Source organism: Arachis stenosperma, chromosome 5 (genome assembly GCF_014773155.1).
Source record: "Arachis stenosperma cultivar V10309 chromosome 5, arast.V10309.gnm1.PFL2, whole genome shotgun sequence".
Classification (NCBI taxonomy): Eukaryota; Viridiplantae; Streptophyta; class Magnoliopsida; order Fabales; family Fabaceae; genus Arachis; species Arachis stenosperma.
Genome location: NC_080381.1, coordinates 123997810 through 124069898, shown reverse-complemented (window position 1 = coordinate 124069898; position 72089 = coordinate 123997810). Strand labels below are relative to the sequence as shown.

General features: G+C 32.6%; 5 protein-coding genes and 1 long non-coding RNA gene across 10 annotated transcripts; 3 read left to right on the top strand and 3 right to left on the bottom strand.

The window, feature by feature from the left end:
• Positions 1 to 21797: 21797 nt before the first annotated feature.
• On the top strand, positions 21798 to 28925 carry LOC130982149 (uncharacterized). Of its 4 annotated transcripts, none has more exons than XR_009087088.1 (20): positions 21805 to 21940; positions 22529 to 22570; positions 22702 to 22776; positions 23133 to 23180; positions 23341 to 23436; positions 24191 to 24302; positions 25100 to 25145; positions 25259 to 25330; positions 25484 to 25546; positions 25653 to 25807; positions 25935 to 25999; positions 26577 to 26727; positions 26839 to 26944; positions 27096 to 27231; positions 27400 to 27464; positions 27547 to 27711; positions 27937 to 28009; positions 28086 to 28146; positions 28239 to 28280; positions 28618 to 28925. XR_009087088.1 is itself a non-coding variant. In XM_057906024.1 (19 exons), exons 1-18 carry the CDS (start codon positions 21937 to 21939, stop codon positions 28121 to 28123), a joined length of 1512 nt encoding a protein of 503 aa, XP_057762007.1. In that variant the 5' UTR covers positions 21798 to 21936; the 3' UTR covers positions 28124 to 28146; positions 28594 to 28925. The 4 variants fall into 4 exon arrangements, 2 of the variants coding, with proteins under 2 accessions (XP_057762007.1, XP_057762008.1); XR_009087087.1 differs by having other exon boundaries at positions 28594 to 28925; XM_057906024.1 differs by lacking the exon at positions 28239 to 28280 and having other exon boundaries at positions 21798 to 21940; positions 28594 to 28925.
• A 2916-nt stretch (positions 28926 to 31841) lies between these two features.
• Positions 31842 to 34457, bottom strand: LOC130981310 (protein PLASTID MOVEMENT IMPAIRED 1-like). The gene has a single exon (XM_057904907.1). The coding sequence runs from the start codon at positions 34455 to 34457 to the stop codon at positions 31842 to 31844; it is 2616 nt and encodes an 871-aa protein (XP_057760890.1).
• A 5869-nt stretch (positions 34458 to 40326) lies between these two features.
• On the bottom strand, positions 40327 to 43892 carry LOC130979439 (probable glutathione S-transferase). The gene is made up of 2 exons (XM_057902887.1): positions 43521 to 43892; positions 40327 to 40907 (listed from the first exon to the last, which is right to left on the bottom strand). Exons 1-2 carry the CDS (start codon positions 43836 to 43838, stop codon positions 40539 to 40541), a joined length of 687 nt encoding a protein of 228 aa, XP_057758870.1. The 5' UTR covers positions 43839 to 43892; the 3' UTR covers positions 40327 to 40538.
• Positions 43893 to 49404: 5512 nt separating this feature from the next.
• LOC130979270 (uncharacterized) lies at positions 49405 to 53680 on the top strand. 2 transcript variants are annotated; one of them, XR_009086615.1, is made up of 4 exons: positions 49405 to 49558; positions 49644 to 49699; positions 49784 to 49843; positions 53622 to 53680. It is a non-coding gene; the product is annotated as an uncharacterized LOC130979270 (long non-coding RNA). The 2 variants fall into 2 exon arrangements; XR_009086614.1 differs by having other exon boundaries at positions 49412 to 49699.
• Positions 53681 to 56991: 3311 nt separating this feature from the next.
• LOC130982840 (cyclin-dependent kinase D-3) lies at positions 56992 to 61268 on the top strand. The gene is made up of 7 exons (XM_057906957.1): positions 56992 to 57448; positions 57745 to 58043; positions 58127 to 58235; positions 59384 to 59509; positions 60008 to 60243; positions 60332 to 60646; positions 60809 to 61268. The coding sequence occupies exons 1-7, from the start codon at positions 57344 to 57346 to the stop codon at positions 60867 to 60869; spliced, it is 1251 nt and encodes a 416-aa protein (XP_057762940.1). The 5' UTR covers positions 56992 to 57343; the 3' UTR covers positions 60870 to 61268.
• Positions 61269 to 62752: 1484 nt separating this feature from the next.
• LOC130982390 (protein DETOXIFICATION 16-like) lies at positions 62753 to 67092 on the bottom strand. The gene is made up of 8 exons (XM_057906381.1): positions 66635 to 67092; positions 65515 to 66059; positions 64863 to 64949; positions 64695 to 64751; positions 64291 to 64529; positions 63262 to 63380; positions 63097 to 63183; positions 62753 to 63013 (listed from the first exon to the last, which is right to left on the bottom strand). The coding sequence occupies exons 1-8, from the start codon at positions 66905 to 66907 to the stop codon at positions 62954 to 62956; spliced, it is 1467 nt and encodes a 488-aa protein (XP_057762364.1). The 5' UTR covers positions 66908 to 67092; the 3' UTR covers positions 62753 to 62953.
• Between the last annotated feature and the right edge of the window lie 4997 nt (positions 67093 to 72089).

Below are 72089 nucleotides of genomic sequence, written 5' to 3'. Positions count from 1 at the left end.
ATTAGCGGCGGTTTTAAAACCGCTGCTAAACAAGATGACAATCGTAGAACTCAAATTTTGCGGCGGTTTTTTTAACGCATGCCGCGAAATACATATTTAGCAGCGGTTGCTGGAAACCGCCGCTGAACTCACTCCCAGTGTTCATAACCAGGGCGGTCTCCATAGCCGCCGACAACTTATTTTGCGGTGGTTTAAAACCGCCGCTAAAGAGAGAAAAAAGCACCGCTAAGCTCTGCCTCTACTGTAGTGTTAATCTGACGAATTCGACGCTTTTACCGTTGATAAATCCGCAGCTATACTCTATAATAATAAATCTGACGGTACTCAACATTTTTTTGTAGTGATTAAGTTTGGTTCATAAAAAGACTTGAACGTATAGTATTGTTGTTCATTGAAAAATTTTATTTTCAATGAAATGATATTGCTGTGCATGTTACTTAATATGAAAATTTTTTTTTTCAAAAATTAAAATCATGACTACGGCACGATAGATTATAAGAAATGAAAAAAATGATTTGGCTCACGTATACCCATAACGATATTAATAAAAAAAATTTATAGAAAATATATAAATTTAAATTTTAGACATATAAAACAAAAAATTTAAGAAACTCTTTAGTAATAATAATTTTAACATGTATTATTGAAACTTTAGGGAACATGTTAATTAAAATCTTAGAAAAATAAGAACTAAATTTTAAAACAAGAATATATTCATATGCACACAATTTGGGGAGTAAATGGTACATTAAATGTTTGACCAAGATAGATAGAATTCAATATTTGACTAAAATAGATAGATTTCAATATTTGATAAATTTATTTATAAATAAACAAAATTAGTTTTGTATCTATGAAAAATAAATAAATTATAAAAATTTAAAATATTGACAAATCTATTCAAAATAAATTGTGTCTAGAATTTTAATTACATGAAAACAATCTCTTTTGGATACAAAATTAATTTTATTCTTTTTTATAGATTTATCAAAGTTTTAAATGTTTAAAAATAAAAGTGATAATATACTAGTGAGTTAACATCTAATGTGACAATTTTATATTGTGTAGATAATTGTCAAAGCACATAATTTCTCATGTTAAAAAGACCATAAGAGTATCTCTAATATTTAGTTTTAGTTTCATTTCATTTTAGGTCCTAACTATAAAGTGTCATATGAATATTTGTAGGATCATATATTATAAAATTTAATTTGAAACTTAATGTAAAATTTGTTACTCCAATGTTTAATTTTATATTAATTTAAACTTAAATTATTTTTTATTTCAAATAATTTTTGTAAATAGTTGAGAAAAGAACTTAAATTAAATTGATTTTGATCCTTTTTTTTACCAAATTGATAAAAGATACCAAAGAAATAGAGTAAAAAAATGTAGGAGTATACAAGTTCAATTGAGTATATAATTTATTTGAGTATATCTTGATTGATTTTTTATTGCAACATTACAATAACAACGTTATAATGTTCACTTAATTGCATTTAATGTATTATACAAGTGGCAGCATTTCACTTATCTATTTTTAAAATGATACTATCTCTCTTTACTGATATCAATATCATTTTAAAGATGATATCCAACGCAAATTTTAAATCTATATCATTTCAATTACTATAACGATAAAAAATGATACCAGAAATTGATTTTATTGGAGTTGCTCTAAGTAACAGGGGTTAATCTAGTGGTTACCTCGTTACTTCTTTTAAGTAAGTATCAGAGGTTAACAAAAAAAATAAAATTGGAGAGTCTTTTTTTATTTTTTATTTGTTTAGAAACAAAAAATAGAGAATTTAATTTCAATTTTAAATTGTTAAATTTTTTACATAAAAAATTAGAAAATCTGATATCAATATTTTAATTTTTAAAATTGTGTGAAAAATAAAATTAGAGGGTTCGATTTCAATTTTAAATATACTTTATTTTTTAAATATACTTTATAGAGTGGCCACATTAGTGTGATATACATTCTCTCTAAATCACATGTATGCATTTCACGTTATTATTTACTCATAAAAAATTACATTGTGTTAACCTTGTTACTGTATTGATCAAGATAATATACTTTTATTAATATATATTACAAGGAGTGATATAGGAATGACAACAGGATGGATAGGGACAAATTTTTTACCCTACTCGACCCACCACGTCCTATTTAAATTGATAAAAAATTTGTTCTGATACTATCCGTAAGTAATAAACATTTGCACCCTAACTCATTTTTGTAGGTATCTTTCTCGCCTCCACCTGTCTTTATAACTTCTAAAATCAAACATATAAAAGTAAAGTTCAAAATTTATAAAATCTAATATTCAAACAACATGCTTAAAAAAATAATGTCTAATCACTAAAAAATTAACACAATACTCGAGTAGTTGCAAGCGAGTCCCGCTAGGGAGACAATGAAATATGTATACAATGTCTATAATGAGCTCTTTATTAGGCCCAATTGAAATTAAAGGAGAAAATTAACTCTAATCCTATTATGGCTGTTTACTTTAACACACCACTAGATTTCTGCTATTTCCACTTTTCCCCCAAATCCCCAATCCCTTTTGTTTCACCGTTTCTCCTCCCTCCACCAAAACTCTCCCAATTCATTGCAGAGACCCGTGACAGTGCTAGAACCTTGAGCCTCGCAACCTGCAATCGAGGAAGGTCACAGGTGAATGCAAACGACCTGTTCGTTGCCCTCAAGCATGGCGCCGTTGCTGAACATCTGGCCTTCGCTGCAACCGAGCCGCTGGGCGAGACGCAGCCGACCAGAACTGTCGCCAGGGAGATCTCACCGCCGAACCGAGCATCTTCAAAGTACTCCACGAGCGGGCCCGATTGTTTCTGAGCAAGGGAGCAGCCGACCTTGAAGAAATAGCCGCCTGCTAGTCAACGGTTCACCGGAAACACAACGAACATCATGACCGGAAGAATCCTAACCATCCAAGATAAGTGGGTGAGGTTGTTCATTTTTTGATTGGTAATCACGGTTGCATGTTTGATTGTAGATAGATTTTGTTGATGAAATGCGTGATTAATCATGGTGAAGTAGCAGTAGGAGCCATTTTTTAGTTAGTTTAGGTTGTTACAGTTCATGATGATTTTATTTTAGCGCAGGAAAGGTCGGAAAAGTTTGGGATCGTGTTTTTATATGAGTTAAATTTACTTTCCTTATATTAGCTCATCCAAGCTATAAGGAGGCGCAAAAGGTGATTTGCTTTCCTTACGTTAGCTCGCGAGCTCATTTAATTGGATCCTTACTTATTTGATAGGATGGTTGATCCTTATCATAGAATTTGCCATTACAAAATTGTAAAGTTAATTCATTATGTGGCTGCATGGCTTGTTTTGATATATGGTGTTTATTAATGAACGTTTGGAAGCGCTGACTCCAATTACCGTGAACGATATTTACATGTTTTTATGTTGAACGCTTGTTTGATTACATTAGTTGTGCCTTATTTTTATTAAGGTTTTATTTATGTCAAGTTTGTTAAGTAAACAGATGGATTTAAGATGCTCTAATTAGGTTCTGATTTGAACTGGATAGATAACATATGATATCTTTATTTGGATGGCTTTTTATGTATGAAAGAATTGCTTTATGGGGCTGCCAAGTTGACCGATTCTGTGAAAATAGATTTCATTGATGATTGGTGTGGTTATAATTGAGGATGTTCGCATGTAGTAGGGTTTTGGATGTTCACTATAGTAGGGCTTTAGATGGTTGGTTGTGATGATAGATTGCGACTTTGTTCTATTTGCCTTGCGCCATAAGGTTCACATTAGTTTTTTTCCATCTATTTGTTGTCCCATGTTGAACACACAGGGTTGCCTAGTCAACAATGCAATGAAAGAGAAAAAATAGAAGGAACAGTCCTCGAGTAAAGCAGTTAACGACAAAGGAGGGTGTAAACGGCCCCGCAAGAAAACTGACAAATCTCCGTCTACCCAAGCCAAGACTACATCTCAGCAAAGCTATAAGGAAGCGGATAAGGTGATCTGTTTTCTTCATGATAGCTCATGCGCTAATTTGAATTGGATGTTCACTTTAGTTGGATTTTGGTTGTTCACTTTAGTAGGGTTTTGGATGGTTATTTTTTATGATAGATAGAGAGTTTTTCCTGTTGGATCGTTACTCGAGTATATGATTGGATGGTTGTTTTTATTTATAGATCTTCGGTTTGTATAATTGGAAGGTAACTTTACTATGGAATCAAATGTTCGGTTTTGATAGATGATGTTTGGAAACGAAAATTGGGAGAGTTGTTTGCAATGGTCAGTTTTGATTCTTAATTTGGATTGTCTTTGTTATGTGGACAAATGCAATTAATATGCTAAAATGGGTTTATGCTTTGAACTGGATTGCTAAGTTGTGATTCATTTTTGTTAGTATTTTCATGCATCCTTCTTAATCTCTATTCCTTCATTGGCTGGTGTGCAACATATTGTGATGTGCATGTAGTTGTTAACTCTTTTGGTTAATTAGAATTAATTGCATTATTATCATGTGTGTTTATTTTTTCATTCAAATGACAATATCTATGATGAAGAGTTTCCTTATTTTTTATGTAAATGACGATATGCATGAATTTACACCACAGGAATCCAAGACTGGTACGAGGAGAAAGTTGCCTGTCTGCAAAAGCCGATCTATACGCGGCAACAAAAAAGCAATTCCAAGAGAAAATTTACCAGGAAGCAATGCTGCACCATTGGTAGTCCCAGATTCTGATGATGATGACGACGTGCCGCTTGCTAGAAGGATACGATTATTCCAACAGCAGCCTCCGCCAAATGATGTAAAACAAGCAGATCCCGTGGTCAAGGGCAATCTTAATAGTCCTTAAGAAGAAAACACTGACCTCAAAAGTGGATCTCCACACACACCGCCAGCAGCACTTGTACAGCTCAATGACTATGATTTTGACTGGTTAGTGGTTTTTGGATTACCTTGATGTATGTTTATCTTCTTTATTTTTCATACCCATGCCATGTGATTACCCGTCTAGCTAGGCATAACTTGTTATTTTAGCTAACTTCATGTCGCATTTGTTTGCAGCGAATTCGACATCTCGATCGTTTAGTGTTCTGAATTTGAGAGAGTACTCAATAATGTTGAACAGGGGCGTGAAATAAATGCCATTATCATGCAGCCCCTGCAAACGGTGTTGCCAAACAAATCAAGCTACCATACACCGAGTCCAGGGAGACCGAGCTTTTCACTCGGTTTAACTCAGTTTGAAAAGACTCCAACCCCTTCCCTGATACATTCAATTCATCCAACCCTAAGAAATATAAATTTGGGGGAGACTAAGGAGGAACAAATCAGAACATGGATAGTTAGCTTGTCCTTGGACGAAGATCAAGATCTAGCTAAGTATGAAGGGCGGGACTACATGGTATTACAAAGGAAGGACTTCTGGACCTTAAAACCCCGCAGTTGGGTCAACAGCTGCGTAAGTATATGAACTTAATCATGCATTTTTTTTCACTATCTTTATATCGGGGTTTAGCTTACACTAGCTAAATAAATTGTGTAGGTAATTCAATGAATGTGCTACTCTTTAAACGACACCGAGTCATCTAGATTCAAACGAGATTTCTATTGCATGTGTCCATGCATATTGGTACTTACATTCTTCTCATTACAATTTGGAAAATATTTTTGTTGGGATTCTTACTATGTGTGTGGGTTTGCAGGAATCAGTAACACGAAATGATAGTTTTGCTTCATTTATTGACGGTGTGAGACTAATTTATGCTGGTCTTAGTCCAAGCTTTGGTGAGGATACTAGGTTCTTTGACAAGGCAGTAGCAGCAAAGAGAAACTGGGTGAGTTGTTGTTTTGTTTTGAACTGTTTATATCCTCCTTGAACCCGGTATTGGTTTATGTGAGTTGTTTATTATTTTACCACGATTTGTATACGTGACCTAATATGGGCTTTCGATTCAACTAATAAATACATGGTTAAATCTGGAACGGGGGGTCATTGTAACCAATTTTTCTTATGGATATTTTTATTTGCATATTTTGGTATTGGATTTTCCCATGTTATTACGTTGATTGACTTTACCATACTATGCTGTTGGAAATAGGTTGTCATATAATTCGAGGATGTTTGGTTATTGAATGCTCGAGGGAGATCAATAGGTTTTTTTGGGGTTTTCTTTTTGTTTACTCACGAGACAAACTCATTCATATGTACTATTTGCTGCAGTGGTTATTTCCTTATTGTTGGAGGGGCCTTGGTGGGTATATGCATTAGAGGTGAATGCGAAGCACATAGTTATACTCGACAGTTTGCATTCTGCACCAGAAGATGACAAACGAGATAAACTCGATACATATGTGGTAAGATACTATACTTATTTTATTCAATATAAAACTATATTATCTAATTCGATAGCATGTTGTTCCACTATGTTCGTTCCATGGTTTTCAGGAGAGACTGTGTGAGGATATGGCAAGCATTGCTATTCCTGCATTTGTTCGGACTCCGTACGGCCCAGCTCGTTCCTACGCTAGGGTTTCAAAGTATCCAAACAAGTGAGATGAAATTATAACCCAAATTTGAGGCTTTTTTAGATTTCTTTCAATAATTGGGCGTAGCATGTTAAGAGTTTTTGTCATCCTAATTGCAAAAGTAATTTATTTGTTTGTAGCTTTGATTGTGGCATGTGCGTTATTAAGTTTATGGAAAGTTGGACAGAAAACCGTGAACTTTACGAATGGGACGAGGTTTGTTAAATAAACATTTTCGCACTTCTCAGTATTCGTGATGTAAAAATATCACTCAGATCTTACAGGATGGAGTTAATGCTAGACATAATTTGTGGCCCTAACAATGCATTGGTTCACCATCTTATTTCATTATTGAATGATAAGGTTAAACCTGTTCGGCCAATGCACCACGAAACAAGAAGAAGGAAGTTAGTTCACCATACACTACACCTAGCACACGGTCATTGATTGAACAAGCAGAAGGATTATGGAAGGGGGCAATGCGCAAAGGGAGGAAGAAGTTGCTTACTTATGATTAGTTACAATGAATTGAACTACTAGATTATAATTAGTTTACTTACTGCTGACATGCTTAGGGATTTGTTTATGTCACATTAGAAAGACTTGATTCCAGGACATATTTTGTTTTTCTACAGTACAATGATTTATTAGTTATGTTACCTTAAAATTATCTATATTTTTTTACAGGTTAGAAATTCCGGATTTATCAAAGTTGTTTGGTAAAGTTTCCATATTTGTGCATATTGAAATAGATGACCAATAACCATCCACCAATATAGCTAAATTGAACATCCAATACTTTACTATAATGAACATCCAGTGTAACTTGGTCAAAATTAAAACATAACAACCAAGTGCTACACACATGAATACTAACGGCTAACCATCCATGCTTAGAGTGAAAACGAACATCTGATCACTTATAGAAATGAATATCCACTTTAGTTTACAATATGTGAAAACAATGTCTATAACGAACAGCTACGTACCGAAAACCTATATAGTAAAGCATGTAAAAATCATGTACAACTTTATTAAACTATCTCGTAAATTACAGAATAACCATCAAATACACTCGTTATGCATTAAGTCTAAACGAAATAAAAATAGTAAAATGGTTCGTTCTAACAAATGGAAAAAGGGTTCTTGTAATTAATAACATATGGATTTTTGCAACAAATGCCTTAGAACATTGAAACTAACATGAACCCTTTAAACATAGAGATGAGAAAATATACACTATCACAACCTTGTCCAACTAATCCTACTTTTTGTTGAAGGAGCTTAACAAAGACATGAAACTACCGGCTTGTTCGGGAACATTCAGGCCAGCAACAACACCATGGTTTACATCTTGAGATGCGTGCGGACGAACCATCTGCCAAAAAAAAAGAAAATGTCCAACAGTTATGTTCTTGGATAGTACTATATCAAATAAACATACAAAGTTGAGATTAAGCTAAACATCTACTGAGGATGAATTCTTTTGTTTTCTCTGAGTTGAATTCTTGAATGACTTCTCAAGGGCAGCGCCAAGCCGCTTACTCTTTGGCCTGCCGTTTACGGTGACCTTCGATGGGCCTTGGATGTCATCAACACCGATATCGTTCGAACTCTGTGAGCCAATGTTGGTCTGGGTCTCTAACACATTCTCGGCCCTCTTCTTGGCACGGTGCGCAGCCAACTTGGCCCTTGTTTCTTCCAAAGCAACATGCAGCAATGCTGTTTCGTCATCGTCACCGACAAACTCTTGAGCAACATTATAGAAGTGTGAATACAGTCCCCTGAATGCAACATGACTCTCATTCGACCGACTCACATTATGGCTACTCTTGACATACATATGCTTGCGCTTCATCTTCTTGCTCCATCGAGGGAGAACATAACAGGAAGGTACTTTGTACACTTTATACGAATGGAAAATTTCAAGACAGTGACAGTACAACACACCTGAACTCTCAAAAAGATTGCACTCACAACGAACCTCTTGTGTGGAACGGTCAAAGTGAACATCGTACGGAACGCATAGAATAGTATCGTTGACTAGCTTCTCCTCTTCCACCTTCATGCAGACTAATGGACCCTGTTCATCAACTGTAGAAACTCTATAGTCAGCCTTCTTCACAAACTCAGTTTGAACATCCCTAAACATGCTCGTGGTATACTCTTGCTGAAACTGTTTCTCAATAGGCGAGCTCGTTGCACAAGGGATAACCCCCCTCGAGTCTTGCACGTCTTTATCAAACTTTACATATATCCTTGCCTTGCACCCAGCAGCTGAAATCGTATTCTTCCGCGTTGGTGCTTTAACACAAGACTCGCAGTACCCGTTGCGATTACGATGTATAGCTTGGTTAATGGGAGCTTTTGTGATATTGTCAAATGTTGTCATCCTTATCTTAGTTACAAATCCAACTTTCTTTGCATAGGTAACATAAAAGTCATGAGCCATCTGTAACTGAGCAAACCGCATTCCAACTTTTGGTATCTCGTCTTCTTGTAGACAACTATGATCTGGTAACTATATTTTATATTAATTCGAAATAAAAATTAATTACCATTAGTTATCAAATCAAACATGCACATTATGACTACACAAAAGTAAACTAGATTCCAAAACCTCATCACTAAGCTCCATCTCTTCACTTCCAACATCCGTAACATCCGACAACTGCATGGCCTATAATTCCAAAACAAATAGAGTAACCAAAAGGTTAAAGATCCTTATCAAAACTCATTTAAATAAAATCTCAAAAACAATCACCAAAAACACAGCAACAACTACAAATCAAGCCAAGAGAATTATTTATTTCATTTCATGTATTATTTAATTAATTTCCACCCTTTTAGTTGTTTTTTTTTTCATTCAATGACAATCATGTAGAATTAGCTACAAAACATCTTCTCTACACATAAAAAATATAAATAAAATATATAAATACAAAACATGTCGGCAAGCATAATGTGCAGGTATCATATACGTACAAAACACTCATATAAGGATACCATGCCATATAAAACACACAACCATATAAATCACACAAACCCCATATCCATATAAACCACGTAATATGCAGAAAGCATGTGAGTATATAAAAATATATATATGCAGTTATCATATAAAGATATCATGCCATTACAAAGCACTAAAATAAGCATGTCATGATTAACATGCAGAAAACCCAAGTACCATACACTTAATTTAGTCCTGTTTGTCAACCCCTGCATCACCTTATATTTACTTTTTTTTTAATTCATTGAATGATCATCATGTAGCAATAATATACGCATACCATACATTACAATGCATACCAACTAACTAATTTAGGCTATTCCAACATCCATATAAAATATATCGCCATCTGGATGACGGATGCAAATATAATAGGATGGTTAGCATATAAAACATGCCATATAATATGCAGGCAGCATACATTCATATACAAAAAAATAAGTATAAAATATGCTTGCTGCACATAAGTATACCATTCCTTTAAAAACAATCATATACGCATGAAATGATTAATTAATTCTTTCAAATTCTGCATGGATATAATCATACCATTCTATATAAAACAATCACACATTTAGTTCAATAACAACTCATTCATCACATGGATACTGCTCTTATGATAAAAACAAACACCTCATTTACAATGTGACATAAAATCTGAATTTTTCGAAAACTAAACATCCATGGCAGAATTTGTTTATGAAAGTTGCTCACCTAAATCTGAAATTTTCGAAAACTAAACATCCATGGCAGAATTTGTTTATGAAAATTGCTCACCTGGTTCGACTTCTCAACGCCGACGACGACATCGCCGGATATGTTTTGAGGTTGGTCTGATGAAACCACTGCAACGGTAGACATATCACAGCCTAGGGGTTCAACGAGATCGCACTCCATTAATGTATCTTTGTCCAGTGGTGTGCATGAAGGATGACCCTCGCTTGAAACGCGTTCGTCTTGAGATGTGGCCATTGGGAAGACAGTCTTCCGACTGCAAATACTCCTTGCTGCAGGTCTGGGTTGCTGCGCTAGCGCAAAGACCACGCAAACCACCTAGACCCAGTTCGAACAACAGGGCGGTGGGAAGAGAGGCAGACGGCAGTCAGTGATCTTGCAGGGCTGAGGCAGCGAGATCCTAGAATTAGTGGAGAGAGTTGAATTCACGCCGTCTTGATGGAGGCAGTTTCTTTTATTGATTCTATAACTGACGATAATCCTAATTTGTTTCAAAATTCAAATTAGAAAGAAATCAAAATTAATTAATTACCCATAATTTAACGTTAATTTCAATTAAACTCCCATTGTATGTATTGTATAACATGTATATTATCTCCTCATACTTTTTCATTGCAATATTATAACAAATAGGCAGGTTCAACATGAATTCAAATCTGTCTGGTCACACAAAAAAATTTGCATAGAAAAAATTAGTCCCGATTGAATAAGGAAAAGTATATATTTACGAATTTAAGTAAAAATGTCATCTCTAATCTTATATACACAATTTTTTATGTAATCTTTTTTTAAATTTAAAATAAAAAATAAAAAAAATTATATCATTAAAACAATATATTAATAATATACTAAGAATGTTATAAATATAATTTTTTATAAATGATACAGTCATATTTTATGAATTTTTTAATTAACATGTGGTGAACAAAAAGTAAATTTAATTTAGTTCTCAAAATTTTGATAATATATTAAAATGACTAAGTGAATTAAACTAATTAAGTTAGTTAGTTAAACTTAAAATCAATCTTACTAACTCTGAACTTTTAAACTAAAGTAGTTGGATTTTCTATGGATTTTCTATAAATAAATAAAAATTTTCGCCAGGTTTCATAAGATTATTTAATTATTGATAAGATGTATACGTTATGGGATCATATGAAGTTTATAACTGATAAAAAATAATGCTACACATTAAAATTTTTTTATTAATCGAGTTTAATTAAATTAATTTAATATAATATAAATTAATTATGACTATTATTATTCTAAATCTTATTATTTAATTTGATTAAATTTAATTTATAAAAAAAATTTAATATATAATATTTTTTATTAAAAAAAATTATTTTTAATGAAATGATATTGCTGTGCATGTTACTTAATATGAAAAGTGATTTTTTTTCAAAAATTAAAATCATGACGTAATCATGATAGATTTTAAGAAATGAAAAAAAAATAATTTGGTTAACATATGCCACTATACCCATAACGATATTAATAAAAAAAATTTATAGAAAATATATAAATTTAAAATTTAAACATATTTATTAAAATAAAAATTTAGAAAACTCTTACTAACAATAATTTTAATATGTATTATCAAAACTTTAGGAAGCATGTTAATTAAAATCTTAGAAAAATAAGAACTAAATTTTAAAACAAGAATATATTCATATAGACACAATCTGGGGAGTAAATGGTATAATAATATTTAGCTAAGATAATAAAATTACTCTCGACAACCTTCATGATAAACAAAAAATGAATACTATTATTATAAATATCGGAGGGTGTAGGGTGGAAGCAGGGAAAAGTTAGTGTAGCAGAGGAGGAGTGAGTCATCATGTGACCAAATGAAATCTAGACGTTAGATCTGAAACAGTATGTGGGGTCCACCAACACGCTGCTCGAGGCACCCACAACAGAACGCACTGGGAACTGGGACCCTTCGGAGCGCCCAACGTTACTTAGCTATAAGGCCGTTAGAGTTAGACCCACCCCAACTTTTGGAAAATTTTATAAACAATTAATCTGATGGTTTTTTTTGTAGGATTAAATTCATTTTGATAATTAAAAATAAAGAGTCAATACCGAAAAAAAATATTTAAAAATAAAACATATTTGTAATTTTGAAATAAAGAGAATTATGCTAAAAGACTATTAGAAAAAGTTAATTACTAAAAGTATTGAAGGAATCAGAAATTCGTGAGTGAGAGCAAAGAACATGAGTGAGAGAAGAGAAAGTTTAGAAAAGAGTGATTTGAACAGTAGAGTGTTTTATTGCATATTCAACTTACAGTTGTACAAGACTTATATAACATACACTAGAAACTTCTGAGAGTTAGGCCACTTGTAAAATTTAGCATACTTAACTAACTTCCTAACAAACTTAATCAGCTAGATAAACCTTATTAACTAACTAACCATCTTTGTTCGCTTTCAATATCTTCTTTCACTCCATCATGCTCCCAAACTTAAGGGATCTGAATCTTCAGAATTCTGTACCTTGATTTTGTCTCTGAGATTAAGGCACACTGCTGATGGATGAGCCTTGGTGAGAGTGTCAATAATCTGACTTGAGTCTGGTATATGACTTACCTGAATTTCATTCCTTGTCACATAATCCATCACGAAATGCAAGTCAATCTCAAAATGTTTCGTTTTTGAATGGAGAATGGGATTTGCTGCCAGTAAGACTGCACTCTGATTGTCGTAATAGGCCATGGGGGCTTCGGGAACACTCCACTTTAGCTCACTTAGCAAGCTTTTTATCCAGATCAGTTCAGCAACTAAATCTGCTAATGCCCTGTACTCAGCCTCTGTGTTGGATCTAGCTATTGCCCCTTGTTTCTTAGACCGCCACGATATTAAATTCCTACCTAAATTGACACAGAACCCTTCAGCTGATTTGCGATCATTGGGATCCCCTGCCAAGTCGGAGTCACAATAGGCTTTTAGTGTCAGCAAGGAAGTGGGTGAAGCTTTGTTAAGCTTCAAGCCATAAGTTGCAGTGCCTCCAACATATTTCGGGATTCGTTTGACCAACTTCCAATATGTCTCTAGTGGATGCTGCATAAGTTGTGCTACTTTATTCACACTGTATGCAAGTTCAGGTCTGGTAATGGTGAGGTATTACAGATTCCCTACCACTGAGCGATACATATGAGCGTTTGCAAACTCAACTCCCCCTGCGGCCTGAATCTTCAAGGTGGAGGGTAAGGGTGTATGCCATGGTTTGCACCCTGACATCCCTGCTTTGAGCAGCAGGTCTTGGACATATTTAGTCTGTGTCATGAGCAGTTCTCCATCACTGGTCTTAGTGACCTGAATTCCCAGGAAGTAATGCAAAGGACCCATGTCCTTTAGAGCAAAGGCAGAGTTTAGCCGTTGAATAACATCAGATATTTCACTTTCTGAGCTGCCAGTGATGAGTATATCATCAACATAAATGAGGACATAAGTAAGAGAGGATGAAGTATGCCGAACAAAGACCAAGACATCAGACTTGGTGGCTGTGAACCCCAGATCTCGAAGAGTAGTGGAGAGCTTGAAATACCAGGCTCTTGGGACTTGCTTCAATCCATAGAGAGCCTTGGTAAGCTTGCACACCAATGAACCATCACCAACAGTGAATCTCTATGACTGTTTCATATAAACATCTTCATGCAATTCTCCATGGAGAAAGGCATTATTCACGTCTAATTGACGAATAGTCCACAAATTTTCCAGTGCAATGGTCAGTATAACTCGAATGGATGTTGGCTTGACAACAGAGCTATATGTCTCTATAAAATCGAACCCATGTCTCTAGGAGAAACCCTGAGCAACAAGTCTAGCCTTATGCTTTTGTAAAGTACCATCAACATTGTATTTGAGGCAAAACACGCACTTGCTCTCAATAGCTTCCCTGCCAGCTGGAAGAGGAACTAGGGACCAGGTATTATTCCTCAGGAGAGCTGCAAATTCAGACTCCATGGCACTCTTTCACTTTGGGTCATCCAACGCTTGCTTGACAAACCTTAGCTCCATACTTGCAACAAAAACACGAGGCTTAATAATGCCTGCCTTGCTTTTAGTCACCATGGGATGAGTGCTAGCAATAGGAACAGAAGGTAGAACTATTTCCAAATCAGAGATCGGTATTGGAATTGGGACAACTGACGGGGCCCTGTGGGAAGGGGTTAGGGAGGGCAGAGACGAGGAGGGGTAAGGCAGTATAGGGGATATATTACAGGGGCTGGGAGGTAGAAGAGAAGAAGATACAGTAGAAATAGGAGGGATTTGTGTTGGGGCTGAATAGGGGATGGTAGGTAAGGCTGTTGTTATACGTAAGGCAGAAGCTAAGGTTGGTTGTGAGGAGAATTGCTTGGTCTGGTGAGGGATAATAGGAATACATGGCAGTGGCTGTAGAATAGTAGGTGAAGATTCGAGATTGGGTAGGGAATGGAAGCCGAAGGAAAGATCTTTGAAAGGGAATGTGGCTTCATCAAACACAACTTGCCTTGTAATGACCACTTTTTCAGAGTTTGTGAGACATTTGTAGCCCTTGTGAGAGGTGCCATAACCAAGAAATACACTTGGTGAGGATCTAAAGTCAAGCTTATTTCGATTGTAAGGCCTTAGGTGTGGAAAACACAAACAACCAAAGACCTTGATGTTTTCATAGGATGGCTTCTTGTTAAATAGTTTTTTAGTTGGGGATACTCCTTCAGTACTGGAGTTGGCAAGATGTTGATTAGTTGGACTGCTGTAGTGAAGGCCTCCCCCCAGAACTTAAGTGGCATAGATGCTACGGTGAGCATGGTTAGCCCCATTTTCACAACATGCCTATGCTTCCTCTCAACTGTGCCATTTTGCTGGTGGACATGTAGACATGAAAATCTGTGAATAACACCCTATTTCTGCAATGATTTGGACAAACTGTCATATTCTGCAGCATTATCACTCTGAAAAACCTTAAGCTTGGCATTAAGCTGAAGCTCAGCCATGTGTTGGAAATGCAGAAAAACTGTTTTTAATTGGGCTCTACTCTTGATCAAATACAGCCAAGTAAATCTGGAATATGTATCAATAAAGTTCACAAAGTAATTATTTCCATTACAATCAGACATTGGAGCTGGGCTCCAAATGTCAGAGTACACAAGCTCTAAAGGAGCATTATACACTGTTTAAGAGTCAGGAAAGGGTAAAGAGTGAGATTTGCCAATGCAACAAGAGGTACAAAGTGGCTTATTTGTAGGAAAAGAAAGATTACAATGCTGTAAAACTTTGGAGACTATATTATGTGAGGCATATCTAAGACGAGAATGCCACAACATGAATTGATCTGAATTTGACTTTGAATGTGACTCCACTAAACTGAGCAATGCAGCAGGTGTTTGAACAGGATGAAAATTCAACAGCTTATACATGCCTTTTTCAACAGTTCCATTCAAAAGCAATTCTTTAGAATCCTGATATTTGATACAACAACCATGAGAATGAAATTCAAAAAGAACATTGTTGTCACAACAAAATTGATACACACTTAATAGGTTCTTAGTTATATCGGGTACTAGCAACAATTTCTGCATAATAAGATGTTTATAGCTCAATTCAATTTTAAAATAGGTTTTTCCAACAGAATTAATGCTCAAACTTGTTCTATTGCCAACAACTACTTATTTTGCACCATCATAATTCTCTTTTTCAACTACATTGTGAGGGTCGGGAGTCATGTGATGTGTTGCACCTGAGTCCGAATAACAAACTGAATCTGTGAGAGTTGTTGGAATTGCTAACATAATGCTGTAATTAGCCCCTGGTTGTTCAAGTTGGTGTGGTTTATTGGTGCTTCTTCCATGAGGTTGTGAGTCTTCTTCATACCTATACCAGTAAGTTTTGCCTGTGTGGCCAATCTTGTTGCATAACTGACATTGAGGCCTCTCATAGTTTGATCTTTCATAGTTTTGACTCTGTGTTCTTTCATAATTCTAATTTCTCAATCTATCATCATATTGCTGCTGTTTTTCACTAAATTGCTACTGATTTCTAAAACTATAGGGATGCCTTCCTCCTCTGTCGAATCTTCCCCTGCCTCGGAAGCTTCCTCGAAAATTTCTTATCTGAGTCTAGTTCGCTTGATACTGAGGGCTTTTTTGCAAGCTTTCTTGATTTGCATAATTGGTTATATGTGCATATGCTACTTGATTCAGCTCAAATTTTTTAAATCTTTCTAACATTATTTCGTTGGCAAAAAGCACAGCCTCAAACTCTCCAACTGTAATACCTTGCGATCTTGTTAGCAGTGAGGTGAGCAAAGGTGCATACTCTTCAGTTAGGCCTTGAAGAAGTGCATTAACATGGTCGCTTTCACTTAATGTCTCTCCTACTGACACTAACGCATCAATTGTGCCTTTTATTGACAGTACATACTCGTTTACAGAGGATCCTATTCAAGCATTGCTCAATTTGTTCCTTAATTGCCTAATCCTAGCCTTAATTTGAGAGGCAAAGTGAGTCTCTAACCTGTTCCAGATTTGATAGGTGAATACACAGCCAACCATCCGAAGGGTTTCGTCATTGTCGCTAGAAGTCAAGATTTAAGCAAAGCATCTTGCCTTTTCCATTTCTAAAATTCTAGATTAATATCACCATTTTCAAGAAATTGACGAGTAATTCCAACTCGAATGACGTAATTCAATAGGTCATTGCCTTCAATCATTACCTTGGTTTGATTTTTCATTAGAAGACCAGCTCTGATACCATGAAGGAATCAGAGACTGGTGAGTGAGAGCAAAGAAGATGAGTGAAAAAAGAGAGAGTTCAGAGAAGAATGATTTAAACAGTGGAGAGTTTTATTGCATATTCTAAAATTTATAGCTGTACAAGACTTATATAAACATACACTAGAAGCTTTTTAAGAGTTAGGCCAATTGTGCCAGCTCAACAGACTTAACTAACTTCCTAACAAACTTAATCAGCTAGATAAATCTGATTAACTAACTAACCCTCTTGGTTCACTTTTAATATCTTCTTTCACTCCATCAAATATTATATGTATTAAAATTTTAAAAATAATTTATTTATGTAATATTAAAAAAATAAAATAAAGATTAAAAAGAAAACACTATTTTTTTATCTTTTGAAATAGTCACTAACATTTCTCACTTTATAAATTATAACAATACATCATGTCCAAATATATATTTATAATACTAAAAACGATTATTTATAATAAGAATGTATGAATGGAGCGAAACAAAATTTATTTTGGCTAAAATCTTTCTCTAAATATTTATCGAATTTATTTTTAAAATTTTTATTAAACTATAATAAATTAACAAAATTTTGTTATTTTTACAATATTTATTTAGGAAGCAACAATAAAATATTTAAGTTACAAACAACTTCATTTATCAATTAATTCATAATTTAGTGTCAAAATTGTGAATTTGCTCCTTGTGGTGTGTAAGTGACATTTATAAAACATGTAAAAATTAGTCAATTATTATTACATGAATTGATTTATAAAAATAGAATAAAGGTATTATAATATATATTTTGAATAAAGTATCGTTTTTATCCCCAACGTTTGGGATAAGTCTCAAGTTGTTCCTAACATTTGAATCGTTCTATTTAAGACCTTAACGTTTCAAAATTAACTCAATGTTGTCCTGCCGTTAGAAATTTGTTAACAAAATTGACGGTGGGACAAAATTGAGATGATTTTGAAATATTAGGAACTGAAATAGGACGAACACGTTGGGAACAAAAATGATACATAGAAATAAATTTTAACTTTATCTTTTAATAATATCAATTTTTTATGGTACATAGTTATTCAATTATTTTTTAATCACATCTAAATAAATTACATTTAATCACATTAATTTTATTCTAAATAAATTTATTTTTTTTATAATTTTACTCTTAAAAGTTTTTATTCATCATAAAATGTTTGTAGGATGATTAGTACATAAATTTGTGGAGAAAAAATAATACATATACAATAAATGTGATTCTAGTCATTTTACAAACATGGCATGATGAAAAAAAATCTTTAAAAATAAAATTATAAAAAAATAAATTTATTTAGAATCAAAGTAATGTGATTAAGTGTAATTTATTTAAATGTGATTAAAAAATAGTTGAATAACTATATACAGTAAAAGATTGATATTAGTAAAGGATAAAATTAAAATTTATTTCTATGTATCATTTTTGTCCCCAACGTTTTCGTTCTATTTAAGTCCCTAACATTTTAAAATCGTCTCAATTTTGTCCCGCTGTCAATTCCTTTGACAGATTCTTAACGGCAGGACAACATTGAGTCAATTGTAAAATGTTAGGGATTTAAATAGAATGATTCAAATGTTAGGGACAACTTTTAGACTTATTCTAAACGTTGAGAACAGAAATAATACTTTACTCTATATATTTTTTATTTTTGGGTTCAATAGAGTCGGGCTAATTTAATTGAACTATTTTTTATATTTCGAGTACTAAAAAATTTAACCAGCAATTAGGTTCTTGTCGGTCTGGATTTTGAATACGGATTTTTTTATTTTAATATTAAAGGGTAAATAGAATTTTACGTTAATGTTATAAAAAAAATAAAATTTTATATTTTGAGAGCGCTATTCTATATAAGCACAATATGCAGAATATGTATTGCATTGACAATATACAATCTGAATATTTACAATATGTAATTTGTGTATTGTAATTTAATTTAAAATGATACAATAAGCAGTTTGTGTATTATCTTTATAAATTAAAAATAATCTGATCTGATAATCTATTTTCTGTGAATTTTACAGCTTCTAAAATTTTACAAAACACTGTAGCTTTTAATATTAAAAAATTATACCAATTCTTATTCAATATCTAAAAAAATGAACCTTTGAACATCTCTAATTTATTCAAAGATCTTATAGAAAAGTAAAAGTAATTTTATATTTGAATATTTCACGTAAAAAAATCTTTTTATTTATTAATTATATTTGAGTATAATAATATAAAAATATTTTTTTATTTATTATGTGAAAAATATTTTTTTAAGAGAAAAAGATATTTAAAAAAATATAAATTATAACTTTTCAAAAAAGATATTTTTTAATTTTTTTAGTGATTTTATTTTTATTACTAAAAATTTATCAAATATGCTAAAAATTAAAAAATATTTTTTCAATCTTTTCATAGAAATTTTTTTATTAATTTAATGACACCCAAATAAATACTAATAACAAACAAAGAATAAATATTTTAATTCAAAATATGAGAGGATAATTAAGAATTGCATAATTAATTAATATTATATATATAGAAAAATCTTTGATAATTGAAATAATTAAGTATTGGTTTAATCATTTATTTTCTATTGCTATTATTAATTTCCATTTTTTGTTGGCTGGAAACAAATTTAATATAAATAATATTAAATATATTTAAATACAATGACAAAAATACAATTCGTAGATGTGCTAGGGTCAATATAAATTGAAGTATTAACGATTTACAAATAATGTGTATGCAAATTTTCTTATAGACGTTGAAATATTTGTTTATTACATACTGTATTTTTTCTTTATTAAATCAAAGTACTTTGTAAATTTTTATTTTATTTTATCTTATTATTTTTTTTTGAAAGTTAAGAATGAAATTTGAACTTATAATTTTTAGATGATCAATCTAAAAAGACGATGTTATTTGAGTTATAATTTATCGATTTATGTCGTTATTTGGTATTCATATGAATAACAAAAAATATATGAAATTATTTATATAAATTAAATATGTTTATAAAAAGTTATTTTAAAAATATATTAGAAATATAAATATAAAGAAGTAGATATGTTTCACATATTATACGGAATTACGGATGTATATACTAATCTTATTTAAAAAGTAATTAGATTTTACATATTTATTTTACTAACCTTTTCAAAAACTTGATCTAATTACGTTTTAAAGTAGGATAATCTTTTATATTAAAAAAATAATTAAAAAATAAAAAATTAATTATTTTTAAATTAAGATGTTTATATTTAATACTTATTTAGGTGTTATTAAATTAATAAAAAAAATACTTTTTAATTTTTTAATGTATTTAACAAATTTCTAATAATAAAAATAAAAATATATTTTTTAAAAAACTACAATTTATATCGTTTTTTTTTATTTCTTAAGAAAAAAATATTTTACATCTAATAAATAAATAAATAATATTTTTAAATTATTGTATTTAAACATAATAGATAAATAATTTTTTTTACATAAAATATCTAAATATAAATTTATTTTTATTTTTTTAAAAGATTTTTTAAAAAAATTTAAAAAATATCTTTTTTTTTTAGAAAAAATTTATAAAAAATAATTAATTTTTTTTTTAAAAAAATTCATCCATACAAACTCTTACAAGTAACAGAAATTATAAATTCAATGCTCCCTTTAATTCCTACTCTATAGTAGGAGCGACAATGAATAGAATATGCTTTGGATCCAACCCTAATTCTACTCACAAGTTGAGATTTTTATATAAAATCACCATATATATATATATATATATATATATATATATATATATATATATATATATATATATATATATATATATATAGGATACGGATTGGTCGAGTAGGATTGAGATTCAACCCACACTCTATCTGACTTGTATGAAAATTCTACCCACACTCTATTCTATCTACTGCAGATCAGATCGATAACTCTATCCGATCGAATTAGATAGAGTGTTTTTCCCATAATCACACTTTTGTGTATGACCAAATGAATGTATAAATGAAGGCTTGATAAAACTTTTCAAAAAGCTTGTACTTTTTAAAAGCTCAAATTTCTCATTTTGTGTTTGGTAAATTAAAAAGACTATGTGTTTATACTTGCAGCTTTTAAAAGATCATAATACTTTTGAAAGTACTAAAATAAAATTTTTTAAAGTTAGCTTGTGCTTTTCAAAATTTAAAAGTCTAATATAACCTCATATGTTAACTGGTTTTCAAATTTAATGTTTGCATTTATTTTTATTATAATATTTTTAAATTTTAAAAGCTATTTTGCCAAACACAATTATTGTTACATGTGTTTATTAAAGATATTTTTAAGAGGAAAAACCCTAAACAGCCTTTGATAATTACCTCAAAAGACAACGGAACTCTTGAAAGAAAATACCCAATCTGACTCCTGAGTTTACTTTTATGAGATTGATTAGCTCCTGTGCAAAAAAAAATCAATATTGTTTTTGTTTGGCACAGGGACTAATCAGTCCAAAAAAAAAGGCCGAGTTAAGTATTTTTCGAGTGAGGTATTCACTCTATTTTTAATTTAATTTATCAAATATAAATACTACAACTTTTATAAAATTATCTTTTAAAAATTAACTTATATAATCTACTTTTAAAAAAAAAAGTTTTACCAAGCTAAGCCGAAACTTGACTCGGTTCGACCGATTTTGGGTCCTGGACAAGCCGAACCCCTTTGAAACACAAGTGATTGATGCACGCTGAGTGAGGTTATTCCAATCCAAACACACACTCACTCAGTTGTATTTTCACTTTCACACAACGCGCCGCCTTCCTCTTTCACCTGCGAGCTTCCCCAAACCCTCTCCAACCCTTGTTTCTCTTCACTTTCTCGCTCTCTCTTTTCTTCATCAATGGGTACGTCTTTACAATTCACCTCCTATACATGTTTTTCATTCTCTCCAATTCTTCATTTTATTATGCTTCGGATCCTCCAATCCGTCGTTTTTTCTTTGTTTTTTGATTTGAGAATTATGATCTGTACGGCGTCATTGTTCAATCCATATAATAGAAATATGCTCACTTTGAGTTATGGATTCCTTCAATTTTTTCTTTTTGTGTTTTAATTTTTAATTTATTATTATTATTTTTGCCATTGTGCTCTTTTAGAATTGCTTTAGAGATGCGTTGGTTTAGCTTAATTTGTATTTAAAATAAAAATAAATGGCAGTTTTAGCTTTAAAAATTAGCAAAAACAAAACCTACATTGATTTGTGATTACATTGAGACTGGGGTTGTGAGGTTCCAATTTGTAGTCTTGCATTGTGCCTTTAGTAATTTTGACTTAGATGGTGAAGTAGTAGTCTGTAGTTTGTTTCGACGGTAATAAAAATTGAATTTTTTTCCTGAACTAAGCCAAAGCAATTGTAGTATTTCATTTTTTTTCCTTTAAAGAAAATCGGACAGTTGATGTTAATGCTCATGTGAATTTTGTTTGAATGCTAGATATCGAGGAGGACATTCGTTCTTTACAGCTTGATTCTGCGGGTAACTAAATATCCTTGCAATCTTTTCAATTTCTGTTAATGGTTTTCAAAGTGTTTTAGTTCTTCTTTTTTATATCACCCCCCCCCCCCCCCCCCCCCCAAAAAAAAAAAACTAATCTTTGGTTCATGCAGAAGAAACTAATGGATCAGTAACGCCAGAGGATGTGAAGCCAGAAGAAGTTGATAAATCTGAACATATGGATGAAGGTTGGTAGTAAAGAATTTAGTAATTCCAATTTTGAATGAATGATCTCATTCGTAATTCCAATTAGCAGATTGCATACGTAGTTTGCACATTATTTTATCTACTGCCTAATATTTGATTATATTAGAAGAAAATCATTCAATGTCATTCGGTAGATGACACAAATGAACAGACTCACATTTGAGAATAATATTGAAAGTTGAAACAATTTTGTATTCTATAACAATAAAATTATACTCACTTCTTAAGCAAGGAGGAATTCCAATTGCATTAGCTCTATGTTATTTTTATTTACATTACTGTATATTGATTATTGAGCTTTGCAATTTTATAGAGAAGTTTTCCTTGGTGATTGCAGATCCAAAACCAGAAGTTCAAGCAGAACCTATCGATGTTGAACCAAAAGGTAGAAAGAGAATTTTAAATTTCTTTCTTATAGCTGCATATGAATTTAAATTTCCTTTTCAAAATTAGCCAGCTCATTTCCAATAATGATGAGAATTGGCAGTGTTCTTTTTTTTTTCTTTATCTCTTTTGTGGGCTGATTTCATGACCTTGATTTTTAGCAAAAGAGAAAGAAATTCCTCCTACACAGGACGAAGATGATGAGGCGGAGATGATGAAAAAAAGGCACTTAAATGTTGTGTTTATTGGTCATGTAGGTAAGTTGATGGATTATAAAGGTTCCTTCCTATGTCATTATTTTTTAATCGGGAGTTCCCATGTTTGGGTTTTCTACAGTATCATCTATTCGTCAGCTATCAATAATTTAAGTGTATTGTCATCCATGTGTATCGTATGAATTATAGGCTTTGTAGATATTAAGTTATTAACCTTGTGTTCAATTGTCTCACCTATCAAACTCTCTTTAATAAAATGGCGTATAAGCTCTACTGTCACAATCTTGCATCATGAGGGTCTCATGATGGTAAAATTGGGTAGCTATAAATTTTTTTAAATTTAAACACTTGAAAAGTAAAGCTATGAATTACTGCATGTGTTAAATTGGTCAAGGAAGACTGAGATATGTGATGTTAAGTGTGAATGAATTCGTAGGCCCTAACGGGTTTGTTTGGCAAGCTTAATAACTGAATCAAATAGTTGGAATCAAATCAATTAAATCTGCAGAAAATTGAAATTTTCTTAAACAGTACAGTGCACGTTTGGAATCTGGTGTTGAACCAATGGTGTAGCGTCAGTTTTGGTAAATGACTTCTTTGGCGAATATTGGCTTATTTGCACAAATAGCACATGGTTTATACATTAGAACGTCTAAGCAAGCTGAATTATGATTATTAGTGATATAGAATAAAAATTGCATCTCGTGCTTGGACAGTTGAGTGAATAAAGATACAGTTTGTTTTCATAGGATATTGATTTGATCTGAAAGGTGTTTTGACTTGCTTCTTGTTCCAGATGCTGGTAAGTCAACAACAGGAGGTCAGATATTGTTTCTAAGTGGCCAGGTTGATGAAAGAACTATCCAAAAATATGAGAAAGAAGCTAAAGACAAAAGTAGAGAAAGCTGGTAAACTTTCACTAATTTATTGATGGAAGATGTTGTAAATATATCTTTTGCCGCTTTGTTGAAATTGGGTCAGGTAGCATAAACTTATTTGGGCTATAATCATGCCAGCCAGTCCAATTCCCTCCTGCTGAAATTAATTGTGCTGCTTGATCACCTTCTGACACAGAAAGTTTGATCACCTTTTTCATTTTTTTAAAATGCATTTGCCTTTGATCACTTCTTTTTCTGTAATTATCTAAGGAGTTTTATATATTATGTTTCTGTCAGTTTTATGTCCATGACAAGTGTGGACCTTGAGCCTTTCTTTGATCTTCCATTATGATGGTTTTATTTATTTTTCAACAGCATAACTACAAATATGTATGTGAAATTTAAGGTCAATTTTTTAAAAATAAAAGAGAAATTTGTTACAAGCTATTTATTTAATTTTGAAGTCATCCTGAATTTGTTGGATGACTATTCTATCATAGTTATTGCACTCTTCTAATCAAGTTTGACTATACTGATCTTTTGGCAAGTCTTCTGTTGGTTTGTAACTTTTTTACTAGTTGCAAGTAATTGAAGTTTTATAGATTATAATCTGTTTAGAGCTATATGTAGTCATTATGAGAAGAACTGACAATGAGAAGGACTGGCATTTAAAGAGAAATTGATGTTTGCGTTGCAATTAACACTTATAAAAAAAGCTTGGATTCTTTCAATTTTCTGCATATATACCTTTTTCAAAATTTTGCGGCTTCCAAGGTCTGTGTCCTTGTATATATTTTTAATGATTAATGCTGAAATTAATTTGCTAGGTATATGGCTTATATTATGGACACAAACGAGGAGGAGAGAGTAAAGGTATGAATATATAAGTGATAAAATTAAGAGTATTCCAAATGATTGGCCTTCATTTCTTCATGTTAATTATAGTTATGTGAATGCGGTAATCTGGATATATTTGTTGATTGTAGGGAAAGACAGTTGAAGTTGGAAGAGCACATTTTGAAACAGAGACAACAAGGTTTACAATTTTGGATGCACCTGTAAGTATTGTTATTGCATGATCCATTAACTTCAAATCTTTTCATGATCTAACTTATCATATCCTTTTTTCCGATGCAAACAAAAATTTGTTAATGAATATGTAATATTTAGTATGAAGTACATTGTTTATATGAATTACAATGTTCCTGCAGGGTCACAAAAGTTATGTACCTAACATGATCAGTGGTGCATCTCAGGCTGATATTGGAGTGTTGGTGAGTTTATCTATGATGTATGGAACTTTCTTTTTTAACTTGCAATAGGTGCTTCTTGACAAGCATTTGATGATATCTTTGTGTTTCTCCATGCCTTATCAATCAGGTAATTTCAGCTCGAAAGGGAGAATTTGAAACAGGATACGAGAGAGGTGGACAAACTCGTGAACATGTCCAGCTCGCAAAAACGCTGGGGGTGGCTAAATTGCTTGTTGTTGTCAATAAAATGGATGAGCCGACCGTGGAATGGTCGAAAGAAAGGTTCTCTCTCTCACACACACACGCGCGCACGCGCGCACACATGCACACACATGCACATATCTAGTGTTTTGATTCTGAACTTCTGTCTACAATTTTAATGAGACTCATCACACTGGTTTGACACTAGGTATGATGAAATTGAGTCCAAAATGACACCATTTCTAAGACAATCAGGATACAATGTGAAAAAAGGTATGCTGGTACTTAGTTTTTCCTCGTGTTGGGCCTGTGTTCGATTCTGGGATGCTGCTATAATATAAAGTTTAAAGTGTGTGAATTATGTTGCTTAACAGCTTTATACAACGATGAACATGATTGCAAATATTTAGAACATGTTTGTCATGGTTCACTAAGAAATTCTGGTTCTCATTTAGAGTGGTGACTGCTCATGTCTCGCTGCATGCTAATGGAGGTGTATCGAAGATGGCTGTAGTGTTAGTAGCTTTTTTGGGAAAAAATGTTGACATGTTGGACATGGTTTGACATGTTAGATACGTTCAGGATGATGTTAAAGTTGGAAGTGGAAGGTAGCATGTTTTGTATTAAGAAGGAGGATCATGTTTTGTGGGTGTTCAGTTTGTGCTGCATAGTTTTTTATTTCACCTGTTCCGTAGGCCATTTCTTTGGAGTAGGTTTGGGGAAGTTTCATATATGAAAGTGGAAGTGCTAAAAGCCTCTTTACAAACAATTCCTATATATTTTCTCATTTTATCTTGTTTGATGGGTGGCATAAGTGAAATTCCTCTACTAAATCTGTATCTTTTACCAGATGTCATTTTTCTACCAATATCTGGGTTGGTCGGTACAAATATGAAGACAAGAGTGGATAAAAAAATCTGCCCATGGTGGAATGGCCCATGCTTATTTGAAGCACTTGACGCTGTTGAAGTTCCTGAGCGAGACCCCAAAGGCCCCTTTAGGTAATCTTTGGCCTAACATTGTGTTGTATTGCTTCACTTTCTCTCTCAAATGTCAAATATAATAATTTTACTTAGTTTGTTCTAATAAGGGAAAATTTCTTATTGGCACAGGATGCCTATAATTGACAAATTCAAAGACATGGGAACTGTTGTTATGGGAAAAGTGGAATCTGGTACCGTTCGTGAGGGAGATTCCTTGTTGGTTATGCCAAATAAGGTAGTTTATATTTTGGATTTGTATTTGTGATAGTTTTTTAGGTTACTCTGAGCCTTTGTCCTTTTTCATCGTCGTCTTCTGCTTTTCTCTCTTTTTTTTTCTTTTTCATTGTCTTGTCCCCTTTTATGGACTACTGCATATAATTTTGTAGGCTCAAGTAAAAGTTGTTGCTATATTTATTGATGAGGATAAGGTAAAACGTGCTGGACCTGGTGAAAATTTAAGGATTAGATTATCTGGTGTTGAAGAAGACGACATATCAAGTGGGTTTGTCCTATCAAGTGTTGGTAAGCTTTTGTAAACTCTGAAAGATGTGTTGCTTCAGAATACATTTGACAAGAAATTTTAGTGGGAAAAAAAAGCTGATCTAGGAAATGTAATTCTACTAATAGTTTGAGTATATGTGCAAAGGTTTGCTAATTAGCATGTCTGTGTGGTTTTTCTCTTTCTTTCAGCAAATTCAATACCAGCTGTTACCGAGTTTGTTGCTCAATTGGCAATCCTTGAATTGCTGGACAATGTATTTATTCGCTTTCTCTCTGTCTTTGCATTTGAATACTAGCAAAGTTTCCAAGAGCTTATGTATGTTATATAATGTCCAGGCTATTTTTACTGCGGGGTATAAGGCTGTTTTGCATATCCACTCTGTTGTTGAAGAATGTGAGATTATTGAGCTCTTACATCAAATTGATCCAAAAACAAGGAAGCCTATGAAAAAAAAGGTCCTCTTCGTGAAGAACGGGGCTAATGTTGTGTGCCGAATTCAGGTGCATTTATGCCTTTGTAAAATTGGATAGATATTTGTAGTATTATCATATTTATACTTGCGCTTCCAAGGACATTGAAGGTAACTGCCCAACAAACTTGGGTTATGACTGTTGAGTATTAATAGAGAGGGATTAATTTGTTAATTTTAGTCTAATTGCATTACATTTTCAATCTATTTTAATCTTTGTCTGATTTTGATAGTTATTCTTTTTTCTTTTTTACAGGTTAATAGCATGATATGCATTGAGAAGTTCTCTGATTTTCCACAGCTTGGGAGATTTACTCTTCGCAGTGAAGGTAATATTTAAGAATGCTGTCTTGTGTAGCAAACTGGTATCAACATATGTTGAAACCCCTATCGTTTATCGTGCAGGGAAAACTGTTGCAGTGGGGAAGGTTACTGCTCTGTAAGTTTGTGACAATTTTGACTCGAGGTAAAAAATATTTTAACTGCATACTGCTTTATTATTTTTGTTTCTCTTGTCAAGCTTCTTTTGATTTTAATGGTCAACGTTGTTGATTTTAGGTGTTGTGTTTCACTATCGTGTGTGCGCGCCAATTCTTTTGGGTAAAATATGCTACTTCTAACGTTTGTGATTTTTTTCAAAAATGCTCCTAACATTTAGTTTCATTCAATTTTGCCCCTAATATTTTTGATACGTGTCAAAATTACTCTTGGCTAACTCCATCTAAAATGTTGACAAAATTGAAAACATCGAAGGATAGCTTTGACACAAATCGAAAACGGTAAAAACAAAATTGAATAAAATTAAACATTAGGAGTATTTTTGAAGAAAATTGTAAACGTTAGGGACAAAGTATACTTTATCCTAATTCTTTTCTTAATTTAGTTTGACACTTGCATTCCATGTTTCCAACAGATCTTTGTCACTTTGTGTGAGCAGGACATGATTTATGCAAAGACAAATGCTGTGGCAGCAGTGAGGCATCAAGTTTGAAATATAATACTCATTTGGGTATTTCTTTTGATTTATTTGGATACTGAGTTCTAGAAGAGTTATATGTTGGTGCTGTTTTGCTTGTGTATTCTTCTTATATGGCCTTGCAAGGCCTTTTAGCTGCTTTGTTATTTTGAAATTGATCCACCGATTAGCTGTGGAAATCTGATATTATCAATTCTCTATGTTATGACCTGTATATTTTAGAGACATGTTTTTGAAAACATTATTGAGATATAGTTGTTTTTTCTTCAGATGTGCTCCACTTACGATTATAAATTGGTGGATCTAAAATAAGTAAAATTTACACACATTTAGCCTAAAAGTTGGTTTTACCAGCCATCCCTTGCTTGGTGGAACACGAGATGTGAAATATTGAGTAATTTGGAGTTTTTACGAACATTTTGATAACCAAATTGGTTATCGAATCAGTAAATTAGGAGTTTAATAGTTTAAAAGTTTAACTAAAGTTGAACGCAAATAATAAAATAATATATTTATATAAAATATATGTATTTTTTTTAAAAAATTAGTTGTTTTATTTTAGAATAATTGGTTTATTATTTTTTCTGGTTTGTTGACAACCAGTTTTTACTATAAATTAGACCAATTTAGTGGTTGGCTTTTTATTAACCGGATTGAATTAGCCAATTTGATTTGGTTTTTAGAACCATGTATTTTACTTGAGCCTTTTTTGTGAAACAATTTCCATACTAATTACTATTAGACTTTTGTATTTGTGTTATAAATTCCAACTGTTTCTTCACTCAACGATTAGATGTGCTTCACAACACATTTCAGATATGATCTAAGAATATTTCATCACTATAAACCTTAAATTTTTTTTATTTAAATAAGCTAAAAAAAAAAATAAAGGCTAGAAATGACTTAAATAGGGGACAGTTTCGGGGTTTTTTTTTGTGACTAAACAGAAAAGAAAAAAAGAAAGAGAAAACATAGACAAAATCAAATTAATGGGTTAGGTTCATATCTAAATCTATTAAATGTTGAAGCTCACTCCATAATTGACTCTTTCGAGTGAATGTCCGCGCCAAAAGCAGCTGCTTTAGCGATACAATTTGCAACACTATTCGCATTCCTCTTAATTAAAAGAATAGAGACTCTCCAACTCCAATTTCAATTCATAACCTCTTGTATATGTTTTGCCAAATCTCATTCCGGAATATCATTACAAGCATTCTTTGGTTTATGAAGAAAAGGGTTTCTAAACAGTTTGTTTTACAAATAATCTCACGAAATCTACTATCTAAAACTAGAAGTAAACCTTTTCAAATTGCATACAATTCAGCAAAAAGAACACTGTACACTTCGACTTTTCCAGTGCAACCTTTCAACCAACATCCATAAAGAATTGTGAACAATACAACCAAAACTAGCATAGCCAAAAGGAGCAAAACAACTAGCATCACAATTCAATTTATGAGAATGAACAAGAGGTGAAATCCAATGCAAACAAAGTGAAGGAGGAGACAAAGATTGATGCATAACAAAAATAGTGTGGAACTCCCATACTGAACTACGAATCAAACTCACCACTTTACTAGAACTCCAAGAGTCATCTGTATTAAATAAGTCATGATTCCTACTCCTTCAAATTCACCAGATGGTCGAGAAGAAAAGAAAAACATCTGCATCTTTGCATCTCTATAAAGTCAATCACGTAAATTTGAGTTATATGAATATAGGTCTAAAAGGTTCCAGACCTCCTTGGTACTGCGACACTTTCGAAGACAATGAAGTATGGATTCAGAACCACTTTGACACGAATGACAAGTGCTAGATAAAGTTAAGCCACGATCCAATCGAAACTCTGCCGTAGGAATAGCGTTATGAAGACTGAGCCAAATCAAGAACTTGTATTTCTCAGGAATATGTAGTCGTCATACCCACAACCAATTATCACGCTAATTCCAATCAAACTTTCTTTTGGTTAGCCAACTGTATCCACTCCTAACTGAATAGAGTCTAGAAGATGCCACACCCCATGACCAACCCGAACTTTTCCTATCATTCAAATATGAATTATAAGCATTCAAACGCTGTCTAACATCTTTCGGAATGTTAGAGAAAACATCATGGAGATTCTATTGACCATCTTTTCAAACATCTCTAATAGTTAAATCTAAGTAAGATATATGAACAAAATGGACATTTTGAGCAATTTGACCCTCAATACTCTACTTGTCAAACCAAAAAGATTGATCAAGTGACCCAACACACCAAGAGAAGGTATTCTTAAGAGTACCAAAAGTCTTTGAAATACTCTTCCAAACATGAGAAATATTGTAAGGAATAAAGCCATCTAAAATATCTTCATTTGTCAAATACTTTGTCTTCAATAGAGCAATTCAAAGTTTGTCCCGACAATAAAAAAGTTGCCACACCAATTTATTAAGTAAAGATATATTAGCACACATAAAATTTTTAACACTCAAGTCACCAAATTTCTTTAGAGTACGATCTTCTAATTAATTATTAAAATTATAATTATAATTATAATTTTGAGCACTAATAAACTTTAAATTGAAAATAATAAGGTTGTTTCAACTAAAATTTGCGGAGTATCTTTTAATGATCGCAGCTTACGAGTTATGACTTATGACGCAAGTTTGTGTTCCCACTTCTCAGGACTTAAGTAACACTAACACCTCCTTTCAGGTTACATGCAGAAGTGGCTATTGTTATAAAATTTGATCCTAAAAAGCGAAAAACCCGAACAATATTTAATATTAACTATTTTTCCCCATATCTTTTCCAATATTGTTCTTTTTCTATCTCGTCCTGTTTGGTGTTTCCATTGTAACTTTCTACGATTATTATTTTTTTTAAAAAAAGTCCTTGTAATTTTCTAAATTGTAAACTGAGAATTAGATTCTACTAAGAGTGGTTATCAAAAACCATATACAACAAATTTTACATCGAGATTCTTAATTGCCTTAATCCATCTAAATAATACATAAATAAGTGCATGCTTTTGAATCAACAGAAATCTAACCAAATGACTAACACATTGACAGGCCTAATAAAAGGTTTTATCATAAGGACGAATGAAACTTGCATAGTTCTAGTATTCCTTTATCTGCAAGCTCAAGCCACTCCTCTTGGAAGATCTGCAAAACTTTCGGACAAAGAGATTTGATTTGACATGCTTATTGGTTCACCACAAGTTTGATATCTGGGTTCCTCATGGTGTTGAGCCACATGTCACCCATGATGTTTGATGAAATGCTCCACAGAGAATCTTGTCCTTTGATCAATGCATTATTCTTGATTTTCTTCCCTGCCTTTCCCAATCCATATTCCACCAGCCATTGCATTGCAGTTAGTCTTTGCTTCTGTCCGTCCCATGCATAATTCTTTACACCACTCCTAACCTTGAAGCCCCCAACATCCATGTTAGTTACCTTAAACTTTTGCTCCTCACCATCTTCATGATCATAATTATATTCATTCTTCTTTGTGTCTGCAGTTGCATGAACTAGTACCATCATAGGACCCCCAACCGCCTCATAGCGCCTTTTCGGATCCCTCAATTGGACAACAAATATCAGTGTGATATGTGATGCTTCTTTGTAAGAACTTGCACTGGTTTCATTGTAGCTTTGATCTTTGACCCAGTCCTCAAGTGAAATAGCAGAACTCAACAGATCTTTGTCATTGTTTCCTTCCTTTGAGGTGGTCACAGAAACATCGAATGGAGCTTCTTCCTCGGCCATATCGGCTTGAATTTTCAGCGCCTCAATCGCCATGGACTCAATCTTCTGCATTGTGAATGCAAGGATTTGCTCTGCAGTGAGTGGATTTTCATCTACATTCCAAAGCCCTGTTGAAATCCTTTCCTTCCTTCCTGAACTCATAGCATTCGCCATACTATTCAGGGCAGAAACTATGCGTGCAGCACTTGAACTCGCTCCTTCCTTGTTCCTACCTTGTATGATGGCAGAAGCAATGCCTTCAAAAGCAACCTGTTCTGCACTTTTGCCTATCATTTCATCTATTGGCATCAAGGAGAGAACTTCAGAGCTGAAATCTTCAATACCATTGGCAACCAGTTTCTGAAACAACTCTAACCCCATTGAGAATTGATGTGATTGCAACACAAAAGGCTTTGACATCTGCATTGCTAGCTTTGGAGTATCATTTCTGGCCACAACACTGTCCAAAGGATTCATGGATGCCAAGTAGCCCCCATCTTTTGTTTGAATCACACAACCCAAGCCCTTGCCAAGATGAGGAAGATAAACTTTGGATTCCTCCTTCTCAGAAGAATCTTCATTTCCATGTTCATGTGCATGCCCTTCAAGTTGGAAAGGTGGAATTTCAGAATGGTTTATTTTGTATCTTCTGGTCACTTTATCCTCAAGAATCTGAAGAAACTCTCTTGTCACTGTTTCTTCATCAGAATCCAATCTTTGTGAGTCTGTATCCCTTGCTTTTATCAAGTTGATATCCTCCCCTATCATGGTCTCAAGAGCCTTTAACTGCTGTGCAATCGAATCAAGCTCGGTTAATCTAGTGAGGTGCAATTGGTCATGTACTATCTCCTTGACCACCTCACTTGAAGCTGATTTCCCTTCCACAGACCTCTCAGATTCTTCTCCATCACCTTTTTTCTGCTTTTGAACCTCAACACCTTTATCAACGACATCAAAATCCAGAAGATGGAAATCCTCTACCTTCTCCTTGCCATCATCAAGTTTTTGGACAGAAGCTGAGGAATCCTGGACCGAAATTGTGTCATCAAGACTCAAATCATGCAATCCATGAAAATCCCCTATTGACCTTATATCTGAAGGAGTCCAAGCATCATCTCTGCTTGTTATTCTTGCACTAGGAACACTGAAGGATCTCTTGGATTGTTTGCGAAACGAAGATGCCAGGCTTATGAACCTGCTGGACTTGGAATTCAAGTTCTCGTCCTGATTGTAAATTGCAATCCCTGCACCATCTTTCTCCATGATTTGGAAACCGAATTTCAGAACCAGCTCACCTCCTTTTGCCTTGCCACACAAGGAAAAGCTTGTCTCCCATTGCCGAACCCGGGTGCCTTGCCAGCTTTTCTCAATGGATTCTTGAACCAACCGGCTCAAGTCCACCGAGGTTCTTCCAAAGTTAAGCTCTTTAGCATCAACCGCAACAAGGTATATATAAAATGGCCTCGGCTCGAACTTAAGCTGCTTTCCACTGCCATGGTTGCAATAAACATGGCACCTGATGAAAAGAGTCTCTTCAAAATCTGCAGCTCCTTGAACAACCCTTGATGGCATTGTTTGGACAGCACCATCTTTTGTTTCCTTCTTTCTAACACAAACAGAAAGCCTTAGTCCATTCATTGATGAAGGAAGGTTTTGAGCAGTTACAACTTCAACAGAAAACAAACAACTTAGTTTCTGCATTGTAATGTGAGAAAGGGCCCTCATAGGCTTCCAGCTCCAAATCCCTCTCTTCTCAGCCAAATTCTCTGTTTGTTGTGGCTTTGAGGAGGGTGGCTTGTTATCCTCTCGCTTCGGCCTTGATCTCCACGGCGACAACGACAACCGGCGTGTGCGAGGTTTGTTACTGCTTTGGATATCAACTTTAGCACTGGCATTGTCATCTTCAACAGATTTGACAGGAGGAGGAGCTGAATCTCTTGGCAAAGCAAGGGAAGCTGTTCTTCTAGCTGTGTGTGATTGGTAAAGGGATTTGCTTAGAGCCTCTAACTCTTCAAGAAGCCTAGCATTGGAATTTCTTTTGGGAGAGTAAGAATAATGACCAGTTTCCATATCTCTAGTGAATGAAGAACAAGAAGAAGTTGTTTGTTGTTGCAACAAAATCTTGATATGATGAATGACAAAAGTGTTTGGAACTGGAAGAGGAAGAAAGAAGTTAGTTAAATTGAGGTGGGAAAAGACTAAGCTATTTAATGCAGAGGAAAATACTCAAGTTGCTGGTTCTTTCTGAACCAAGAAAATTCTGATGGAATATGTTTGTGGTGGATTAAACATGAACGATGGCATTGCATTGTACCTTGTGGAGCAAGAACATACAAAAATTGAAAATTAGGTGTAACTGTGTAAGTGGTCCCAACAAATTGAATGCTGATTGCTTTTCCCTTTGTTAGAAGTAAATGTTAACTGCCATATGTGACAATCTTATACTACCTAGGTGGGGGAAACGTGTAATGACAAACAACATTCAAAGATATCAATATGAAAAAAGGCTTCTTAATGTACCATTCTGCGCCATTTAGAATAAAGAACACTCATAGAATGACTTATTTTTCTTGTATTCATTATGTATTTCTTATTCTCTTAATCATAACATGACTTGTGAGAATGGAATGATGAGTATATAACGAGTATTAAAAAAAAATGAGTCATATAAACATTTCTTGTCTAGTCATTGAATCTAACACTTTTTATTTTTTATATTAGATTGAAAATGGTATTTTTTTGAATTATGGACAGTTAAGATGTTAAAAGATCAGGTCCTCTCATTTCTGGGAGATACAGAAATACAAAAATTGAATTCTAATTTTTTGAAATAAGATCGTCTGATTTTTGTTTTTAAAAAAATTAAAAAATTTGAGGTACAAAAATTTGATTCTTCTACAATTTTAGAAAACACAAACAATTATAATGTTTGAGTATATGATTCATCTCGCTTCCATGAAAAAAAAAACCTGAATCTGAAAGTTGGAAATGACTGGGTGACGTGGCACAAATAGAGGAGGCTGCCACCCTATACTTGTTCCATACTTATAGGCAAATATGGCTGTTGAAATGATTAACTTAATTATGTAGAGTAGTTATATAATTCAAAGTTAATTATGTTCAAATTATGCACATAACTGTGCTCATTATTTCTCTTTGATTTTTTAGTTTTCTCAATGAGTAGCCTAGAAATATATATAATCTAGGACAAAGTGTTTAGATTTAAGCTAGATTTAGGTTACAGCTGCAGCTAAAAATCTTCTTCCATCAATGTCAAGTTTCATGGAGAGTTGCTAACATAATGGATGGATTAATTAAATTGCTACAAGTGATTTGCATGGTCACGGTGCAACCATGTATATAAGCAAGTAACCATTTGTTACCAAAGAAGTCATCATAGGATGTTTTTAAAGAGAAATTCTTTCACAATTAGGAACCAAGAGTGTAGTGTGGCCCATAATGTATTAACGTGTACAATTAAATGTTGGCCTCACAAGAGTATGCATAGTGTGTTTTCTGGACCTTAAAGAGGTAATAAATGAGGATGAAGATTGGAAAAGTATGAGGTCTTTTTCCTTTGTTATTCTGGCTTACCTTTCGTTTTTTTTTTTTTGTGCGCCTAGTATTTGGAGTTTTGGCCCGACTAATTCAAACCCAATTCAAATTGCACATCTGGTGCAGCTGAGGCTTAGCTCATATGGTAATCTATATGCTTCTTAATAAAAAATCAACGTTTTTAATAGAATGCAATTTAGTTGACGAAGTGTACAATCTAATTATTGTAATTTATTAAAAAAAAAAATCAACATTTTTAATAATTTATTATATAGGTTTGGAAGAGCATGTCAAGGCTATTATTCTATCTTTATACATTTTATTCTTTAGTTTCGTGTTTAAATTTGAAATTAATTTAGACAAAGTCAAACTCTTTAATTATCTTTACGTGCACTATGCTTGTGGGTAGATTTTGTACTTTCGGCTTCAAGTTCAAGCAGTTTACCAATCACTTTTCATTACATCATGAACTCAAAATGCTACCCATATATGTGCATTAACTTCAGTTTATTCTTCAATATTTTTCTGTTCAAATGTGAATATAATGAAAATGACAATCTGCCTCCTAATTATTTTTATAGAAGGGCTCATGCGTTTAATGAAAAAGAAGAATAAGGAGTGAATTGTCATTTTCCAATGGTATGAACCATAACAATGCACTGAGAATTTAGAAGAGTAGCAGAGAATACTAAGAGAAGAAGAGAACACTGATATCAATATTAGAGAAAGAATTTTACAATGACTCACATATCAAGTAACTACACTATGCTACCAGATATATAGAACTAAGTTATGACAAACTTCGAAAACTAACTTTGCACACACACCAATAAAGTGTAACAAACTTTCAAAAATTAAACTAGGACTCAGACTTCTTAATTTCAGCTCTATCATCAATTTGAAAATGCTTGGTCTTGTCATGCAAGACTGGATTTGCTGTTAGAAGAACGGTGCTAAGATTGTCACAAAATATTGTAGGGAGGTTGCCAAAGCTACTTTCAATTCTGCTAGCATATTGCTAAACCAAACAATTTCAGCTTCACAATTTGCTAAGCTCCTGAATTCAGCTTCTGGTAAGGATCTACTAATGGTGGTTTGCTTCCTATAAGACCAAGAAAGAAGATTAGTTCCAAGAAAAAATGCAAAAGGCAGACACAGATCTTCGATCCTCAAGATCCGAAGACCAATCTGAGTCTGAAAATCTATATAACCAAAAATCTTGACACTTGTGAAAGATTAATCCATATTCTTTTGTCCCTTGAAGATATTGCAAAATTCATTTCACTGCCTTCCAATGAGACAGCTTGGGATCATGCATATATTGGCTCACTTTACACACTGCAAAAGCTAAATCAAGGTGAGTTATAGTTGTATAATGAAGAGAGCCAACAACAGATCTATATAACTTGGGATCTTCAAAAGATTCTGAGCCACTACTAGTTAGTTGAAGTGATGAGAGCATAGGTGTTAGCATTGGTGCAACATCTTGCATGCCTACTTTTGAGAGAAGATCATTAATGTATTTAGTTTGTGTTAAATGTAGATGACCACTACTTGTTCTCAACACTTCTTCAATGAAAAAATTTTATCAAACTGTTTTATCATCATATCAATCTCAATGGAATCATTCCCTGTAATTATTATATCATCGACATAGCATAGGATAAAAATAACAGATTTAACACCACACTTAATACAGAGAGACATGCTAGATTTGGAACTTTGAAAACTAAAAAGATTGAAGAGTGGTGCCCAATTTGAGAAACCACTCTCTTGGGACTTGTTTAAGTCCATAAAGAGACTTGTTCAACATGCAAATTTAACCATCTGAGTTAGTTTCAAATTCAATAGGCTGTGCTATAAAGATAGTCACATGCAAATCTCCATTGAGAAAAGCATTGTTAAAGTCGAATTGCCTTACCACCCAATCTCTAGAGAGAAATGCTAAGTATTAACCTCACAGTAGCTGGCCTAATCACAGGACTAAATACCTAATCAAAATCAAAACCTACACTTTGATAAAAACCTTGTTCCACCAATCTTGCTTTGAACTTCTGAATCTCACCATTTGGCAATTACTTGACAGCAAACACTCACTTGCAACCTATGATTTTAACATCTTTTGGTGGTTGCACCAATGGTCAAATCTGATTCCTCATCAAAGCCCTATATTCTTCCTCCATTGCCTATTTTCAATGAGGGATAGTAAGAGCTACAACTGCTGTGTTAGATAATTCTAGCTCAATTTTGTTGTCTGACTTAGTTGTAACTAGAGCTTTTGGCTTAATTATGCCAGGCTTTGCTCTAATAACCATAATATGTTAATTTTTTGGTAAAGGATTAGTAGAAGTGGGGGGAGGGGGAGTTGTGTTTCAATTCTATAATTTGGAATAGAATTTGGAGACACTGAGCTAGATGTGGCCTCAGAAGATATGTTAGTAGTGTTAGTATTGGAATGAAGGTATGAGGCAGTGTGTGAGGCTTCATTAAAATTAATTGTAGGGTGAGGGATATTTGAGACTGAACTTCTATTAATAAAAGGCATAGAGTTAGTAAAAGAGGGGTAGGTGACATATTCATGAACATTTTGTTGAGATATTTGAGAGTTAGCATTGGTGCAAAGTTTAGGAACATTCTGATAAAAAAACAACAATTGATAAATCACCATTAGAAGTTGTATTAAGTAAAGAAAATAAAGTAGTAAGGGAAAAAATATGTTCTTCAAAAACCACATTTATAGATATATAAAATTTATCAAAAGGGGATAAGCACTTATATCCCTTGTAATTTTGCCCATAATCAATAAAAATGCATTAATGTGATCTGTATTGAACTTATTTTTGTTATATGGTCTGGATAACAGAAACTAGCAAAGACCTTCAAATAATTATAATCTGGAGGTTGATTAAACAAAATCTCAAACAATGACTTGCCATCCAAGATAGTTGTAGGCAGTCTATTAATCAGAAAAGCTGAAGTTAAAACAGCCTCATCCCAGTAAATTAGGGGCATTTTAGCAGTAGAGAGCATAGCTAGAGGCTAGAGCCATTTTTGTGAGGTGCTGATGCTTCCTCTTAGCCCTGCCATTCTGTTCATGAACATATGGGCAAGAGAATCTATACTCTATGCCATGTTGTTGTAAAAAAGATGTAAAAGCATTTGATAGGTATTCCTTTCTATTATCTGCAAGTATTTCATAGTATATCTTGTAAGGTTCTTAATTTATGCTTTATATTGCACAAAAGCATGAAAAACTTTAGATTTGTTAACCAAAAGGGAAAGACAAGTATATCTTGAATATGCATCAATAAAAATGACACAGCAGCTATAGCCTAGATGTGAAATCATTGAAGAAGGCCCTAAACATTACTATATACTAGCAGTAATGGTTTCTCATATATAGTAGTGAATGGAGAAAAAAATAATTTCTGCATTTTGGTACATCCACAATTATCACAAATTGAAGGAATGCTAGTATTATTAGATTCTGAAACTGAAAAATTACATTTATTTAGGACAACTTTTACAATAGTTGAATTGCCATGACCTAAATATTTATGCCAAGTCTGAAAATCATCAATAGAGACAAAATATAGAATGGGAGAAAAAGAATCAGAAACGGAAGAAGGTATGGCCATGTATGCTAAGGGATTATTATGAAAAGAGTAACAGAGAATACTAAGAGAAGAGAATACTGATATTAATATTAGAAAAAGAATTTTACAATGACTCACATATCAAGTAACCACACTATGCTATCAAATATATAGTTCTGACAGTGAAAAAATTATAACAAACTTTTAAAACTAACTCTGCACATACACCAATTAAGTGTGACAAATTTTTAAAAATTAAACTAGAACTCAGACTTTTTAATTTCAGCTCTATCATCAATACTTCGAAATTACATGTCTCACTATTATGTTTTTAATTCACTGGTTCACTAATAAGAATTGGACATGAGTCTAATTAAATTTTTATTTATTATTAATTTGATGATTTTATAAATTTATTTTTAACATGTATCCAATTCTTATTGGTAGGACATGAATGAAAACATAATACTGATGATCTTATACTTCGGTTATAACAATCGACTTATATTTCGATAATTGTTATTTTTAAAAAATATTTTTCATTTCCGGCTTTATGGAATGAATCATCTCATCATGACTACTTATTATTCATCATGTAAACAATTATTTTGGACAACGATCTTGAATGTATAAAAGAATTTTTTAACAGGACAATGAGGTATGTTGAAATTAAATATTAAAATTACTGATATCATTTTAACTTAAACTAATTTGAGTATCAATTTTTTTTATTTTTTTGCAGATATCCACACTCATTTTTTACATATAAGAACAAGTCAGATGCGTGATTTAATTTCAATTTCTTCTAAAATCATACTCCATCCAACTCTCAAATTTTATATATAACACTGAATCACACCTTGGTGGAATTGAACAATAATCTACCCATCATCATAGCATACAACTTTTACTACTATTACAATACATAATATCAACAAAACCATACGAGCTATTGTTATTGATCAAATCAATGCATTATTTCTTCAAAAGTTTTATAGCATCATGCTTTATTGGGTGCCATGGAACGCACATAATTGATGCCAAAGCTGAAATAAGCAAGCACATCTTCTCTGGGTGGAATGCAATCTTTGATAGGTGAAGTGTTAATGAAATTCTTTCCCCATTCATGAAGACATGGGAACCTCTCAGCATTAACAAGTTCAATCTCTCCAAGCTCTTCAAGAACACTTAGCCAATAGGATAACCAACCAGCTACAATATCAAGGTACCCTATCTTCTCTCCACCAAAGAACTTCTTCCCTTTGATTTGCTTCTCAAGATGTGAAAGTGTCTCAATGGCACCTTCTACAGCTTTCTCTTTCTCTTCTCCTTCTTGGGCCACACATGCTCCCCATACACTTATCACACACTGTTTTTAAGCAAAATAATAACAACATTATATATTAAGGCCAATTCTCTTGTGTCTTATTATCTGTGTCAAATTTGTGGAACTTATCTTTTAAAATAAATATTAAATATTTAAAAATTTATTAATTTTGTATTTTTGAATTAAACATTATTATTTAACCTTTTTTAATAAATTAAACACTATATTTTTAGACATTATAACAAACACCAAATATTAATTTCACATAATAAACTAAGGTCATGCATGCATCATATAGTTTATATAACAAAATTCTTATAACTTTTTGTTTAATTATTCTCTTCATTTTTATAATTTCAGCAAATTATTTATTAAAGAAGTACTTATCAGTAGTTATCTTTTAGAAAAAAAAAACGCAAAAAAACTTAGAGTATTCACTTCTAAAATATTTTGCGATCTATTACATCAAATGCAAAAATCATTGACTAATTATCCAAATCAGCCCCAGAAATTTTAGAATTTGACATTCTAGTTCGTAAGAAAAATTAATACACAGATCAGTCCTTAAGATTTTACTCCGGCAGACAAATTAGTCTCCAATTCATTTTTCGACAGAGTAATTACCCAGATCAGTTCCCAAAGATTTTAAAAACGAACATTTTAGTCCCCAAGAAAAACTAATGTACAAATCAATCCCCAACATTTCTCTCTGTTAAACATAATAGTCCTCCGTTTAAAAATAAAATAAAATAAATTTATTCATTACATTCTTTTATATATATATATATATACTCACTCAATAATAATAATAATAATAATAATAATAATAATAATAATAATAATAATAATAATAATAATAATCAATAAAATTATTAGAGATTATTTATAAGAAATTCAAAGTTAAAACTATTTGATATTTTTGTATTTAATATAATAAAAAAAATGTACTATTTTAAAAAATATGTTTGTATTAAAAAATATGTATTTAATATAAATTCTAATTAAAATATTTTCTTTTAATGCATATTTTTTAATACAAACATATTTTTTTACATAGCACATCTTTTTAATTATATTAAATACAAAAATATCAAATGTTTTAATTTTGAATTTCTTATAGAATTATCTCTAATTATTTTATTATTATTATTATTGTTATTATTATTAATATTGAGTGACTATATATATATATAAGAATCTAATGAATAAATTTATCATTATTTTTATCCAAAAAATGCAAAAAAATATAGTACAGTATTATTGTACAATTATTAATAATAATAATAATAATAATAATAATAATAATAATAATAATTATTATTATTATTATTATTTTATTTTATTTTATTTTTGGACAGAGGATTGTTATGTCTAACAGAGAGAGAAATGTTGGGGATTGATTTGTACATTAATTTTTCTTAGGGACTAAAATGTCCATTTTTAAAATTTTTTGAGACTGATCTGAGTAATTACTTTGTCGAAAAATGAACTGGGACTAATTTGTCTGCCGGAGTAAAACCTTGGAGATTGATCTGTGTATTAATTTTTCTTGGAGATTAAAATGTCCAATTTTAAAATCCTTAGACTGATTTGGGTAATTACTCAAAACCGTTAACAAGAAGCTAATTAATAAAAAGTTTTATTTATATAAAGATTATTCAATTACAAACTTTAAACAATAAAAGTCTAATTAAAAAATTAGTGAAATTATAAAGACTATTAAAATAATTAAACCTAATTTATCATGACCTTGTGACCAAACAATCAAATAAAATTAAAAGATAAAAATTCATATACAGTTGTTTTATGTGAAATCAATAGTTAAAAATCGTTAAATAATTTAATATGTTTGATTAAATTATTATCTAATAGTTCTGAATTATAAATTCCACGTTAAAATGCACGTGAGTTTTTATCAAAATAAAATTAAAATGCTAACAGACATTTATGTATTATAGAAGTAGAAATAAGGGAAGTTCTATGATTTCTTATGGCAAATCCATATATATTGTAATATCAAAATTTGAAATTAAATTATTTGGTTTGCCATTATATACAGAAGGGGAAAGAAAATGACTAGTTATTGATTTCTTCAGAGCTTATGTCTTTGGAGGACGTGTCTGGTTTGCTCTAAATGAAAAGTTGGAAGTAAAACATTATAAACATCTACTGATTTATGATTTATTTACTTTAATAGTCTATAATTAATTAATTAATTATATATTTTTATTCAAGAAGCAAGCAATCAAATTTCGCTCAAGTAAAAACTTCTTTCTTTTTTTATTAATTAGAGAAAAAATCATTGAAAAAGCAAATCCATATATAAGAAATATTCTATGATAAATGAAAATCATCTATAAAATCAACTATTATATATGTCATAATAAACAAAATAAACAATTCTTTTACAATAGATAACATCAAATATATATATATTTATTACTAAATCAATTATTAGTACAGAATATATATTAAAATATAAAATATATATTAAAAATAAACAAAACGATATATATATATATATATATAAATATATATATATATATATATATATATATATATTTATACATAAATATATAACGACTAATTTAGTAAATAATTATTTTTGAATAACGCAATAGGTAATTAACAATTCATGTGTGTGTGAGAAATTACCTTTTCATCAATAAACTTAGCCCAGAAGCGTGCGAGTGCTCTCTCATAAGGGTTCTGTGGTAGCAAAGAGTGGGCGTTGTTGTCCTTCCATGTTTCATCGATGTACTCAAGAATCACAAGTGACTCAGCAATTGGGTTTCCCTTGTGAATAAGAACAGGGACTTTCTTGTGAACAGGATTTGACTCAATAAGCAAATCACTCTTATTAGACAGATCCTCTTTTAAGTACTCATATTCTACGCCCTTTATCTTCAGACCCCATTCTATTCTTGCACATGGGAAGCTTTGGTGTGTGCCAATCAGCTTCACTTCTCCCATTATTGTGTTTCAGATACATTCACTTCTCCGTTGACTTTTTATAGGGATTATTTCTCTTGAGGATTAGTTGTTCATTGAGAAGCAGTCAAAGATAGTAAGATTAGAATCATTTTTTTATTATAAATATATAATTATTTTGTTAGCAAGGTGATTTAGAATCTATTTATTGAGGTAAATTTGAGTTTATACTAAATAAGTCTCTAAAAAAAATTTTATTGGATGTTTTCGACTTTTGTTTTTTAAAAAAATTATTATATTGATATTTTTATTTATAAAAAATAAGTCTTATTTTTATAAAATTCAAAGATCTTAATGTAAATTTTTTTTAGAAGAAAAATATTCGATGCCAAAATATTGTAGAGACCTATTTAAGTATATACTCTAGATTAAATGTGTTTTCTTTAACGGATGGTATTTATCTTTTTAAATTTTAATGATTTTCAATAAGAAAAATTTTAAGTAAATAATTATATTTATGAATCTAAATAATTTTGGTTATATAGCAAAAATATATAAAGATAATTTTGTTTAGTATACGTATATTTAAAATTTGAAACTAAAACTATATAAATAAAATTTTTAAAAATTTATTATTAACATGATTAAATATTATTTTTTATATATACCCTCAAATGAAGCAAATGAAGAGGATAAGTGGCTAGATTTCGTTTTTTGAAAAAAAGAAAATTGACTAGTATTAATATAAATATAAAATAAAAATAAAAATAAAAATATCAGTTATTTAATCGATTTAAATGATAAATAGATGCAATACCATCATTGCAATTATAAAAGTATTCATGGTTGCAATAATATATATTTATTATTTTTTATTAATAATTAGTTAATAATATTAAAATGTATTAGCTAAAATATAATATTAAATTATTAAACTAAAAATATTAAATTATTAATTAAAAATATTGATTAATATAAATTAAATTTGCTGTACTTAAACTTTTCTCTTGGACGAGAGAGTAGATATATATTAAAATCAAGCTAGCTAATTAATTCCAATTTCCAACCAAAGTTGGTCTTTGATATGTTCTCTATTTGCATACTCAAATGAAATAATCAATGAAAAAATATCTTTGAAGTTTTCCGCTAACTTCTAGATAATACATAAAATCGTAGTTGTAAAAATCTAGATCGATTTAGTTAGTCAGATTAAAAAATTAGTGAATTAATTAGAAATGTATAAATTTAAATCAATTTAAATTAAATTGTTTATCCAATTCAATTTAAATTTTAAATCGATTAAAATGGTATTAATTTAGATTTGATTGTATTATATTTTTTATAATAAATTTAAAATTCAATTTAATCTAAACCGCACAATGTGCTATAATATTATTATTTTATTATTATATTTACAATTTTGTTTATAATATGTTAAATTTGTTATACATTTTTATATAATTCATATATTATTATTATTTAATAACTATTTTATATTTAAAATATTATTTATTTATTTATTTTAATTAATCTATACTTTTATTTTTATTGTTATATTATTATTGATATTTTAAAATATTGTTGAGACTTATTATGTTATTATTGAGTTAAGTCTCAAAGTGGTCTTTGAAATTACATTCGAACCTTAAAGTGGTCTTTGAAGCTAATAATTACTTAATTTTGTCCTCAAATTCGCTAGACTCATACTAATCCCTAAAACGTTTACCGTTCATGAAAACACTAAAAACGACGTCGTTTGTATTTATTAAAAAGAAAAAAGAAAAACGCGGTCCCCTTCCTCTTCCCCTTTCCCTTCCCCAACCCGAAGTCCTTCCCATTTTCCTCTCCCTTTTTCTTTCCATTTTCCTTCCCTAACCTGAGGCCTCTGCCATTGCCTCTCACTGGCTTCCGTTATAGTGCCTCGCTACTTGCCCCCTTTTTCAACTTAGTCTCTCTTTTTTGTCTTTTATTTTGTATGCGTTCTTTTTTTTTCAAATTTTTTTTACTGCAATAGAGTTTATTCTATCACTGGTTGCATAAAATTTTGAACTTGATAAATGAATTTTGTGATTTTAGTGGAAGATGACTTTGAATTGAGTTTGTTGAAATGGTGTGTATTGATGAATAATGAAAATATTTAGTTAATTCATTTGTGGAAATTGATAGTTGTTTATATATGAAGAAAAATAAAATGAGGTAATGGAGAAATTAATTTTGGGATCAGGAAGGCAGAGGGAGACAGAGAGAAAAAAAGAGAAGAGGGAGAGGCATAAAGAGATAGAGAGGAGATAAGAGTGTAAGAGACTAGGTTGAGGAAGGGAGGCGTGCGACACGGCGCCGTGACGAAGCCCGCGAGAAACGGTAATAGAGAGAAAGGGGAAGGGAAGGGGAAGGGGCTCGGGTTGGCGAAGGGAAAGGGGAGGCTCGGGGGTTTTTTTATAAATATAAAACGACGTCGTTTCAGTGTTCCGATGAATGGAAAGCACATTAGGGACTAGTATGAGTTTCTGAGTGCAAGTTCGAGGACAAATTTGAGTAACTATTAACTTCAAGGACCATTTTTAGGCTCAAGTGCAACTTCGTGGACTATTTTGAGACTTAACTCATTATTATTGTTGGTTATTTAAAATTTAATGTTGAGACGTGTTATATATATATATATACTTTTTTAATTTACAAAACAACAAATCAAATCCAATCTAATCCAAATTGCTTGAAAATTGGATCGGATTTCTTTAAAAAAACACCCAATTCAAATCACACCGTAAGTGAAATTAGTATTCGGATCGAATGAGTTTTTTATTCAAAATCGATTCAAACCACACCACGAATACCCCTAAAACTAATCATAAAATCAGTTCGAGTAGAGTATAAAATTGGATAAAGAAAAGAACCGGTTTATTGGTTTGATCCAACCAATTTTGATAAAAATCGGTGAACCGACGGATTGAAAAATTTGAATCGATTCAATTTCTTTTTAAAACTCCCTTCAAAACAACATTGTTTTGGATTTAAAAAACAAAGAGTAATTACTTAAATCAATTCCTGAGATTTTTAGAATTAGACATGTTAGTCTTCCAACTTTTGAAATATACAAAAAAACTCTCCCACTTTTAATTTCAGTAGATAAATTAGTCCCTGACTTTGTTTTTCCATCAATAACAAATGAAAAAAATTGACATGAAAGTTTGGATTAGCACACGTGGCTGTCAATTGTCCACGTGTGCCAAGAGGACAAATTAGTCCATGTGCCTTGAAACCCTCAAATCGCAGGTGAAGGTAAAAGATGGATTCCCTCTTCGCATGTCTCCAAAACACTATTGTTTACCCACCATGATTTCTAGATAATTCTAAAATATAGCGAGGATATTATGGTCACAATGTACCAAGTATCTCCCTCCTAAAAATGCACATTCTAGTTCTTCGCCCTTTCACTTATGTTTTAATTTTTTCCGTTCACACTCAACCCTCGCCAATTCCAATTTTCAATCCCAAATCCCTAATTTTTTGAAGCCCAGATATTCCATTCGTATTATGTAGTAGCTTCTCCAATTTTCATTCAAAGGTGAATCCATAACCACTGGAACAATGGCCATTGCCGTTGGAGTTATGATGCTCATGTACCTCGTGCTCAGCAAAAAGCTCATTTCTAAAAAGGAAGAAGAATGAGGAGAAGGAAGAGGAGGAGGAGACATGGATTTGTTGAGACCGAGTAGACCGATAAGGAGAATGTTTTCTCGGAGGCCAGCTCAAGTTCCAACGAATCTCTTGGAGTCGATCGTGACGCTATCAGAAACTCTGAGATTCACGTACTCAGAGACTCTCGAAAAGTCTATATAGAAAGAGTGACTGTGTGGAACTAAAAGGACGTGAGATAATTGAGTTGAATGTGGGTGACGTCGGAGGTGACACAGTTGAATGTGGGTGACGGGGGGTTTAAAATGACACAGATGAAAGTGGGTGATGGTGATGATGTGGTTAATAAAGTGGGGGTTTAACATTGCAAGTTGTTAGGGAAGTTTGTAAAATGAAGAAGACAGAACGGGGTTTCGTATACATGGAGGGCAATGCATATATACAGAGCATTCTTAAAACGCTGCGTTTTGAGGGTTTTAGGGCAAAGAGACTAATTTGTCCTCTTGGCATAAGTGGATAACTGACTGCCACGTGTGCTAATCCAGGCCTCCATGTTAGCATTTTTCGTTTTTCATCAACGGAGAAAAAAGGTCAGGAACTAATTTGTCTACCGGAGTTAAAAGTGAGGGAGCTTTTTGTGTATTTCAAAAACTAGAGGACTAAAGTATCCGATACTGAAAATCTCAAGGACTAATTTGGGTAATTACTCAAAACTAAAACACCCCCTAATACCACCCTAGGATCCTTCTCCCCACCTACTCTCACTCTGAAAGTTTTACGGGTAAGGTTGGAAGGAGCACCCAAATTTGTGGGCACCCAATCCGCCTTACCCAGTGCGGGATGGGTTTTGTTCGGGACGGGTGTTCGAGCGAGACGGCATGGGGTTGGATTTATGGTGTACTTGCCTCTAAGGTTTGACTCATTTGTGCCTCCATTGCAAATCATAGCCTCCCCTCAGTTCATACCTGGAACCAAAGTCTCCTTCTTCTCTGCAGCCTAGTCTTGTCACCGTCGCTCAGCCTCTTGCCAGCCGCTGTTCAGCCCCTCGTTGTTGCTGTAGTGATCCCATTTTCTCTAACTGTGTCTATATCTTCCTCCGCGGCTGATCCCCTTGACTTCGCTACTGAGCTCGTTACCGGTCCCTGTCGTCGTTGCTGCTGAGCCCCTCGCCATCATCATCTGTAAGTCTCCCCCTATGTGTGTGTGTGTGTGTGTCTCTCTCTCCCTCGCACTCTCTCACTCTCTCCATGAGTCTGTATCTCCCGTTTTCTCTTCTTCTTCGAGAGAGTCATTGTAACAACCCTGATTTTCGAGTACATGAGATCTTTTCTGAAAGTACGAATTTCTCCGGAAGATCAGTAAAGGGAACACCTCTGTTATATCATCAAGCATCTCAATCCTCATTATCATTATGTCATCCTTAAGCTAGAACTTTTTATGAGGCAAGCTCGATAATGCAGTTACGAAGAACATAGTTTTGAACCGTATCGGTTAGGAATTTTGATCCGGTTTCTCGTAAGTAGTCTCTGTTTGACGAACCAGACTCGATTCATGAGAGGAGAGAGATAATAGTATAATATTATCATTATATTAGTATTATAAAATGCTTGAATGATATTATAAGGTTACCTGGTTTGTTTTTGTTAAAAACAGAAAAATCGGTTTAACCGGGTTTACGGTTTACTGGTGCAGCTTAGCACTAGCACTCTCTGATGACTTTATCAATGCTAAGGCCTCATTATACATGTTCTATTATCATAATAAATATGTTACTAGTGTCATTTATGCTAGTAACTCAGAAAATAATTTTTAGAGATGTTTTTACAAGTGTTCCGATACATCTAGTTTTAGTAGTTATACACCTGGGATATTTTAATATTATTTTAATCCACCTTCAAGCCAACCAATCACAACTCTCCTTACACCCCCAAGACACTCCAAGGCTGGTCATTTACTCCCTTTGGCCGAAAATGTGAAGAGAGAAAAGAGAGAAACTTTCATGACCCTTTAATCTTCAAAGCTTGATTTCCTCTGAACTAAAACTCAAATCAAAACTCCGATTTCACCAAAATGATCCTCTCTTCTTCATCTACATAACCATGTGACTTATCAAGGCTGGAAATAAGGTGAGATGGCTGTCTCCCTCCCTCTTCAATTCGGTTTTCAAGGAAAACCATGTAAACATGTGTTTTCTTGATGTTTTTCCTTAAGAATCATGCTTAACTTGACTTGAGGGCCAAGAAACGTGAATTTCCAGCAACTATAAGGTGATATATATCTTCCTAACATGCTGAGTGAGATTTGGTCAGTTGAGAGTTTTTGGATTTAAAGTTGTTCTTGATGTGATTTAGGAGGAAAAAGTGCTAAAGGACCACCTGAAAGTCTAACTGAATTAGGAGCAGCAAAACCAGGTAGGGTTTGACGAATTTAATCTTGATTGATTGTGTTTGAGTTGTGTAATCATGATATGGTTTGGCTGTGCTTGAAATTGATTGTTTATATGAGTGATTCTTGTTGAAAGTTTGTTGAAAATTTGATGAAATTTGATGATATTTAAGCTATGAATGTTGTTCTTGAGGGCTGCTGGAAAATGAAACCCTAGGCCTTAAATTGGGGTTCAATTTGTGTTAAAATCATGTAGAAAAGATGGGGTTTTAGTGGCTGGGAATTTATTATGAATTTTGGTAAAAATCGGTTGCTGAAAAGATTGAAAAACGGGTAAAAACAGAGAAAGAATCTGAAGAATTTATGAAGAACACGAAGAACACTTTGAGTGTGGTGAAGAACAATGAAGAACACCTTTTTGATTCATAAAAGGGCAAGGAAGTAATTATTTTGGTGTTTGAGGGGTTATTTTGTAATTTCTGAAAGTTAGGGTGGTAAAAGTAGAAATATTAAAAGTTACGGGTGGTAAAAAGTGAATTTTAAAGGTTAAAAGTAAAAGTGAGTTAATTTTCGAAAATTTAATAATAAAATAATAAATAATAATAAAATATTAAATAATAATATTTAATTAAAAATAATATTTTAATAAAAATAATAAAATAATGCGAAAAAGGCAGTTTTCTGTAAAAACTTTAGAAAGACAACTTTAAGTGCAGAATCTCATAATTACCTTCATAAAACACTTAGGGAGTGGTAAGAACATATTAGTGAGGAAAAGATAAAGAAAAGATAAAAAGTTGAAGAAAAGATAAAAATCGGAGAAAAAGTCTGTAAAGTTTTAATGACAGAAAAACAGACAGACATTAGTGAACGAACTAGGGCAACATAGTTAGTCCTTGAGTTGCGACTAGGGTTAGGTATAATATGAAAAGTTAAACTGTTTCAGTATAGACTTAATGAACCTATACTTGGGACAAGCTAACTATTCATACCGAAATTTACATAAGCTTTAAATACATACGTTAAGCAGAGAAGTCAGAGCAGAATAAAGTAACACAGAGAACATAGTAACCAGAACAGAGTAAAGAGATACGAAGGGAAAAGAGTAATATGATAAAGAGAAATGGCTTGAGCCAAGATTTTGTACAAGTGAAAGATGTAAAGTTTGTATCGTATGGTTGAACAAAGAAAGAGAGAGATATTGTATAAGAATATGTAACTGGAGATGAATAATGAGAATGATAACTTATGATGACAATTACACTGATTCTGTTGAGGAAAAGTATTCAGTTTATGAAATTGTTGGCAAGGACGTGGGTATTGTCCCGCTTGCGTATTTATGATTATAAAAGATAATAAAAAAAGCAGAGGGCCTGTTGAAAGGTCATTTGTTGCTTAAAGCAACCCAAGAGCTTCTGTAGGGAAACTAGGATACCTACAGCAATTTTCCGTTCACAAGAGCTTCTGTAGGGAAACTAGGATACCTACAGCAAGTTTCCGTTCCCAAGAGAATATTTCCTGCGAGTAGAACGCAGAGGCTGTCTCAATAGAGCTGCTAATAATTACATGCGCATTTATTTGAACGGAAAATCGTATCCGGGAAATCGGGAACTCGTGACCGGATAAATGTCGGGAATGCAGGTGCTAACCGACACATGAGCTCATGGCCTGTACTAGGACTAGACATGCATCATTCTTGTCTGCGCATCATTCTCTGTTGCATTCCTTTCTGTGTGTGATCTATTTCTTTGTGTTTGTCTGCTTGTATGCTATTTCTATGTTTTATTTTCTTGTATTCTTTTGTTTGTGTTCTGCTTTCGATTGCCTCTACTTTCTCTTTCTGTTTTTATCTTTTGTTTACTGCTTCGTTATATTATGTTATTCGTCAGTTAATCGACCCCAAATAAATGAACGTAACTAATAACCCCGACCCTACTAAGAACTCCCCAGTTCTTACCCCTTCTCTCTCCCTTCCCCCTTCAGATGGAAGTAAGAGTACCTTAACGTAGTTCGTTGATGATGGTTCTGCGAAGAGGATACTGCTCTAGATAGTCTTCTGAGTCTAGGGTGAATATCGTTCTCTGATTATACGTATATACTGTGAGACCAGCCAACGTCTGCACCCCGTTCGTATGCGCACTTTAACCTAAATCCTGTGTACGAGACTCCCGTTGTGTGGCTACCTGATGAGGTACCAGAGGGACGTCCTATGGCAATGTCTGATCGTGCAGAGGAATAGCAGATGATGTCCTACCTTTTGGTGACGTTCCACCTGACTGGAGTTTTGAAGACTTAGAACGTACTTTCCCTCGCTTTAGTAGTTTAGAGGGACTAGGCGAGTATAGAGTCTAGGCTAGCCTGGGTGCCAGCTTAGGGACTTCTTGAACAGGTCAGGACCTGGGGTGTTGTATGTATATATATGTATATAGTTATTATCTAGCTATATCTAGGGGTGTTCTAACTAAAAGTCTATACTTAGATAAAAGTTGGATCGCTGAATGTTGTTGACTGCTTGTGATGTATTTATGTGTAGTTGTTTATAACCGTTTTATCTGTTATTATTTGTGAATTGATTATAAATGATTATGTTTATTAATCCAAACGTTTAAAAAAAAATATACCTCGCAAATTAACCACGCTTTTTAACAACGAATCAGGCTCATATGATAAATAATAGATAATAATTAGGAAGACAAATTGGTAGCGCTCAATTTTCGGTATGATCTAGACATATTGAAAATTGGGTCGTTACAGTCGTCGTGGCTGTGTTGTTGCAGCTTCTTGTGTCACCGTCACCGAAGCTCATTTTCTCTGAGCACTTCGTTGTCTTCCTCCTCTATCTCTCTGTCCGGAGGTAAGTAAGTTCCCTCTCTCTTACATTATGAATGACACTTCACTGAATTTGCACTTTGCGATTTTGCTTCGTTTATATAATTTCTGATGTTGGGAGTTTGCAATAGTTTATATATATATTGATTGAGAATTCTTTATTATTTTTCTTGGTTTATATATGTTAATATGTGCAGTATTGATGTTGAGAGTTTGTAGTAGTTTATATGTGTTGATTGAGAATCAGGATCTTTGTGATTTTGCTTGGTTTATATATGTTAATTAATATGTACAGTATTGATGTTGGGAGTTTATGATAGTTTATACGTGTTGATTGAGAATCAGAATATTTGTGATTTTGTTTGGTTTATATATGTTAATATGTGTTGTGGGCCTAATTGCTTGTTGATGTTGCAAATAGTTTACTCAGTTTTTTTAATAGGTGATTTATATATAGTTTGCTTAGTTTTCTCAATTTTTTCAATATAGATCCTTTAAGATTATTTCATGATTATTGATTAGTAATGTTAGAGAAGACGCACAAAATAATAATGTTGCTCCTAATGATAATGGGATTGAAATTGAGAGTAATGCTAATCCAACTTCAGAAATTTCACAAGCAACGGATATATCATTTCATCTTTATTTATGTTAACTTTTTACACAATACTTTAAATTGCTATTTCTTTTTATTTTCAAGTTTAAATCTTGACTCTTTGACTTTTAGTGATGACGAAGGGTTGGAAAGTTAAGAATAAGGATTGAAGACTTATTTATATCTGATATTGTATTTTTTTATTATGGTGTTAAATTTCTAGTGATGAGACATTATTTTTATTGTAATTTCATGTTATTTGGCATTGTATGAATTTTATGTTTGTATCTTAAATTATATATGAATTTTACATGTTTATCTTAATTTATGTATCAATATGCAAATTTTAATGAGTTATTTAATTTTATATGGGAGGGTAGGGATAGAGTATTCTACTACCCGAGGACAGAAGTGGGGTGGGTAGTAAAGAAGATGAATGAGGGCGGGGCAAGGGTTGGGTTGGGCAAAAATCGCCCCTACCGACCCCACTGCCGACCCTAGAAATGGGTAAAGGGGAGAACGCGGTGCCTCAACCTTCTCCATCTCGCCGCACAGTTGCCGTCTCGTCGTCGACTCGTCTATTTCAACCAGCTCCTGCACCTTCAGCTTTACTGATATTGCGTCGTCTGTACCTCTATTTGCGTCGCGTCGTCCTTGTGCCTTCACTACTCTGCCAGCTCTCGTGCCTTCAGTGCAACCGGATCTAGAAGCGATTCAAGATGGAATAAGATGGCCAAACAAGCAAAAACGAAAAGGAGGAGCATGAAGTCGATGGCCTTGACTTCCTCTATTTTCCGGGTCAGTTTCCCCTTCTTTATTCAATTGAAGTTTGAGGCATGCTTCTTATTGCTATGTTATAAAGAAATCATCATAAATAGAACCATTTGAGACTGGAAAATAAATGATTTTAGGGTTTAAAAGTTTAATTTGTTCCTTTATTTGTTATCAAGCTGTTATTAATTACAATATTTTTTAATTATTTTAGTTTGTTGTCTCATGATTTTGATTTTTTTTATTGTTACTGTTTAGGGTTGATTGATGTTATTTAGGATTGATTTATTTTAAGTAGTTGCTGTTTTGTGGCTTTGTAAAATTGTTGACTATTGATTGATGCTTTTTTTCTTTTTTAGAGATATTGATTTATATCTTACTTTATTGGAATATATAATGGTTGGATAAACTATGAATTGTTTATTTATATGAGAGCGAATCAATCGATTCAACCTATAATTTATCAGTTGAACTAATAATCTAGTGATCCAATAGCCTGCCTATTCGATTATCAGTTTGATTCTGACAATTATGCATAAAATATATATTTTCATTAATAGTAAATAAGAAATATTATAAAAACAAAATAATAGAAGGGAGAGCAAATTTTGATTTTAGTTGTGTAAATAAATCACATTTCTTTTATACAAATTCGCTCTTGATGAAACTATATTATGTATAGTTTTCCAAAGGAATATTTTAATTTATTGTGGAGCTACCAATTCCTAAATTCTCGTCCTAAAATCCTTTATGGATGATAGTATATCTTGATTGTGTCTTTACCATCTATGCTGCCATATTAAAATACTCTCGTCTGACCTTTTAGTTTGTGTTTGTGATACGGAAATAATAGATAAACATAAAGACAAGAATTCAAACTGAATAAAAGACACATTAAAATTAAAATAGAAATAAAAATGATAGATTGAAATTGAGTACAAAGAGAATCACTCTACTTTTTACCCAATTTCTTGACGCAACAAGAAAGGGACTCCTCAACCTAACTTGTCAACGCCATAATTTGAAAATTGACTCGAAGGGACTCCTCAACCTTCTACTCAATTCCCCGATGTAATAAGAGAGGGACTCCTCAACCTCAATTGTGTACACCATGGTTTCATCACGAAACCGAAAAGGAGTTTAGAAACATCTAAAAATTCTATGCTCCCACTACAATAGCTAAGAAGGTATTTATAATCTCTTATTAGGTTAAAACAAAGAAAAACCCTAAAGCCCATAATCATAAGGCCCAATCTAGTAATTAAATAAACAAAATCAAAATACATTAAATTAAAATATTCTAAACATATAAACTAATATCTTCTAAATAATACTTGAACTCTTCATATCTCGAACATTTGAAGCATGTATCAGTTTGCAAAACTTTTATAAATTATTGAGAATAAAATAGCATCTCAATTTGTTTAAATTCTAAGATTTATCCTCATTCATGATTTTAGCAACTCTCGGACCTTGATATATATTCTAATTGCTTACGTTGACTTCTCTAGCAAACTAATTATCTTGTCATACCTTAATTTTCTTTTATTGTCCATGCTCTATGGCCTATTCCTCCTTAGAAATTTCTTTTTCTGGATCAAACTTAGCTATACTTACTAATAAATTATAATTCAAATATCATATATCCCTCTTTTTGAATAAAAGATTTCGAATTTGAGTATTTTCTAATGTAATTTGACCTCAAAAAAAAAAAAATTATGTCAATGATTTTTTTTTATTCTTTATTCTAAAATGAATTGTTTGAAAAGTGAATATCCTATATAGTTTATCCATTGAATTTGTGCATTGCATAAATTCTCAACGCCTCTTCAGTCAGATGTGTTATGTTTTAATAATACAAATTCTTAAAGTCTAACCCTTCCATCATTTTACTTTTATATAAGAACTTTCTTTTTTTTTTCCCTAAAGTATCCTATTATCTCTCCTTGGTGAGTCCCACCAAAATTTAACCATTTGAGCACATAATTTTCTTCACAATTCCAATTTTATGACGTCATAACAAAGGAAGGTATTGCTTGTAGTACAATTTACAACCCTTCATATTCTCGTTATAATTTTAAATCCTAACTAATGGATTAATACCCCTTTAGTGGGCCTGGTACAAATTAAAAATTGGGCTTTGAGTTGCATCAATCAAATATAAAACGTAGATTCAAGAAATACCCAAAAAAAAAAAAGAAAAACGTAGATTCAAGCCGCGGAGCGTTGTTAAAGTGGAAGAGGAGCTTACTTGAAAAGTGAGTTGTTTTAAAGTTTAAACATATATGCCCTATTAACGGATAAGATTATATTCTTAATTAATTAAATATTAGATATTACTTTTCTAAAATTAGCGTGATTCTTTTGAAAATTTATACAACCTGTATCATCCACACATAATAACGTTATATGCCATAGTGTTTAAATTATTTTATTCACCACATGCATATCGATGGTTATGGCGAACATCAAAAGTCCGTAATTAATAACAAAAAGCCGAAACCAAAATAATGCATGTGCAAAACCCAAGTGGATCACATCAATTAATGGCTAATAATAAAAGGACCGAACCCAACCTCATGATAACAAAAAAGTAACTCATGCCATGGACCACAATTTTCAGTGGTCAACATTAACATTATTGATCAAACAGCATTTAATCTAATACTAATAGAATAAGGAGGATTAGATTCTTAGAATAAACACCCAAATCTTTATCCATGTTAACTCTACAATTATTCACCATTATTATTTAGTTTTTCAATTTTCCTTTTCAAAAATCTTAAATTCTTAATTACATTGAGACTTAATTGACTAATTAAGTTTGACTCATATTGTGAATAATAAACATACTCCAACCTTGATACTATGATTAGTGTTAGACCTACTTAAATTTGTAATAAAAAATACAAAAAATAATAACACCAAAAACAATTTTGTGAACCCAGAAAAAGGAAAAGAGAAAAACAGTGTTATTAAGGTTGTGGGCTTCTATAGTTCTAGCCGTTGCGTTTCTCTCTCTCTCTCTCTCTCTCTCTCTCATAGGAACATACGCTCCCTGTTCCGCTTTCTCTCTCTACCCTCACACTTAGATTAGAGTACAAATGTCTCTTTTTCGATTAAGCATTCCAAATCCCAACCCCTTTTATAAACCCTAATTGGTTCCGTAATACTCCACTTGCGTGAAGTCTCAATCTTTCTGTTGAAAGACTAAACCCTAACCATTTTTTTTTTTCACATGAAAAAATGGTAAATTTCCCAATTCTTTGAGCTGAATTTCAGCAGTGAATAATTGATTGGTAACATCACAGGATCAAAATTTCGGAAGAAAATGGCAGAGCTGGATCCATCCAAGAAAGTAGCTGATAGGTATCTCAAGCGTGAGGTTCTTGGTGAAGGTACCTATGGAGTCGTTTACAAAGCCATTGATACACAGGTAGGTGCCCCCAACTTTTTCTAATTATACTGTGTACTTGTTCTGGTTTCTACATGTGTGTGTTTCAATTGTCAACAGAATCTTGTGAAAAAATGCTTCTTTTTTTTTGGGTATATTTTCTGGGTTTTTGAGAATTGACTCTGTAACTAAAATATGAAACTTGGAAGACTAGTTTCAATGTTAAAGAAAGTAAGTTATAGGATATAAATTTAGCTTCATAATTTTCATGCTTGAGTATATGCCTTGATGATATTGCTCTAGTGGTTGTAATAAAGATGTGTTCTTTGCTTGGACAGACGGGGCAGACGGTTGCGATTAAGAAGATTCGGCTTGGTAAGCAGAAAGAAGGGGTGAATTTTACAGCACTTCGAGAAATAAAATTGCTCAAAGAACTCAAAGATCCAAATATTATTGAGTTGATTGATGCATTCCCACACAAAGGGAACTTGCATCTTGTGTTTGAGTTCATGGAGACTGACCTTGAAGCTGTGATACGGGACAGAAATATTTTTCTTTCGCCGGGGGATATAAAATCTTACCTTCAGATGACACTAAAAGGTCTTGCAGTTTGCCACAAGAAATGGGTTTTGCATAGGTAGAGTTGCTGAAATTATCAATATCCCTTTGTTATTTGCATTATGTTCTGACTGCTGAGTAAGTTTACTTCTATGCTTTCAGGGATATGAAACCAAATAACTTGTTGATAGGGTCTAATGGACAGCTAAAACTTGCAGATTTTGGTTTAGCACGGATATTTGGAAGCCCAGATCGCAGGTTCACACATCAGGTTTGCTTTGTTCTGTAGAATTCTTCTAGGTATGTGGGAGCTAGCGCTTTGATTTAGAGGGCGTCCAGAAATGAACTCATTTATTTTGATAAGCATTCGGATTAGGCTGTGAGTGCTCATTAGGTTCCTTTCCAATAAAGTGAGCAAACTTTCCTACAAGTTTGATTGTTGGATTCCAGTCTGAAAGACTAAACATGGATGTACCATGGTACCCTAAATTCTTTAATTGTCAGTTTTTCTCACACAATGGATGTCTAACAAACTTAAGTGGATGAAATGGAGAGTGCCTCCGGTGTTATTTGTGATAAAAGAATACCATTTAAGCTTAAGAGAAATCTTTATTGCATGGCTATAAGACCAACAATTTGTCTAAAGACCAGATGGTAGTGATAAAAGGCCAATAAAAATGTTAGCTCAATGTTGCGGATAATGATGATGTTGCATTGGATAAGTGGACACATTAGACAAGATATGATTAGGAATGAAAACATTGTGAGAAAATTGTAAATGTCCCTACTCCCTATTGTGGAAAGCGTAATGTATCTTGCATTAAATGGTTTGGTAATGTCTAATGTGTAAAGAAGAAGGTCTATAAAACTCCCAGTAAGGAAACTAGATCAGGTGAATGGTAGCCCAATAGTTAGAGGCAGAGGGAAATGCTGGAAAACCATTATAAAGAATTAAGTTTTAATGGTTCCATGTAGACATGGCTTACAAGAGGATATTATGGTATTGCCTAAGCCACACATTTGGTACAAGGCTTGGTTGTTGTTGTTGACTTTTACTAGGTTTTAGCTTCAAATATTTGTTGTTTCCTGATCTTGTGCCAAACCTAATGAGAACAAGGAAGAAAAGAAAATTTTGTAGTACATACTTGAGATTGAAATATAAATCCGCCGAGCTTGAGTGTGTGTGGACTGTGGTTCTCTATGATAACCACGTATTATAATGACTCGGGAGTATATTACAATCTGTTGAACCACTTGCAGCTTACTTAGGACTTAGAAGTCTTTCCTCCCTTTCAGTTGAATAGTCTCTTCTAGAAGTTGGCTTCTGCATATTACTGAACACGAATGTTTAATCTTTGTGTTTTGCATTTTGCACTGTTAGTTGATCTACACCATTGACACTTGCTAATACATGAGTAGGTATTTGCTCGGTGGTACAGAGCACCCGAGTTATTATTTGGTACCAAGCAGTACGGGGCAGGGGTAGATGTTTGGGCTGCAGCTTGTATTTTTGCTGAACTACTTCTTCGTCGTCCCTTCCTCCAGGTAATCAAGATTGTCATGGTGACTAAGTTACACATGGATATAATTATAACTATGGCAAATTGAGGAAACTGGTTTTGATTCTGAAATAGACAAGATCTCCCCTCCCCCCCCCCCCCTCCCCCCCACAAAAAAAAAAAAAAAAACCACCAACGAAAATAAATGACCATTTATTTGGAATTTTAACCATTTAATCCCCCCAAACTCCTTTTCTTTGTTGACTTTGTGAATGAAACCATTTATTTCATTTATCTAATCCACCCTTCAAATCTGTTTATAGAGCCAGATGAACACTTCAGAGGTGTTGACATTATTAGCCATCGATTTTTTTTTCCTCTTCCATATTAAACCTGCCCTGGCCCTGATATGTTTTTGTGTAGCTGTATTTGTTTTATAATTTCTAGCAGTTTAGATGCTATCTATTGCATTGGTTATTCATTTGTTTGAGTGCTGAGACTTTATTCTTCTGGTGTTTTATTGATTGTTGTTCACATTTTGTAGGGTTCAAGTGATATTGATCAATTAGGGAAGATTTTTGCAGCATTTGGAACCCCATCACCTGCTCAGTGGCCTGATATGGTATATCTTCCTGACTATGTTGAATACCAACATGTTCCTGCTCCACCTTTGCGTTCTTTATTTCCAATGGCAAGTGATGATGCTTTAGATTTGTTGTCAAAGATGTTTACATATGATCCGAATGCTAGAATTTCAGCTCAGCAGGCATTAGAACATAGGTATGTTGCTTTGGCATTCCATTCAGAAGGGGGGGATGCTATTTGTTATTCCTTTCTCCCGCATTGAATCTCTGCTATTCCTCTTCAGGTATTTCTCTTCCGCACCTCTGCCTACAGTTCCAGAGAAGCTTCCAAGACCTGCCCCTAAGAAGGAATCTAAAGCTTCAGATGTCGATTCACAGGATGGTCCTACTGTGTTATCACCTCCAAGAAAGTCGAGGAGAATTATGCCGGGGCGTGATGGATTTGAAGGAAATTCTTTGCAGGAAGATAAGTTTGATGACAATGCCGGTAATTTCCGGCAAACAGTAGCTGATAATACAGGAAAGAATGGGCCAGCACCGATGTCACTAGATTTTTCTCTCTTCGGATTAAAACCTCCTAATAGACCTACAATTACAAGGTAAAATGAGGATATTGAACTAACTAATCTTTTCATATAGCCACAGTTTCCAATGATGGCCGATTTGACAATAAAATATACAAGTTTGCATATTGATAACCTTACCTAATATTAACTCTGTTTGTAAATCATGTTAATTTAGTTCTTGATTTTGCTACGCAGCGCTGACAGATCGCATTTAAAAAGAAAATTAGATTTGGAATTCGGCAACCAGAATGACTAATCCAACTTGACCAACATAACGAGTGGTCCGATGAATTTGAGGACATGCGGGGAATGTAAATCTTTTGATTGTGTTGTTCTTCCTCGAATCTGCCTACTCCATATGAAGCTACTACTGATGTGTAGATGTTTCCGAGAGTGAAGAAGTAGTAGTGGCAACACAGAAGATTAGCATCTCACTATTGTAGTTCAAAGACAAAATAACTATTATAGGGGAAAAAATGATTGTTTTATAATAACCATAATCTCTCTGTATTTTAGTTCTTAATTCTTTTGTCCACGGAAGGCCTTGAATGTGAGGGCATTTTCTTGAGCCCTTGCTTTATCTGAATGGAAAACACTAATTTGTTATATTCAATATAAATGAAACTATTGTTGTTTCACATACTTTTTGTATCGATATGTACTTTAATGGGTGATTCAATTCTAGATGTTTCAGTATACTTGATATTGTCCTTGTTTCATTGAATATTTGGTCTAAAAGTTGGTATTTTGTTTTTCTCTTCCTTTGCATAGTGTTTGCCGAGCAGTTCCTTTTTTTGGTGTGTCAAATTTTTGGTATATCTTTTTGGGCAATTAACACAAACAAATTAAATAACCTTCAATATTACACCAATGTCTTGAAATAAGATTTGCCTCCTAAATCCAAATTGAATTTGGTCTAGTGGTTAACTCACTAGCCTGCTTAAGCAAGTGTCGGGAGTTTGAATCCTTCTTGTGCATGCAGCAACTCATTAACTAGCGACAAACTCTTAATAGAGTTCAATATCGCGACAGATTAGTCTTTGACTTATCGGATTGAGCGATACGATGAGAAATAAAAAAAAAAAGATTTGCCCCCTAAATAAATCAGGTTTATGATTCGATTTACCTTAAAAACGAGCCAACCATACAATTCGAATTCAATTAATTCGATTTACCTAATTCATTCATTCATTTTATATTCATATATTGTTATAATTTTTAATTATACAAATAAAAAAAACATGATTTAATTAACCTATGTTCCTAATGACTTGCATCATTTGCTGAAAAATACGAGTCTATAAAAAATACACTGCATTTTTATAAAGTTTAAAAATTTTTATTATGTAGTAGATAACTAGATACGTAACAAAAAATTTTTATAGACTCATATTTAAACTATAATAAAAAAAAAATTTAACTTTATAAAAATGTAATGTATTTTTTATAGGCTCATATTTTCTATCAAATGATGCAAGTCATTAAGAACATATTAACTAAATCGTGTTATTTTATTTGTATAATTAAAAATTATAACAATATATGAATACAAAATGAATGAACGAATTAAGAGGCAACACTTTTAGTAAATCGAAACAGCTTATTTCGAATGACGTGGTGTATGATTCTCCTTTAATTAATCGAATTTGCTAACTTCGATTTACTACGCTGCTCCAGCTAAATTGAATTCGATATACATAGAGTTGGTTTAAATCCGAGTTTCATTCATTCAATTCACATAGAAACCATTTCGGACATGCATGTAAGAAATCTCATTTCGGACATTGGTGTAATATTGAGGGCCACTTAATTTATTTGTGTGAATTACCCTATCTTTTCTAGGATAAAATGTTTTTTATCCCTAAAACTTTTTTTAAAACTAAACATTTAATTCAATTCTGTTTCTGTCAATATTTGAATAAATTTTAATTTTAATTTTATCATTTAAATTTATTTTAAATTCTAAGTTTGCCCTTATCTTCATCTGTTTCTTTTTTTTTTTCAATTCTGGAGCAATGAAGAAAATCAAGAACGTTGCTAAATATAATAGGTCATAGATGTATATAACCCTTGTGTTCAGCCAAAACTACAAACCATTAATCCATCGGAATAAAATTCTCTAGAGTGAGAAGGTTGATATATAAGAAAATAAAATCTAATAATTTATTTTATTATTTTATTAATCTTTCAGTTTGGAGAATTTTTTTCCAACTCAACCATATATAATTGCATAGTGAAGCTAGAATTTTCTTTTCTAAGAATGGTGACAAAGTTTGCTTTGCTTTCTTCGAAAAAATAGAACCTACTGAGAGTGTGCGTGGATATGACATTATTGCAGCTTCATGAGACTATACTGTCTGGTGTGATTGAATCAAAGACTCTATCTGTAGCCTTCTTTGCCTATAACAAATAGTTATATAGCCACATCAGCACCCATCATAAAATAAATAAATAAAAAATGAAAGGATGAAAAACTACTTAACCTCTTGGTCCCAATCAGTTCTTATAGTAATGGTCAGTAGAGAAAGTACTTGAACAAGTAGTGCACATATGATCCCTAGCCATAACCCCTACACAGTATAATAAAATCAGGTGATTATACATATGTGTAACAAAGGAATGAAACTTGGTCTTTTTTTTTTTTTTACCTTGCCGCCAATATGAAATGTAAAAGCCAAGAGAATAGCTGATGGAATCCCAACTAAGTAGTATGATCCCAGATTCACATATGCACCAATTTTCTGCCAACCACATCCTCTAGCAGTGCCTGCAATTATACAAGTTGACACAACGAATCATTCTCCTAACTCTGTCAATTCTCTTTTAGGTAAAGATTCACATGCAGTTGTTTTCACATAAAGTTGATAGTTGAAAATCGTTAGATGATAATTTATTCAAACTTGTCAAATCATCTAACGGTTCTCAAATATCAGTTTCACATAAAAACAACTGAGTTTCACCTCTCTTTATGACATTATCATTTTTTGGTATATCATTGGATCATTTATCTTGATATCTTATATTTAGATGCATTAATCTAAGGATGTACAAAAAAACGGAATGTTGATAGAGCATAGTCTCACTAAAGCATTCTTAATTAACATTTCACTGTAAGTTTCTTTTCAAGACTTCCTTTTTAGAAAAAATTAGATCCATTAATTTCCATTTTCTTTTTTCATAGGGAATAGAATGTGATGCCATTCATATATTTTATGCAAAATTGATTACGGAATCAAAAGAAGATCAAGTCCTAGGATTGTAGTTGGTGTTATCATCTTGTGTATTACAAAAATGATATTTGTACACCAAAATCAGCCACTAAAATTAGCCACTAATGTATTTGTGCATAAATACATGTGTGGTATAATTTATTTTCAATGTGTATTTGTATTCCAACATGTATTTTATACTGGTGACTGACTTTGCTGTCTGATTTTAGTATAAACGTAGTATAGTCATGTTTATTAAAATACAAAATCACTGTAGTTTACATCTTCCTTTCTATAATTGGTTGTTTCAAATCAAAACTTCCTTGTCCTGTTTCATTACTGAAATATGCCTCTGATTAAAAAAGAAAAAATCCCGAGTGAAAATGTAAACTAGCAATTTTCTCTTAAAAAATGTTGGGAGTCATTGACTTGTAGCAATTAGATTTGGCCAAAAGGACGAGAAAAAACCTGAAAGAACACATTGGAGTCCATCAAGAAAGTTGGATGTTGCAAGAATTGGCAGCATAACTGCAACATAATCGACCACTTCGCCTTCGTTACTATACGCATAGCCCCAAACATGGCGAATTAATATTAGCACTAATCCAACTATGAGTCCCTCAATAATGGCCATTACTAACACAACACACACTGCTAAGCGTGCAGTCCTGGGATTACCAGCTCCAAGTTCATTCGAGACGCGAGTGCTGAAACAATCACACAACCATTACCAGGAATACATAATATGTCACGAAACTAAAAAGCTTAAGCTGATAGGAAGAGGCAAACGAATAGTTATATCTGTAACAGTATATTAGTCAGTTGAAAGATGAGTATTTGAATATTAGTAAGTTGCAATTATCATGACTAACCTTACAGCTCCACTGAGTCCAAAGGGTATCATCCAAACTGCTGCTGCTGTATTCAAGCTAAGAAACAAACAATGGGGTGGTCAAAACAATAATTGTTACAATAGTTAATGCAAGTTATGTGTAGTACTGTAGTATGATTGAGAAAAGTATCTGAAATGAGAAACCAACCAAATAGAAAGAACTGATGTCTCCAATTGTGGATTTGGAAGAAGACCGGAAAGGAGAACCATCATTTCAAATGACCACATTTCCAAGCTGTTCACCATAACAATGGTAACAAAAAATTTGGAGTCAATAAGATCTCAACAAAGAGTCAAAACTTTAATGTTTTGAAAAGGTAACAAAAAATGCATTTGGTTTTGATTTAAAAAAGTGCATTCTTAGATAACTAACTTTTTCCGATCTATATCAGTCAATTATTTTAAGATTATTATATCTATCTTAGATTCTAAATCCTAAATCATAAATACTTAACCATAATTCTAAATTATAAACCTAATACTAAAGTCGACTAATATTAGCTAACTAAAAGTTAGTTTCTGTACTTTTTCCTTAAAAAATTATAAGGAATCAACTTTTAAGTAGTCAACATTAGTCAACTTTTTTTTTTTATTGTAAATGATTTTTTTTAAATCTTTATTTTTAGAGAATTTAAGATTTAGAGTTAGAATTTAGGATATAAAATTTTAAATTTATAATTAAAAAATGTTGCCTGATGTTAACCTAAAAAAGTTGGTTCCTTAATTGAACTCTTGGGTTGATATCCAAGATACATTAGAGTTATGAATGTAGCCAAATTCTAAAGAGTTGGATATTTTACCAAACCATAACAGCTGAAGGAATTGCAAGCCTAAGAAATGAGGGAATATTTTGAAATGCCTCTTTAGAAAACCCTGACCAAGTCCTTGCACAAGAAGGAGAAAACTTGACATAAAGTGAGAGCAACAAAACATTGATCCAATAAGATATAGAATTTGCTATGGCAGCTCCTCTACTCCCCAATCCAGATTTGAACACCATAATCCAACAAATAAGGACATGTAGCAAAGTAGTGATTCCAGAGCAGAACACCATTGGAAACACTATGTTCTGTGTTTGCAAGAATCTGTTTAGGCACTGAAGAAGGCCATAAGCAAACAGGCTTGGAACCATTAACTGAGCATAGCTTCCTGCTTCTGTAGAAATCTCAGGATCTTGGCCAAGAAACATCAGAATTGATCTTGTGTTGATCCAAATAACCGCGAGCGGAACGCTGACAATCATGAGAATCAGCATTGCTCTCTGCATGTGTATGCCTAACATTCTGTGCTGTTTTGCTCCATATGATTGCCCACATAAGGTGTCCAAGGCACTAGCCATTCCCACCTGTTTAAAACACAAAACCAACTATGATCCATTCTCTATCTTCATTACCATCCACGAATTTCATCCGTTTCGAAATAACTATCAATTTAGATCAAATATTACCTTAAAAAATCAATATATCTAGACTAAGAATTTTGCATAGTTAAATTACTCTATCAGTCTATATAGTTTAAGTAGATTTGTAATTACAAACAAGTCCTTTAGTTTAAAAATTAATCCTTAGTCTTATACTATTTTAAATTTTGTAGTTAGGTCTTTGCCTTACTAAAAATATTAAAGTTATTAGAAAGAAAAGGGTGTTCAACTTAGCCCGGGACAAAATGGCATAGGAACTCAATTGAAAGCTTTTAAATTATAAAGACTTAATTATAAATTTGGTGAAATTACAGGAAGCAAGGACTAATTTAACCTTAATTTGCTAATGTACCATTTTGTAACAGTACTTGATAGACTAAGTTTGTAACACTTCACAATGTTTCTTCTTTATATTGAATCAATTTATGGTCAACCAATAAAAACATAGGATCCAATGGAATATATCATGATATGAAACATGAAAGGGAAAGAAGACTAACCAATAAGCTAAAACCTGTAACAGAGGCAAAAGAAGTGGCCATTGAAGCGCCGGAAAGCGCCAACTCGCCGAGATGACCAACAAACATGACAGATATGACTTGCAGGCAATAATTGAGCAAGCTCACAGACACCAAAGGCCCTGAAAGCCATAGCTGCTTCTTCACTTCTTCAACTACCTCACTCTTTTCTATTGATTTTGCTTTGTTCTGCTCTGCACAATCTTGAATCAAAGGAGAATGGAGAGACGCCTTTTGGTGTTCTTCTCTCTCCATTGCCCTTTCTTGTGTCTGATGAATTGGTTACTTGTGAACTCAATTTATTTTCATAGAAAATCTTTGATTTTTTAGATTTTTAGAGACATTTAATTTATAGTTGGAAATGATGGGTCCAAATGTCACATGTAGCAGAGAATAACTTTGCAGAAGATCATCATACACATGCACAAGTTTCGGTAATAGTTTACTACTAGTATATAAAAATACAAAAGTGATTATATGCTTTATTGAAAATTAAAATTCATATAAAGGACCTTACACTTTTTTTCTATGTACTTAGAAAATCTGCTCAGGTCATTAATAAAAAGTTATTTCTCAACGACTCAGAATAAAATCAATAAATGAGTCGTCATAATTTAAATTTGGGTTGTCTATTTTATATCTTAAAGATGCATGTTAACATTATAAATCGAGAACATTTTTATTAAAAATATAAAAATATAATTTTTAATGTATTTATTAAATAAAAATTTTAAAATATTTTATTAATAATATATTTATTATGTATTCTTAAGACATATTAGATATACCTTTTAATTTAAGTTTAAATTTGGAATTTAATTTGTTTAATCTTAGTTTATTATAACCATTTTAATTTTCAAGTGAGTTAGCTAAATTCTAATTATTATTATTATAAGTTAGGAAAAAGTTGCCTTGACTGTACGTGATTTTGAAACATATAACTAGGAATTTGTATCCACGGAATAATTCTCAATGCATCCATATATAATTCATAAACTATTCTTTCAGTCTTTGATATTTGTTTGTCATGTTTCCTTGATGCAATCTACGCAGTAGTCAAGAAAAGAGAAATGTATATGGTATCTTGTAGAAAGAAAGATCATTAATAGTATAAATAAGTAGTATAAATGTATAATGTTGTATGGCTGGCGTGGATTTGTGTTACATGGATGTCTATTATTCATAGAGATGACATGGGTGTGCCTAATACGACAAATGTGGATTAGGAAAGCCAAGTCATAGACGTATCTGTGTGGAAATGAAAAAAGGGAGATAATCATAAAACAAGGCATGCTTTTATTGATTAAAAAGAATCATACAAAAAAGTCCAGCACTGGAGTAAACAAACTTGGATTTGGGTATTCGTCATTTTATTCAGAAGTCACATTGCTGACCAGATACCTTTTGTAATACGACATCTTTTGTTACTCTAAATTGAGGCTCATTAATTTAGATATGCTTTATCTATGTGTGTAACCCATTGATATGGATTAAGGAGGTGTTTTACAAGAATGTGAGGACAGCTTTTGACCGTACCATGGAGTAAGAAATTGGAGGGAGAGAGTTGTGTGTCCAAAAAAATGAGGCACCAAATCGGAAGGTCCGAAATGTGAAGGAGGAAAAATTTTGAATTTTACGGTGATTTAATCGATCCTTTGATTAATTTTTTTTTCTTTTTTTTTTGGTTAGAAAATGGACCTTCTAAATTCTTCTCTCACAACTCCTTGGGTCCGAGTTCTTCTTTCTCAATTTTCTGGGTCCGAGTTCCTCTTCCTCTGACACCATAATGAAGTAAAACACCTGCTTACTTCATAATGAGGCAATACACCTACCTCACCTCCATATCAAAAATAAAAACAGCTAAATTGAACCAAATTCAATATAATAAGTTAATTTTTGGGTAAATTACTGTAATAAACCAAATGTTTTTCAAAATTAAAGATGTAGTTTGAGATTATGAGTTAACTAAAGTATCATACAGTGATGGATATAATATGAATTTCATTAAGAAGTGTTGGTAGAAAGTTTACTATAGCTGTGATGAAATTCTTTCAATCAGCTGTTTTACCTAGGGATGCGAATGTTACTTGGGTAAGGGTGGCTTTGGCGCCAAAGTTTGTCGGAGTTAAAGAAATCAAAGACTTTAGGCCAATTAGTATGGTGGGTTGTGTTTATAAGGTTATATCAAATGTCCTGGTTTGGAGGATGCGGAAGATAATGCCAGGGTTGATAGAAAAAACACAGAATACGTTTGTGCAGGGTAGGAAGATACATGATGGGGCTTTGATTACATGTGAAACTTAGTAGTGGCTGAAGTTGAGGAAAAAGAGCTCGGCAATTAGTAAATTAGACTTCCAAAAGGCTTATGATCAAGTCAAGTGGAGTTTTGTGGATATTGTTTTGCAGAAGATGGGGTTTGGCCGTAGATGAAGGGAGTGGATAAAGGAGTGTGTGTTCTGCGTCTATGTCGGTCCTAATAAATGGCTCTCCCTCTAAACCCTTCAAAATTGAAAGGGATCTATAACAAGGGGATCCTCTTTCTCCTTTTCTATTTGTCCTTGCTGTGGATGTTCTACATAGGATGATTAGAGAGGCGGTGTGGAATGGACGCATTACTCCGTTGTTGGTTGGAAGGGATAACATTGAGTTGTCACATTTGCAGTTTGTAGATGATACTATACTTTTTTACCCTTCTGAAGAAGACACGATCAGAAACTATAAGTGGTTGCTGCGCTGCTTTGAGATGATGTCAGGACTGAGTATCAATTTTGACAAGTTCAGCTTGATCTCGGTTAATCGTGAGCAAAGTTGGACACGACAGATGTGTCGACTGTTGGGGTGTAAAGAGGCATATTTACCTGTTAGATATCTTGGCATTTCTCTGGGGGGAATTCGAGGCTGGTCAAGACCGGGAAACCAGTGATTGATAAGGTAGAGGAAAAGGTAAGTCTATAGAAAGCAAAGTCTTTGAATAAAGCGGGTAAGTTGGTTCTCATTAAATCTGTTCTTAATAGTCTGCCTATTTACTATCTCAGCTTGTACAAAATGCCAAAGGCAGACAAAATAATATCCTTACAGAGACGCTTTTTATGGAGTAAGGAGGACGGGAGGGACGGGATGTCTCTAGTGAAATGAAAAGTTGTATAGGCCCAAAAAAGCAGGAGGTTTGGGAGTTGGTGACGTGGTAATTCAGAATACAGCGCTTCTGTTCAAGTGGTGGTGGAGATTTTCGAAAGAGAATTGTCCACTTTGGAATAAAATTGTATGTTCCTGTAATAACATGAATCATTCTGAAATGATTTGTGATTAATTTGTACCTACAAGAGGGGGTCCTTGGAATGATATTTGTCAACTACAAATCAGGGAGTCACAAGTGAGAGAGAAGATGATCAGAGGCTTGGCTATGGAACTAGGAGATGGCAGGATAATCCGCTTCTGGGAGAATAGATGGTTACCTTGTGGTGTTCTGAAAGTTCCTTTTCCAAGATTTTTCTCGGTCTCAAATCTTCAAAGATCTGTCATAGGGGATTATGGGTTTTGGGATGGGTTAGGGTAGATTTGGAATTTCTAGTGACGACGAGAGTTATTTCAGTGGGAGATGGAACTAGTAAACCAGTTTCATGCGGTTCTACAATCAGTGAAACTGACAACTGAAAGATAGGACAGAGTGATATGGAAATTTGATAAAAAAAAAAAGGTGTTTATTCTACTAATTCCTTTGTGCAGGTATTGCAGGCAAATGTACTTCCGGCGGATATCACAAGTTATAGCTTCACTAGTACTATTTAGAGAGGATTCGTCCCACCAAGGGTTGAGTTGTTCACTTAGTTTGCACTAATTGGTAGGGTTAATATAAGGGAAAGACTGTGTAGATTAGGTGTTATTGACCATAATGATAACATGTGTATTTTATGTCATAAATCTATTGAAAATGCTTTTCACTTGTTCATTGGTTATGAGCTCACTTGGCATGTGTAGTGTGCTTAGTTGTTCGCTCTTGGAAGGATATGGACTATTCCAGGTACGCTCAAGCAACACTATGAAAGTTAGACGGATATATCAGCAAGAAAGATGAAACGGAAGCGGTGGTTGGTTGGTTTTTTTGCGGTCATCTGAACAATTTGGTTAGAAAGAAATAATAGAATCTTCAAAAATCAAGGTTCAAGTGTGGTGGATATTATTAACATATCCTTTGCAAGTTATGATGAGTGGATTGGTGGTGAATCATGTGGTTGTTAATGACAATGCCGGAGATGGCTAGGGATTGTTATTCAAGCGTTATGAGTTTTTGTTTCTTTTCTTTTGCTCTATCTTGTTGTGTTGAGCTTTTTTACTTAAAAAAATTACTCAAATCTCCCAAAATAAAAAAAGGCTACCTGAATGTCCAAGTTGCATTTTTATATAAATCGAATTGATTAAATTTGATTTATGTAAAATGGTACTAAATCGAATCCATTAAATTCGAATTGCATGCCGCAAATTGTCTATACACAAAGCTAATGGCTTCGAATTCTATATAAGCACTAAATCGAAACAATGAGAATCAATTTTTATTTGCATGTAAATCAAACCAACTCAGTTCGATTTAGACACGTGAGCAGCAGTCCATGGTAAATCGAAGCCGATTTAATGGTTTATGTAAATAGAAACCCACGATTTACAAACAACATCTCCCTCAATAATTTTCAATAAGCATAACTAATAATCATTATATTTAATAAATAATTTTTTAATTTTAAAATATTATAATAAATATAAATATATAACTTTTAAATAAATTTATATATTTATTAATATATAAAATTATATTAAATTTTTTCCTTTTAATTAGAACAAATATATATTTATTAATGACTCATTCACTCAACATATTCTTTTAGTACTTTTTTTAAATACTCTCAATAATAATAATAATAATAATAATAATAATAATAATATTATTATTATTATTATTATTATTATTATTTAATAATAATATTATTATTATTATTATTAATATTATAAATAATAATATTAATAATAATAATAATAATAATAATATTATTATTATTATTATTATTATTATTATCAATTTTTTATTTACTTTGTTAAAAAAAGATCAATAATTCATACATAATAATCTTATTATTGAGAGTACTTAAAAAATGCTAAAATATGTTATTTTATATGTTAATTTTAATTGAATAAATAAATATTAATTTTAAAAAAATATCGTAATTAAATATTTTGTTAGTTTATTTTTTTAAGGCATGGAATAAAATAATTTTTTTAATTTTTAAATTATTATTGATTGAAGAGTATTGTATTTGAAATTTGAGTAAATATGTTTTTTAATAAATTTATTTATATTATACCACAAGAAAATATTTTATTCCATGCAAAACAAGGGCATTTTACTTGAATAAAATTATTGAAAGGATTGTTTACTCAAATGCAA

What these genes read in the sequence shown, in the direction of transcription:
- LOC130979439 (XM_057902887.1), bottom strand. Translation starts at nt 43,838, where the DNA reads ATGGGAGAAGTGAAGCTGATTGGCACACACCAAAGCTTCCCATGTGCA. An exon ending in CTAAGTTTATTGATGAAAAG is followed by an intron (nt 40,908 to 43,520) that starts GTAATTTCTCAC and finishes GCTTAAAAACAG; the next exon opens with TGTGTGATAAGTGTATGGGG.
- LOC130982149 (XM_057906024.1), top strand. An exon ending in TTACAATTTTGGATGCACCT is followed by an intron (nt 25,331 to 25,483) that starts GTAAGTATTGTT and finishes ATGTTCCTGCAG; the next exon opens with GGTCACAAAAGTTATGTACC. An exon ending in GTGGAATGGTCGAAAGAAAG is followed by an intron (nt 25,808 to 25,934) that starts GTTCTCTCTCTC and finishes GTTTGACACTAG; the next exon opens with GTATGATGAAATTGAGTCCA.
- LOC130982390 (XM_057906381.1), bottom strand. Translation starts at nt 66,907, where the DNA reads ATGGAGAGAGAAGAACACCAAAAGGCGTCTCTCCATTCTCCTTTGATT. An exon ending in CCTTCAGCTGTTATGGTTTG is followed by an intron (nt 64,950 to 65,514) that starts GTAAAATATCCA and finishes TATGGTGAACAG; the next exon opens with CTTGGAAATGTGGTCATTTG. An exon ending in ACTCCAATGTGTTCTTTCAG is followed by an intron (nt 63,381 to 64,290) that starts GTTTTTTCTCGT and finishes GTATAATTGCAG; the next exon opens with GCACTGCTAGAGGATGTGGT.
- LOC130982840 (XM_057906957.1), top strand. Translation starts at nt 57,344, where the DNA reads ATGGCAGAGCTGGATCCATCCAAGAAAGTAGCTGATAGGTATCTCAAG. An exon ending in AAGAAATGGGTTTTGCATAG is followed by an intron (nt 58,044 to 58,126) that starts GTAGAGTTGCTG and finishes CTATGCTTTCAG; the next exon opens with GGATATGAAACCAAATAACT. An exon ending in AATAGACCTACAATTACAAG is followed by an intron (nt 60,647 to 60,808) that starts GTAAAATGAGGA and finishes TTTGCTACGCAG; the next exon opens with CGCTGACAGATCGCATTTAA.
- LOC130981310 (XM_057904907.1), bottom strand. Translation starts at nt 34,457, where the DNA reads ATGGAAACTGGTCATTATTCTTACTCTCCCAAAAGAAATTCCAATGCT.